The following is a 72089-nucleotide window of genomic DNA, read 5'->3' on the forward strand; positions in this document are numbered from 1 at the left end:
CAACGGTGGTGCCCTATTATTTGCATGAAGCAGGTGCACTGCAAGACTGAAAATCCCCATTCTACTAACTCAATTGTAATTAATAATACCAACCATTTATAGCTAGCTTGATGACCTCCCTTCTTGAGCAAGAAAAGGGAAACCTTGTGCTTTGATACCAATGTAACATTTAATGGCTTAGTAACTTGTGTGTAGCAGAAAATAACATAAACATAGTGAGCATTTCATTAGAATAGATTCCTAATGAGCATAGCAAGAGTGCTTGGATGGAGAGAGCAACAAAAAACATGACACCTAGTTAGATAGTCATGAACAATACTTCAAAAGAGAGAGAAATTAAGCTATTGACAACAATTGAGGACCGGATTTACATGGAGCCGGTTCCCCCTCCAAAATGCTTTGTATCATAGGTTTCCCCCATTAGTGGAGATATTTTACAATACAATACTTTGTGTTCCTTCAATAACTTTCTCGTGCAATGAAGATGGAAGCTTCAAGAACCATGCACACACTTATAAAACACAACATCAATTCCCTCACGGTCTCATGTTGGAATTAGGGTTGCAGAGAAATGCACACAGCTTGGAGAAGACAAAGGAAGCTCAAGGCACACAATAGAGAGTGTCTTACTTAGTGTGCAATGGAAAGATAGATAGCCATAGAGTGATGGGTGTATATACAATACACGGGGGGAAAAACCTCCTAAAGAGGGAAAAAATGCCCCGGCAGTCCTAGTGTGTTCACACACATCACTACCACATGTATATGGTAACAAATCCCCCCTAGAGTGATGCGGTGAACAAGAGCGGCACATGAGTAAAGGGAAGTTCCATGCCATAAGGACATGATCAGTCCACAAAGAGGAGTAAGCCTAAAGCTTTGCGGAAAGCTTTGATCTTCTCACGAGAAAATGCCTTTGTGAAAAGATCTGCAAGGTTGTCCTGTGTTGGCACATAAGCCAAGCTGATCTCTCCTGCTGAGAGCCTCTCCCTGACATAGTGATAATGCATCTCAATGTGCTTTGTGCGAGCATGGAAAAATGAGTTCCTCGCAATTGCCAATGCGCTCTGACTGTCAGTGTAGATAGTGTTGGTAGTGTCCTGTCTAACACCCAAATCAGCCATAAGGCATCTGAGCCATACACACTCAATCGTAGCTGTGAAGACTGCCCTGTACTCAGCCTCACAACTCGAAGGGGCGAGAGTAGGCTGGTTCTTGCTCAACCATGATATACATGAACTACCAAGCATGAAACAAAAACCACTTGTGGACACTTGTGTCTTAAAACAACCAGCCCAATCTGAGTCCGAAAAAGCATGTAAGTCTGGTGGCAATGATCCTCCTTTGGGATTAAAAAAGCCAAGATGTAAAGTGCCACTAAGGTAGCAAAAAATCCTCTTGATAGCCTGCTAATGCTTAGACCCTGGGCTATGCATAAATCTGTTGATCTGTGAAACTACAAACTGAATATCCGGCCTCGTGTTGCATACATAAATGAGGCCTCCAACAGCATTTTGGTAAAGAGTGACATCAGCTGGATTGCCAGCGTCATGAAGACTCAATTTTAAACCCATTTCCCTGGGAGTGGCAATAGGTTTGCAATCCTCAAGTCCAAACTTACATAGCAATGTCTCTATGTAACTTTTCTGACACTAGGCAATACCACCATCACACTGCTTAAAGTATATGCCCAAGTAATGATGCAACAGCCCCAAATCTTTCATCTTGAAAGTAGCATTCAAATCAGCCTTAAATTCAACAATATGTCTCTCATTTGGTCTAGTGATCAGCAAATCATCTACATAAAGAACCACAATGAGAAGTGCGTCACCCTCACGCTTTACATACAATGTTCTTTTTGTTGGATTGTTATTACAAAAGCCTTGTTTGACCAAATGAGTGTCAGCTTTCTCATACCAAGCACGAGGAGATTGCTTCAACCCATACAAATCCTTGTTACATTTGCACATTTTGTCCTCTTGTCCTTTCTTGACAAAAATGCAAGGCTGTGTTACATAAACTTCCTCAAATATGTCACCATTCAAGAAAGCAGTAACAATGTCTGATTGATGTACATCCCAACCAAAATGAGCTGCCAATGCACATAGAAAATGCACAATAGTCATACAACAAATGGGAGCAAAAGTCTCTTCATAATCTATGCCTTTTTGTTGTGCATAACCCTTTGCAACAAGTCGATCCTTATGGCGATTGATCTTACCATCGGACTTGCGTTTCAACTTGTAAATCCACTTTGTACCAATGGCCTCTTTGCCAGGAGGCAAGTCACATAAAGTCCATGTGTCATTTTTTATAAGTGCATCATATTCAGATTGCATGGCAGCCATCCAATTTTTTGAATTTTGTGCTTCATCAAAAGATAGAGGCTCCTCAACATCATGTAAGCTAGACACAGCCAAAGCATAACAATCTGATGCATAAGATGCATAGAGAGAGCTTGACCGAGTACGACTAGACAAAGGTGCATCCAATTTACTATCACACAAAGTGTGCACCAGTACATCTGTATCAAGTACATCATGTACATCTGCATCAAGTACATCATGTACATCTACATCAATAATAGGATGATCTATAACATTTTTGGAAACCCCCATAGGCTATACATTTGCCTCATTGGAATTTGCATTCAAACTTCCACCATTGAAAAGAGGCAACAAAGAGTCATAAATGTCCTGTAAGCTTACATTATTGTCTCTAGTTCATGTCAAGAAGGGCTAAATAGAATCTTTCACAAACACTATATCTCATGAAACCAAAATTTTGCTCAACCATTTCAATGTACATTGGTGCCCGTTTGAAATCCATACATAGTGACAAATTCTCTTTCCTTTGGCTGAGATTATCATGCTTAGTTGCTTCTCCACATGAAAGGTCAATACATAAGGTCCCATGGTCGGATTCCGGGGTCCATTGGCCAAACATAAAACTCTTTATGTGATACATGATGGCTTCGGAGAGTAGCACATAGTCAACCACACTATCCCCATTATGTTTTCTACATGTAAATCCATTATTTCCACTCCATAAAGATACACCATTGGCAATGATCATACCCGTGCTATTACACTTGTGTAAAAGTAACTTTCATAGCGATCCGGGTCTTTCTCATCCACTGAAGTACAATCATAAAAGTGAACTTCCTCCAACTCCCTTGAAATGTATGGCATATCAAATTGTTGAGTATCATGCTACAATGTTTTTGTGCGAGCATTTATACCTTCAAATACAATAACATCACCTTTACCTTTGAAATAAGTAATGTCCTCTTCTAAATTAGAAAATGGATGATCTCTATCCATGGAAGCATAAAAGGATGCTCTTTTTGGTGTCATAATTTTCAGCCATACATAACATTTGTACTTGTCATCTTTCATATTTAATAAAAAATCTTCCAATCCTTTCTTAACTATACATGCTACCCCTCCTTTCCCTCTTCGTTGCTTGAGACTCTTTGACCACATCAATGAACGTACATTGTAATTAATACAAAATATTCCAATCCTTTCTTAACTATATATGCTACCCCTCCTTTCCCTCTTTGTTTCTTGAGACTCTTTGACCACATCAATCAATGTACATTGTAATCCTCCAAGCCATTAATCCTTTGTCTATCATGCTCCCAAGTTTCAACAAGAAGTACAACATCGGCTTTGCTTGTTACTTTGTCAGTGCCAATCCCCACATTCCATGGGTATCCGCATATTTTCAATTGTAACTCGGTCTCATAGGTCATGCATCTCTATTTTCTCGAGGGACTTGCCTCCTCCTTGGGTCTATTTTCTTCGTGAGAGATCTCCTTTTTTTTCTTATTCCTTTCACCATATGCCTTGCGACGCATATTTTGTTGCTTAATATAACGATCTTCACATACAAAACATTTTGTATCTCTCAAATAGATCCAACTATTATCAAGGATAATATTTTTTTGGTCTCATATGGCATAATGCATACAATTGGCCGTTCTCCCGAGCGAGGAGCTCCTTGCTTCCCCACTCTATGTGCTCCATAGACCATAACTCCGAACATGCCAAAGTGGGTTTTGAAGAAATCTTCAATAACAATGGCAAGAGAAGGAGGTGTCTCTAACTTCTCTTCAGGAATTCCACAAATAAGAATGTTTTTGGAACGTCGCTCTCGTTCCTTCAACTCCTCCACATCCACATTCTCAACATTCTTTGTTTGAACCATAGCTTGCATGAGTGAGGAATTAGGAACCACATAGTTACCACATACATCAGCCCAAGACTTGTTTCTGCCCATCCATTTTTCATGTCGCATACATCCCGGCTCATGGTGTCAAACTTCTCCTCTTTCAATACATGGCCATGCTCTACTTTGCTCATGCGCTCCTTCAAAGCATTCAAGTACACAAGAGAGCGTTTGCATTCCTTGACTTCCTCTTCAAGTTGCATCAAACGTGTTGTTTGCATCGCAAGTGTCCTCTTGAGATTCTCATTCTCAACCAAAAGTACCCTTAACGTGCTATTCTCCATTGCAAGTAATTGTAAGTCTTCACCTTCTTTGTTTACAGTCTCTTGCAACGATACCAAGTATGCCATGATCATGGTTTTCGATGTCGTTGGTTGGGTGGTTGTGTTGCTATCTCCACACTCAGGAGATTTTGGATCATTTTCCACAATGGTTTTGGACCTTGTTGGACCTTGTTAAAGAAGAAGAACCCTTGCGAGTGCCGGAAGAGAGATGAGATTCAGCTTTCTTGAACCTGTTCACTTTGGAAATGCTGCTATAGAAATGCCTTCCATAACTCTGAAAATTTTATGTCTTTACATCAATGCATAGAGGGCGTTGTGCTCTTCGATTGAGGCTATATATCACTTAAATTGAAGTTCGGATGAAGAAGTTACAATCAAAAGAGTGAATTGTTGTCTACTAGGTCAAAAAACGGCTGCGTTTTTTGTTGAAGGGGGGGGGGGGGAGAGAGAGAGAGAGAGAGAGAGAGAGAGAGAGAGAGAGAGAGAGAGAGAGAGAGAGAGAGAAATTTTCTTGATCTTCTTTTGTGGGTAAGAGGGACCATGCCGCCGCCAAAGGCGGCGCCATTTTACTAGTACCATTAATATATGATGGGAATACTTTGTGTGAGCTTCCTTAAAAACATGCATAGAATCGAACGAAAGTAAGACAATTATGGGGTAGGGAAAGGACCATAAGTGTCCTTTCCCAAAAATAATTGCGATCATGTGACGACTGGCGTTTGTTGGGAGCCATGTGGGAGCAATTATTTTTTGGAAAAGGATACTTGAAGTCCTTTCTCGTCCATCAAAGGTCTGGGAGAAGGGGGCCGTTAGACTTCGCGACGAGAGGTCAATGGTGATTGGTGTTTGAGTTGCATGGTTGCAAGTTGTAGAGCTATGTTTTTCTTATGTGCCTAGCATTTTCTATGTCGCATTCTTCTCCTAGGGTTTGTGCAGGTGTTCTGTGTGTAGGTTTTCGACTTCAGTTTCATTGCACGCTGCTTAGGGTTTTATGTGTATAGGGAAGAGTGTTGTGGCTTTGCCTAGGACACGTATGGATTTTAGGTTCTTGAGAGGTGGTGTTCTGAGGGGTTGAATTCCATAGGAAGTTTGTTTGCGGGCAGCCATTTTGGAAAAGGAGTGTGTAACGTTTTGGAAGGTTTTTTGTGGGGTAAAAATCACCGTTATTTCAGAGAGTATACTGTCTTTGTTCGAAGGGAGGGCTTGGAATGAGTTCACAACCGAGCTTTTTTCTTCTACCTGATGTTGATGAGGGTGTTGGAGGAGGTGCATCTGGGTGTCATGAAGTTGGTCTGCAGCTTGGGGGTGGTGCATTTCATGGGGGTAACGGTTCTTGTCCACCTAATGAGGCTACAGATGGAGGAGGTTTTGGAGCAGTCATAGAACTTGGGGCAAATGAAGAAATTGGGGCTTTTGCAATACATACAGAGATTGGTGTTTGTACAATACCTGCTGGAAAAAAATTGGGGGTTCTTCAACAGATCTTGAATTTCGGGCTTCTGTAGCAACAGATATCAGATTTCGGGGTTCTTGTACAAACCTCGGATTTGTATCAATTGATGGAGAAATTTGACCTTCTACAACAAACGGAGGTTTTGGTTGTGATGCAAGATCTGCAGGTATTTATTAACATTTCTTTGTGCATGCATGTTATTGTTAGTGATTGTAGAATATGCATGTAAGTAGGTTTGCTTAGGATTATGTAGATCTGGAGGTTTCTACTGATTCTTTGTTGGTCGCAATGTGTGCATCCTGTTTTCTTTGTAAATTTGTGTTTTTTGCTTTGTGCAGGTGTTGTACTTCATAGTGTGGTTGAAGGTTGTGATGTTGGTGGTCTAACTATACTGGATGTCGAAGCTGGCAGCAGGTTTTCTTGTTGGTAACAGCGACCTTGCGGAGGGGTTGTTGAGTGCTAGGGATAGTGGGGCCACAAATCACAAGGATAATTGGGCACATAAGTTTGATGCATGGAGGAGAATATCTGGTGAGGATTGTGATACTCCTCTTGAGAAGCTGGATCTTCATCAGCTAAATGAAATGCTTGCTAGGTTTTTTGTTGTGGTGTGTAAATAGGGTGGTGGCTTATTTCTCTCAGACACATTGATGGGAATGTTGCGGTGCTGTGGTAGAATGGTAGAAAAGGAGTAGGATTTGAGAGTTGCTGCAACTGGTATTGTTGAAGTGCCATTTGATATTGTACGGAATCCTATCTTTAAATCGACTCAAAACGCTATGTTGGATGCGATGTGAAGGTCGGTTGCTCCCGGAGTCTAAGGAGAGGAAAAAAATCCATTGATTGGTGTTAGTTTGCAGCAAACAACAGATTCTTCAGGATGTTGATTTCAGTGTCCAACATGGTTGTGGCTATCAAATGAGATTTGCTTACTTTTGCATGCTGCATTTCTCAATTAGGGGTGGTTTACAGCTCTATATGCTTGAGAGGATGATGTCCTCGCGTGATAAAAATGAGCTTGGATATTATGTTAAGCTGGTTTGTCAGTTTTAGGCTTGTAGGGATAAGTTTTTTAGTTGAGTTTTTTTGTGCTTGCAGGTTTTGTGAGCGTGCTATCAGTAATTATAAGGTTGACTGATGCATTTTTAGTTGGAGAACTTTTGACTTGTTGTTATTGTTCGTCGTGATGATGATGTTGTATTGACGTTTGATCAGCTGATGCGTCACATGCCATGTATTATTGAGGGTGATAAGAATCTGTTGGATTGTTTTTGTAGCCAATTAACTCTCCTTGCATGCACATTGTAATAAGTTTTTTGGTTTCCATTTTTGGTGTGCAATTGTTAATATTTTTTTAGTCAATTATCAATTATTAAATTTCTTGTAGATTTGGTATAGTCGTAACAGAGTGTTGGTGAAGGTGTTGAGCAATATTGTGAAGTCAATTGGCGAGGAGTTGGTGGAAATTTTAGAAATAAGAGCTTACAAATCACTTGTGTGACTCGAATGAGTCTTGGGCAGGTGCCTCGTGAGGTTGGAATGATGGTGACAGGACATAAGCGTCCTACGTCATATGAGAAGTATGACCTGTCAAGTGAGGTGCGCATGGATGCTACGCAGGATATTATGTCTCAACCTTTTGATGTGTGTGGAAGACTAAAGAACTACCCACAATTTTTGGAGAAAAAGCTCTCGGACTTCTGTCGGAATATCGAAGGTTGTGCATTGGTGTGTTATCATAAGTTGATGATTGCCGGTGTTGGTATTCTAATTGGTTTTATGGTTTTTGTTATGGGGTCAGGTGGTGGTGCTCGTGGATTAAAGAAGTAAGAATTTGTTGTTGTTGGTTGACAGGTTGCTGTTGTTGGTGTTGGTGGACATGTTTCTTCAGTTTGTGTTGGTTCTATTGGAGGGTTATCAGCAGGGTTTGCTGGTGTTTGTACTACTTCTAGTGGTGATGTGTCAATTGATGTTGGCAGTTCTGGTTGTGGTTCTTATGCTTCAACTGGTAATATTGGTTCAGTTGGTAAAGGATGTTCAACTGGTATTGCTGGTTCAACTGGTAAAGGATGTTCAACTGCTATTGCTGGTTTATGTGGTGGTCATTTGAAGCCAAGTGTGCCTTTTATTACCTACTACAGAATAGGGAAAGAAATTCCTTTTCATGAGAGACTTCTGTATGAGCTTCCGCATAAGCTAGCTAGAGCTCTAGGTATTGGAGTATCCTCCCGTGTCGGTGTTTCTAGTGTGCAACATGTCAAATTGTGTTGTTAATGTGTATGTTGGGAAGGAAAATATGCCCTTTGTACCTTTGGAGAAGTAGTTGGAATGTTGGGAAGTTTGTAGCTTTGATAAGTAGTAGTTGCGTTGCTAAGAACTATGATCAAGTTTGTTTTTCTGGTTTAAGTTTGTTAATGGAAATTGATGTTATGTTTTCAAACCTTTTCTCTCTTGCTGTAATAATATTGCTACAAAAGGGAATGTATAGGCGAATGTATAGGCTATAGCACAATAGGTTGTGCAATGTGACATATGTAGTAGCACTTTGTCCATCGATAGAATTGGTTATAGGAAACGTCTTTCTGACTTCAGCAGCAGTGAACCACAAGGGTATGAGTAGCCAACTACAAGGGCAGTAGGTTGAAATTCTACTTGCTAATGTGTCAACATTAGATTGAAATTTTTCTTGCTGATGTGTCAACACTAGATTGAAATTATGCTTGTTGATTAGTCTGCCCTAGGTTGATGTTTTGGGTGCTGATGTGTCAGCAGTTGTGTGCAGTTGGTGATAGTCTGTGTGTAGGTTTTCACTGTCATAGTTGATTGTGTTGTAGCTGAGAGGATCAAGTGTGATGGAGCATCATGTCCCTCGATTTAGTGTCAATTATGGATTTTAATAGACACTAGATGGAGGGCCAAGATGTTGAGCCCCCTGACCCTGGACTTTGACAGTTATGAGGATCATGTTACAAGGATTATGGTTATTACTTTTGGAGGCCATTAATTCATGCATGTATCCATTTTATTGTTTCTTGCAAATAGCAATTTAAGGAAAAATAGAAGCATTGACGATGAAGACTAACAAGAGTGATTATGGTATTTACCTTTGAAGGCCATTATTCATGCAGGCATCCAGTAGGTGGCCAAAACGACTTTTTCATTTCTTTTTAGAGGGAATCGAAGAAGATGCTACTTTGGGGATTGAAGAGGAAAAGCGTAGATGCTGCCATGACTTTGAAAGTTTGAAGGGACAAATAGGGAAAGTCATACGTGGAGGAGAGTGGGAGGTAGATTTTTTGGGTGGAGTGTGTCAGGTGGATGCGGCGTACAGAGCCAACACTCGCAAAGGTTGTTTCTTCAGCGTTGTAGCACCAGCCTCTCTCTCTCTCTCTCTCTCTCTCTCTCTCTCTCTCTCTCTCTCTCTCTCTCTCTCTCTCTTCTGTAGGGTGGAGTGGACCCACTCTGGTTCCATGGAGGTGGTGGATTGCATCAATAGCATGGCACAGACGATCGTTTGAGAAGTAAATGACTCGTGCAGAGGGGGAAGAAACAATGGGTAGGTTGAGTGGATGATAGCAGAGGTGAAGGCGTCGGTGCATGAGCGGATGATGGAGAGGCAGGCACGGTAGGGGCTAGCGATGGCGAGTCAGAGGTGCCCGGACAGACATGAGGTGGCGATGGAGACACGTGGGATGTGTGAGCTGCTGCTCCTTTCCCAAGGATGATGGATCCCATGTGTAGGCAAAAATGCACCGAGAGAGAGAGAGAGAGAGAGAGAGAGAGAGAGAGAGAGAGAGAGAGAGAGAGAGAGCTCTCTTTGCAAGCGATTTGGGAGGAGGGGGAGGCATTGCACAGGTCGTACGATACTGACAATGCCGAATTTTGAAGAGGCGACGCTCACAGCCGAGCAGGGGAAGGAGGATGCAATGGGGTAGGGCGAGGAATAGAGCATGTGCATCGGCTCCAACTGAGCTCCGCGTTTTAAAAGTTAAGGAATGGAAGGAATCTTCATGGGAAATTAATTCATGGATCCAAGAAAGACCCAGTAGATGTAGATATGAGTAGATATGTCTAAACGATCTTTTTTGTATTTGTTTTAAGAGGAATCTTGGGTGATGCCTTTGGGGTTGAAATGGAAAAGAAAGGGAGTGCGAAAAAATCAGTGAGTGAGTGGTTGCAGCTGGCATGTGGCGGAGGGAGAGAGAGAGGAAGAGAGAGAGATCCAAAAAGTTTTGAGCATTTTCGGTGTTGAGGGCGTAGGCGACGTCTCTGCCTTCTCAAGGTCCAGTCCAACGAAGGCCTGGGTGCCATACGGGCAGGAGAGAAGTGCGAGGCAATTGCAGGATATAAACAGAGCGCAGGATAGGGTCTCTCTCTCTCTCTCTCTCTCTCTCTCTCTCTCTCTCTCCAATGGTTGCTCTAACTGTAGTTCATCGCAATCTTCCTCAACCATACACGACAAATGACGCAGGTTAATGCTACCTTTCAGTAGGGAATATGCGCATGCTTAATAGAGAACAGATTCCGCACTGCGCAGTGGATGTCATTCGTGTGTGTGTGTGTGTGTGTGTGTCTATGAGAGAGAGAGAGAGAGAGAGAGAGAGAGAGAGAGAGAGAGAGAGAGAGGGCGCAACGGAATGACGAGGTGAGCTAGGTGACATCACACAGAGGGAGGTTGCGGATGGGCGACGCGGGTTTGGAGAGCGCAAGAGCAAAGGCAGAGGCTTGGGACTTTGCATTCTAAAAACAAACAGAGGGAATCTCCCATACTAATTAATTAATGGAGTGTAAGATAGACCCAGGTATTGGGTGCCTAAAAAGTTCATTTCATTACACGAATCTTAGGATATGCGCTCTTTGATATTAAAAGAAACGGTTGTCAGCATCTAGCGGGGAGCGAAATACGAGCAACAAAAGGAGAAAGGATGCAGGTGTCGCACAAGTAGGGACTCAAGGAACACTATCTCCGTGTAGACTCTACAGAGGGAAGCCATGCATCGTCATTGATTGACACCTTCCTAGGGAGGTGGGATCAATGGCCCACATTAGGCATCACTAGGCGGGTGCAATCTGGGCCGTCCGATCATCATTTGAACTAGGTGTGAACTAAGAGTAAACTCGGCAGGTATGGGCACCACACCGAATTTGGTGTGAACTCGACGTGAACAAAGTGTGAGCTTGGTGTGAACTTGGGAGGGTCTGCACACCACACCAACTTTGGTGTGAACTCAATTTGAACTCGGTGTGAAGTAGGTGTGTAAACTTGTCCGCAACGCCCTGATCTATAAACTTATCACACATATACCTTCCAACAAACACACGATAGCCTAGTGGTTAGAGTCAATTCCGTGGGAGAGAGGGTAGCAGGTTCAAGCCCCAAATCTTGAAACATGAGAATCTTTTGCATTCCTTAGGCAATCCAACAGTCACAATCAACCGGTGATCACGAGCCATTGATCCCACCTCCCAAAAAGAGGTGTCAAATAGTAACAAGGAAAGCCATGACAAATTCTTTTAAATATTAAAGAGCTACCTCACTGATGATGTCACCAGCTGGTGGGGCTGGTTAGAGGACGTTGTTAGTGTATGTGAGCATTAGAGTTCGAATTTGATCGGTGACTATGAGTTTTGCTTGCTCTGTGCCATGCTAAGAGAAAGGAAAGCGAAAACATCTGCTACACATTCTATGTAAAATAAATGAGAGTGCACCATATAGATTCGTGCATTCTCGCCCATCGACGACTGCGGCGACCCCCTCTCTCTTAGCCTGCGCACATGCACGCTGTCGGTAGTAGCTTCCGATGGAAAACCATAGTGAGCCCACCGCCCACCGCCCACCACACCCCTGCACTAATGTAACGCTTCTTCACCTCCGGCAATCGGCATGGCACCAAGTCCGCCTTCATGTTCAGTGCCGATGGTAGCCGTTTGAGTGGCAGGAACAGTATTGATTGATCCGAGAACTCTGCACGCTGCTGACAGAGTCTCTCTTCAGTTCTGTTACTAAAACGGCAGGCATCACAAGGCATGTGCGCGTTCCCCGACCGATTGGCACTCGAACACCTTCACCCTACCTCTCTTCGTTGTTGGTACATGTGCGCACTCTACCTGCCTCTCTGTCCACCGACTCTTTCCCCTTGTAGCTCTAGAAGGTTCTGGAGTGTGTACTAACAGACCCCCTCTCCTCTTATGTCCTCGGGCCTCGATGCACTCTCTCAGTTGGCTGCGAGTAGGAGTGCAGCAGGGGCCCAGCAAGGGGCGAACTGCAGGCAACTCACTCTGTGTGTTGCAGCATGGCGAGCTCGTCTCGGCAAGATCTCTCTCTCTCTCTCTCTCTCTCTCTCTCTCTCTCTCTCTCCTCGCAGGGCACGTCTCTTTATAGACTGTTGATGCGCAGGCTTAACAGAGGGACGAGGAAGCAAGGGGGCGTGTGGTCGAGGCGAGGGAGGCAGGTGCACCCGCGGGGGGGGGGGGGGTTCTACAGAAGAAGCAGCTGGCAGGGGGTTCGAGGCAGGTCGAGCGAGGGTGGATGCGCTGTAGAGGAGTAGGGGAGCAAGGGTGCGTTGGGGGAGTGTTTATAATATTTATAGGTATCTAGTTTAAAAATGGGTTTTTAATTAGTTGATGCCAATATACTATCCATATATGTGTCGTAGGTCCATCCAATTTTACTTTTGGGTTGAGTTAGAGAAGATACCCTCTTTGACATCAAAAGAAAAGTCGGGGATCTCAACGTGTGGGTTGGGGGGGAGGCGGGGGGAGAGAGAGAGAGAGAGAGAGAGAGAGAGAGAGAGATGACACATGGCAAAGCGAAAACAGAGAGAAAAATAGGGAGACATTTTTTTTTACAGGAAAATTCCCTTCAAATTTCAAGAATTCCCAAAATACCCTGTGCCTATGTTGATTGGATTGTTCAAGATTTTTTAATCTTTATTCCTGTTTTACAATTGAGATCACTTGGCTCTAAAAAAGCAATTCATCTCCAAAGCCTGCCCTGCGAGTCGTACCTAACAGCCTCGAAGCTGGGGAAGGCAAGCCTCGTCACTATATGGCACGACTCTGGTCAGGGGGGATCTAGGGCCCAAATTTGGGGGCGCGAGGCGGCTTTAATCTCGATCGTCAGATCATGCAGTGAAGTGGGGGTGAACTCGGGATGAATTAGGGGTGAACTCGGGGCAAAAATGGCGCCCCGAGGTCACTCCCAGTTCACTCCCAGTTCACCTCCCTAGTTCACCCCTACTTCACCCGCCTCGCGGAGTGTGGGTTGAACCTGGGACGTCTTGGTTGCCACACGAATGCCCTACCACCACGCTAGCGCGCATCACTATCCATGTTGGCATGGCACATGATCATACCCTGGTTTAGGCGCCCCTAGTTCACCCTTAGTTCACCCACCCCTAGCTTATCTGCCCCTAGTTCACCGTTAGTTCACCCTTAGTTCTCCCCAGTTCACCCACCCCTAGTTCACTTCGTGATCCAACGACGGAGATAAAAGCCGCCTCGCGCCCCCAAATTTAGGCCCAAGATCCCCTCTGACCCAGAGCCGTGCCATATAGTGACGAGGGAAGGCAAGGGAAACTCGCAGACGTGAGAAGCACGAGCTGGAGGCTGTAGAAATTCATGGGAGGGGGTTGAAGATGTGGCGTTAGGAGCGAGATTGAACGACGATGATTTTTTTAAGACAAGGCAAGAACACAAAGAGCAGACATAGCATGGGAGGGTGGCAACAATGCAGGGAATGTGTGTGTGTGTGTGTGTGTTTGTGTCGTTTGTCTGCAGGTAGGAGACTGGAGCATGTTGGGTGCATGAGAAGAGAGAACGAGAAATGGCTGCCTTTGGCTCTTGTGGAGCCCGTAGTTTGAGTAGTGTCTTCATTTGATCATGCAAGCCATGGTGAGGGTAGGGGAACTCAAGGAGCAGAGCGTAGTGGCGGGGATGGCGAGCTCAACTCAAGCTATAAAATGGATGAAAATGGTTATTTTGTCTTCAAATTCTTAAATTTGATGGTGACTATTAAGTAAGAGTGCGTTAAATAGCAGGAGAATCATATGTGAAGTGCGTGAGAGGGCGTGTCGGTGATCATCCCACACTCGAGCATGGCACTGCAAGAATGCTATGAGTAAGAGCATCAGATGGGGATTAGAGCTGTATGTGAGGTTGCTGAGGCAACAGTGCTAGCAAGCCTATAGGCCTCTCTCTCTCTCTCTCTCTCTCTCTCTCTCTCTCTCTCTCTCTCTCTCTCTCTCTCTCTCTCTCTCTCTCTCTCTCACACACACACACACACACACACACACACACACACATTAACTCATGGGGCTATCGTTGCTACTTGCCTGGATGGGATAAGAATAGCGGTGCCATGTACTGGTGCCAAAGGCAGACACAGCAAGAGAGCAAGGCAGACCACGATGGGGTGTTGCATGGTGATGGAGCATACGTTTGCAAACTCTATAAGAAATAGAAGGGAATATCGCAGGTGAAGGGGAGAGAGATATGAGGGACCGAGAGATAGGCATGGCACGTGTAGGCAATGGAGAAAACGGAAGAAAATGGCGGCAAGCCACATGCAGAGCCAGCCATGGCAAGCATGGGGGTGATGATGGCGACAAGAACACACATGGGCACAGGTGTGGTGTGATCATGACGACAAGAGACTTTTCTTAGGAATTCTTAGGTTTCGTAGATCCTCATCGAATCTGAAGGCATAATTAATTAATGAGAAGAGAATGGACCCATTAGAGAAGCTGCTAGTATGTCTGGTGGTATGTATGGTATGTACACAAAATAGGCATCACTATTTAAAGAAAAAGAAAAGAAGAGGAGAATCAAGACATATTTGTCTTCATTGTCCTCTATGTGTGAGAGGAAGGGTGGGAATACAGTGATTCATGGAAGGTTGTGAGAAGGCGAGACGTTGGCAATGCTTATCTTCTCTCTCTCTCTCTCTCTCTCTCTCTCTCTCTCTCTCTCTCTCTCTCTCTCTCTCTCTCTCTCACACACACACACACACACACACACACACACACACACCTGAGGTGGAGAGGATGCACAAGACGGGTGAGCATAGTGTGTGTGTGTGTGTGTGTATGTGTGTATGTGTGTGTGTGGGGGGGGGCGGGGGGGGGGGGGGGGGGGGGGGGGGGGGGGTTGCCATGGAGTTAAAAGAACATCTCTCTCTCTCTCTCTCTCTCTCTCTCTCTCTCTCTCTCTCTCTCTCTCTCTCTCTCTCTCTCTCTCTCTCTCTCTCTCTCTATCTATCTATCTATGCCGCCAGCTTCAAGAATCAACTTCTATCTTTGCAACCTGAAAGATGATGCTTGAAGTGCACGCAGTGGGGAGGTGGGAAGCATGGAAAAACCCTTTCGTCCTTGCACGAGTGTGAGCAGAAGCAGCAGACCTGGTTTACCAAACCAACCAAGGAAATCATACATTATTTCATTCAACCAATTTGTAGTCAACTTTTGGCAAGTATTTTAGAATTTATGTTGTGCATTCGATCATTTTCTATTTTTGTAGTTAAATATATACTCGTCAAGGTCATGGGGAGGGGGGCAGCTGATCGCAGCCGTCCAACCCTTGTACTTTCTCCTGCAGAATCTAATAAGCGAGCAGTGGATGTCATTCAAATCAACACTTGGAATATGGAGACTTGCAGACCAATAATTGCATCCCAAATCAGCACGCAGAATCACACTTGTTGCGGACACCTCAGCAAATGGAATGCACGAGCATGGATTAATGCAGGGCTTGCCACATCAAGCGCACAGAAAATTGGATTTGCCTATGCCTTTGTGACTATCACCCATTTGCAGGCTAGGTGATGGCCCCCCTCTTCCACGACCATTGATGGCCGGGAATGGTCGTGCACAGACTATTCCCATAATCAGGGCTCCCGGCCTCCATCGGTCGCCCATGATTAACGGGAATGGTCAGTGCACGATCATTTCTTACACCTTCACCACATTTACTATAAAAAATGAGAAAAAAATACTTTCTATTTAAGCTATTATTTGCATGTCACCGCATCTACTATTTGCAAGTGTAAATGCACTAAAAGAAATTGTTGTGAAGAATAATTTTCTTGTGTCATGAATAGAAGATCAGTTTGATAAGATACAAGCTTTTCCTAATCTAGTAACATTGATTTTAAAAAGGGCTATCATCAAGTCTGCATCGTGCAAAATATGCAAAATGACGTAACATTGATTTTAACAAGTGATAAAATCACCACGCCTGCCAGGAATAATAAAAATTTCTGTTTGACATAAAATTTTTCAAGCCCCCTTTCATATGCTTTGTGTAATGCAATCAACTTATATAATTTGTCATATATAACGTTAACTTAAAGATATAAATATAAAAAATGACAGACAATTTTGAGATTCTAGCATGTCAAATGACATGAGTTTTTTTTAAATCACTTGTTTTGATAGGCAAAATAGCCCCTGACAAAAAAAATAGGCGTCAATTTTAGGCGTTGATCTGAGGCTAGATTTCACTTTAAAATCTCTACATCTCTAAGCTTTTTAAAAAAAATATAAGCACAGAGAATTGAATTGAAAAAGCACCCTTAAGCTCTGCACCCTAAGCTTTAGATCCCTATGCTCTACACCCCACTTTAAAAATTCTACATTTTTAAGCTCTAGAGTCTTTTTTACAAATTTAAAACTATAGATCCGGAAGTTGTAAATCCCACATTAAAAGCTTTAAAGTTCTAAGTCCTAAAACTTTAGAGTCTCGGGGTGACCCTCCCCCTACATGTGGATCCATGTAACATTTTCACTTTCTTTAATTAAAGTTTTACCTTCTAACAAAAGAAAAAATCTAGGTCCTCATTGGATCATTGAAGACCTTACTTTAAAAGTTCTAAACTTACCTTTAAAATCTCTAAAAATAAAAATAAAAAATCTTTAAAGATTAAAGCTATAAAGAATAAATTCCTTCCATAAAGTTTTAACTAACAAAAATGACAACTTTAGTCTTTTACCACAAGTTTCAAGGGGTGAACGAAATTCTCAAAATGAAAAGGTGGGTAAAAGAACTTCTCAAATTTCAAAATGAAAAGGTGACTCTTGGGATTTGTGGAGCCTCTAAGGCTTATCATTTAACATGTAAGGCTGTCAACGATTCATGCTTTCAAAGGCATTCGGCAACCCAAAATCTTTTCCTTGATATATGAGCATTCATTTCATATTTCAGAACACAAGACATGTCCATCATTAGATTTACACACTTCATTTCAATGAGTGCCCACTATCTTATTTCAACCAATCAACATTTTTGGCCTATCAAAAAATGCTTAAAAATACAACTCAACCTTTTTCCTATTTTAGTCAGCAAAAAGAGAAGGCAACGCTATAGCCTTTGTCCTTTGGGCACGCCAAAAAGGGCTATCATCAAGCTTAGGATGAGGCACTCGTAATGAGAGAGTTCATGCCCTTTCCTCATCAAGTACATCTGCATCAATAATAGGCTGATCTATAACAGTTTTGGAAACCCCCATAGGCTGTACATTTGCCTCATTGGAATTTACATTCGAACTTCCACCATTGAAAAGAGGCAACAAAGCGTCATAAATGTCATGTGAGCTTACATTATTGTCTCTACTACATGTCAGGAAGGGCTAAACAGAATCTTCCACAAACACTACATCTCATGAAACCAAAATACACTTTGTTTGTGGATGATACAATCTGTAACCTTTGCTTTCAGCACTATAACCAACAAAAATACATTTAGCAGCCTTATCATCCAATTTTTTTGTGTTGCACTTGTGGCACTAAACCATAAGCCAAACAGCCAAAAGCACTCATGTGCTCAATAGATGGCTTTCTATCATGCCATGCTTCATATGGAGTCATAGATTGCAACGCTTTTGTAGGACAGCTGTTGAGTACATAAGTGGCACACATGACAGTCTCAAGCCAAAACGAATGTGGTAAAGCTTGACTCTTGACCATACATCTTGCCATTTTCGTAAGAGACCTGTTTTTCCTCTCAACAATACCATTTTTTTGAGGCGTATACGGCACTGTACATTGGTGTTTTATCCACAAGTAGCCAGAAATGCATTAAATTCATGAGACATATACTCCCCCCCTCGATCGGAACGGAGGGTGCCCATAGTACTTTTCGATACATTTTCAGCCATAGCCAGAAATTTTTTGAAGCACATAAAAAACTCGGACTTTGCTTTAAGCGGAAATACCCATGCATGCCTGGAGTAATCATCAATACGAAGTACAGGTAATTGGCCAAGGACGGATTTTGCATGGGCCCACAAACATCACTTTGCACAAGCTGCAATCTGCATGTGGCCCTAATTGAACTATCCTTTGGAAACTTAGAACGCTGCATTTTACCCAAAATACAGCCTTACATGTTCAACAAGTGCTTCAAGAGGTGGCAAAGAAGCAACCATATCAGATTTTTGCAGATGCAGCAAACTGGCAAAATTCAGATGCCCAAAACGTGCATGCTAGAGTTTTGCATCGAACCCTTGAATCTGTAACTGCATTTGCAAAATTTTGTCCACACTTGTCATACAAAGTGAGCTTATAGAGCCCATGGCACAAAAGGCCAAATGCAACAATTTCATCACCAAAAATGAGATCATGAACTGTACATATGTCATCCACAAATTTGACTACAAGTCCAAGTCTAGCAAGTGCGGATATAGACAAAAGATTCTTCTTGATCCTAGGTACATAAAGTGCATCAACAAGTGTGAAAGAACTACCATTTGTAGCAATAAGCACAATCTTTCCAACCCCCTAAATCGGATAAGAGGCATTGTTGGCACAAGTGACTGAATTCCCATGAGGGACAAACTCAAGAGAGGTGAACAATTCACGATGTGAGGTAATGTGACTTGCATAAAGACCAACCAAAATATCCCAAGCCTGTTTTGCAGGATTTGTTGAACGAATGTGAGGAACAATGGTGCGCTTCACAGACAACACACTCAATGCATGAGCTTGCGCATCCCTTACATCCCACGAGCTTGTTCTGTCGTAGGCAAAACAACTCTGATAGCAGCAATCCTTACAGCAAGACCTGCAACATCATCAACATCGCCTACATCCTCAAAACCAAGACGTACATCAATGCCCTGCACAATGTTCCAGACGCCCTTTGACACAAGAACATGTTGCATCATATAAGCCCACATAGGATAATTGTCCCCATCCAACCTGTCCTCAGCAACAAACATCTTGAACACATCTGTGTTGTTGTTAACCATGGTAAAGCTTGCACCTGATGTGAAAACTACCCAAAAATAGGAGAAACGAAGCGGGAACAACACGTGCTATATAGCACAAACCGTAGAAGACTGTAAGGCACCTGTTATGCAAAAAACGGCACTGACAAAAATTCTGCACAAAATGACAAAATAGCTTGTACAATACTACTTGTAGTGGAAAAGAAGGCCAAAACAAGCTTGAATCAAAAATTTGAGCATACTTAGCTCTATGAGATTACCCAAAATTTTTGTCGACCTACGAACGCTCGCCAAAGCTCACTAAAATTGGAGAAAATGAGCAGGCATGTGCTGGAGCTGTTGGCGACTAAGCCCGAGAGGATGTAACCTTCTTTGCTACCAATTTTTGGAATTAGGGTTGCAGAGAAATGCACACAGCTTGGAGAAGATGAAGAAAGCTAAAGGCACACAATAGAGAGTGTGTTACTTAGTGTACAATGGAAAGATAGATAGCCCTCGAGTGATGGGCGTATATACAATGCACGGGGGAAAAAACCTCCTAAAGAGGGAAAAATGCCCTAGTGTGTTTACACACATCACTACCACATGTATATGGTAACATCTCAGACCACCCAAGACCTCACACACCTTTGAAGATGGTGAGAGCTAGCAAGGTATGAGAATAGATTGAGAGGAAGAAGGAGTATTCTTACGGGAAAGAAGTATATCTCCTCACATAATCACTCATAAAACCTTAGCATAGCTTAGTAATTTCATGGTAGAGGAGATGAGCATGCATTGGAGCCTTTCTCTTGGTTGGATTTGCATCACAAAGCCAAGACTTGTTGGTGTAGGCCTCCCTTCTCACAAGCTTGGAGTAGATGATGAGCTTTTTATTAAAGCTTGAGAAGGAGAGAAAGTCTTCTTTGCTTCACACGAGATTGTGTGAGTGTGTGTGTGTGTGTGTGTGTGTGTGTGATAATGCCTTGCCAAAATCAGCCCCCCCTCTCTCTCTCCCTTGGTCAGCCCCTCTTACATTTTACTCATGATGGCACCCCATTGGACCCTTCAAAGCTTAGCCAATGATAATTAAGAAGCCTAAGTGATAGCCTTGTGACATGTGTCCCCCTTTTCCCTTTTGTGAGAGCTTTAGGTATTTAATTAATTCAATTAAACTCTCATTGGACCCCTTAGTCTTTTGGCCAATAGGAATCAGGCAAGCCATTGGGTTGTTGAATGTTCATTGGATCCCTTTGGAGACTGTCCAATAATCTTCTAGAGAGCTTAATTTCTACTGGTTATTTTATCAAGTGTTCTAAAATGAATTAAACTAAATGTACTCTAGCCTAATTCTCATCGGTCCACCTCTATGGCCATCCAATAGGAATTGAATGCATCTTGGGGGCAACTGGGCTAGGGGGCTGACATGTGTCCCCTATTCCCTTTGTGTAAAGGGAGCTTGCTAGAGTATGTGTGTGTTTCTCTCTCATCCCCTACAAGAAAGGCTTGTCCCCTCCAAGATAGGGATGTGGGAAGACTTTTGAGTCTTCCCACAAGCATCCAATTTGCTCTAGGTTTTGACCATTGGACCTAACCTTTGAATTTTGGAACCTTAGCATTTTGGAAGTCTTAATGGGCTGAACCTTAGGGTCTTTGAAGCCCATTGTTTGCACATTGCTCTTTTGTAGATGCCCCTCCCTTTGGATCCCTATTTTCCCTCCTTTGGATCCCTACTTTGGCTAGTCTGCCAACTTAACCAATATTCTAGATTTTTCTCCCTTGGTACTTTCCCATATTAAACGATCAGTTTAACATGAGAAAATAATTTAGGAGAATTAAATATTAGTTATTATGACACCTTTTGTGTGATGTATCTTTGTTGATACCATGGAGATGCTTTATGGCAAAGCATTCTTCGGCACAAGAACAAATAACTTTCTTGAAAGCTTTCCATTTAGTTTCCAATGGTGCATCATATTGAAGCTTTGTCATCCATAACTTTTGCTCAACCATTTCAATGTACATTGGTGCACGTTTGAAATCCATACATAGTGACAATTTCTCTTTCCTTTGGCTGAGCTTATCATGCTTAGTTGCTTCTCCACATGAAAGGTCAATACATAAGGTCCGATGGTCGGATTCCGGGGTCCATTGGCCAAACATAAAACTCTTTATGTGATACATGATGGCTTCGGAGAGTAGCACATAGTCAACCACACTATCCCCATTATGTTTTCTACATGTAAATCCATTAGTTCCACTCCACAAAGATACACCATTGGCAATGAGCATACCCATGCTATTACACATGTGTAAAAGTAACTTTCATAGCGATCCGGCTCTTTCTCATCCATTGAAGTACAATCATAAAAGTGAACTTCCTCCAACTCCCTTGAAATGTATGGCATATCAAATTGTTGAGTATCATGCTACAATGTTTTTGTGTGAGCATTTATATCCCCAAATACAATAACATCACCTTTACCTTTGGCTATGGAATGCAAATCCAACCAAGATCCATGCTCCAAAATGCAAGCTTGCCATCTTCTTCATCTCCATTACTTTGCTACTATGCTATGCTAAGCTACAAGAGTAATAAAAGTGAGGAGATTATTTCTTTCTCGTAAGTTACTTCTTCTTCCTCTTCCCCACCCTCATTCTCTGCTAGCTCTCTCTACCTTTGAAGGTGTTTGAGGTCTTGGGACTGAGGCCGGGGACAAGTTAATTCTTTCATTTATCTAAGTTTCGGGCATAATGTCGTACATGAAGATCTCTATCTTCATTGCACCATCATGGTCTCAAGGAACACAAAGCTTGTCTTGTACCAAGACTCTCTTTATGGGAGAAGCTATAATACAAAAGCCTTTTGGAGGGGGGCTCAGCTGTTCTCAAGTTCTCTAATTCTCTCTCTTGCAAAGTATTGTTCATGCCCTGGGGGATTCACTCTATATACAAAATGGGACACCACTTGCGAGCGAACAACTTTGATAAAACCCCTATATACGACTCATATTAGGGAATATGACCCCCCTTTCTACGCTTATACGACAATCCATGCAAAAAACTATCATATCCCTATCTTACATATAAAATTAGGTCTTACATGATGTAACTGAGTAAAACTAGTCAAAGAGCGTGTAGCATAGTGATTGGCAACGTACTAAGTAACCACTTCTATTGATAACTAGATGTACCCTCAATGTGTCTTAGTTTGACTTTCAAACTATGTGCCCATTCAGCTTGCACTCTAGCTATTCGTCCAATTTTGACCCATCTAAATTACTCCAAAAACATAGTTACGAAATTTTGTTAGGTTCTCCATGTAAATTTGTGTCTATACAAACTCTTTATAGCTTTCATCCCTCAACAAATGAACTACATGAAAAGCAGTGTTATTTCTTGCATGTATCTGTAGCTATTGACTCACAAGTTCGAGGGCAGAATCTTTTGGGAAGCCATGGTTTTGAAACACAAAAACTTTCTCTCATGTTTCCCTTTTCTCACTCCCCCCTCCCATAAATATGATACCCCCTCCCTTATTTTTAAGATTGGGAGATAAATTACTTGAGGCCTACCCCTAACTTATACGCTTATGCAACTTGTAAAAAAAACCCCTCCCCTGCACTTACGTGGTGCGCTAAATTTTCCATGGTGAATCCCGTGGGGTTCATGCCATGTTAATTAAGTATAATGGCTATATTGCTGCCTCTACTCAAGTTCACCCTCTATTTTCTCAAAGTATTCTCATAAAAATACTCACTACAGTTTTCTTAATTCCGCTACTCGAATTAGGGAAAATTTGCCTCACGAAGGGGCCTTATAAGGAGTTTGACTTCCTCTCTCATGTCCAAAATGGGCGTGCGGTAAAATTTTTGCAAATCAACTCTAAAATTTGCAGAGATTTGACAGTTAGAATCTACTCTTCAAGTTCTTTCTATTGATATATATCACACCACGAGATTTCTCATATTTTGAAAGATTCTATATTTGATTCTCTTGTGATGTGACAACTCCATCTAGAATCTTGTGATGTGACAACTCCATCTAGAATCTAGAGAATCAAAAATAGAATCTTTCAAAATATGAGGAATCTCGTGGCGTGCTATATATCAATAGAAAGAGCTTGAAGAGTAGATTCTAACTGCCAAATCTCCGCCAAGTTTAGAGTTGATTTGCAAAAAAAAATTACCGCACGCCTGTTTTGGACATGAGAGAGGAAGTCAAACTCCTTATAAGGCCCCTTTGTGAGTCCAAGTTTTCCCTAATGTCAATGTTCATAGTGCATTTACATTACACTACATAAATATCCGGAGTCAAAGATAATGCAAGAGGAAGATGAAAGTATTCTCATAAAAATGCTCACTACAATTTTCTTAATTCCGCTATTCTCAATGTTCATAGTCCATTTCTATTACACTACATAAAGATCTGTAGTCAAAGATTATGCTAGAGGAGAGTCAAATATTATGCAAGAGGAAGATGAAATGGACACTTTCCTTGCTGGTATCAAAGGTATTAATGAGAAAGTCATTTTTGTAGGTGAAGAAGTTATTTCTCATAGTTCACTTGTGCAGTTTGTTCTTGATGTGTTGCCAAACTCTTACCAGACTTTTGTTGGTTTTTGGAGACTTATGACCCAAGGAAACCTTCAAGATATCAAATTTGATGCATTATACACATTTTTGTTATAAGAGTCACTTTCAAGAAAGAACATGGCTATACAACGTGCAGTTTACGAGGCTGTTGTTGCTGCTCAAAGAAAATGTGGCAATAACAATGGATCCACTTCCCATGGTTCTTTAGTTAGTAGATAGCCTATTTCTAGTGCTTCTACTGGCAGCAACTCATCTAGGATTTCTGGTGAAAAGATGCATTTCCATTATTACAAGGCCAATGATCGCTTGATAAAGAAATTTCCTAAGTTATGAAGCATGATAAGAAGCCATGTATTGATCACATGCATGTTTTTTATTGTTTAGCTTATGCTTTGGTGCCACAAATGCAACACAAAATATTGGATGATAAGGCCATGAAATTCGTTTTTGTTGGTTACATTCTTGAAAGCAAAGGTTATAGGTTATACCATCCATAAACAAAATGTATCTTGGTTTCACAAGATGTTGTATTTGTGGAAGATTATGTTCATACTTTGTTACCATGTACCAGAGATAGTCTTGTAAGCTCACATGAACTTTATCACATTTTGTTGCCTCTTTTTAATGGTGGAAACTTGAATGTAACCATCAATGAGGCAAATGCATAGCCTATGGGGGTTTTTGGAAATATTACAAATCAGTCTATCACTGATGCAAATGTACATGGTATATTTAATGTGGAAAGGGCTGAGAATAAAGAGGCTAGAGGTATACCAAAATGGTTGGTGCATACTTTGTATGATAGTAAATTGGATGCACCTATATTTAGCTGTACTCATTTAGGTTATGACATTTGAGTGTCAAGTGGTTTTTGTTTCATGCTTGATAGTTCATGCATATCATGGTTACGCAAGAAGCAACCTAGAGTACATGTAGTCTTCACTGCTACAATTGAGTGAGTACGTCTCAGATGCCTTATGACTGATTTGGGTGTTGGAAAAGACACTGACAACGACATCTACAATGATAGTCAAAGCACATTGGTAGTTGCAAGGAGCCCAGTTTTTCATGCTTTCATAAAGCACATTGAGGTGCATTATCACTATGTCAAAGAGAGACTCTTAGTAGGAGAGATCATCTTAACTTATGTGTCAACATAGGACAACCTTGCAGATCTATTTACAAAGGCATTGCCTCATGAGAAGTTGGAAGATTTTTGCAAGGGTTTGGATCATGTCCTCAAGTCATGGCAATTTTTTATACACTATGTGTCTGTTGTTGTTCACTGCATCACTCCTAGGGGGGTTTGTTACAATGTATGTGGTAGTGATGTGTGTGGAATGTCAGGGAAAATTTTCCCTCACTAGGAGTTGTTTTTCCCATGCATTTTGTTGTTCCTAAAGCATACAACACCCAAATTATTACTAAATGATGGGGTTAGTCAACTTCTATAGTTCATGACTATGCTAGCACCAGATGCACATGTGATAGAACACTCCTTGAGATGAACAACTAAAGACTGACACATTACTTGCTCATTCATAACTATAAAGAAAAAAGGTGTACAAGATTTAGACTTAGACCATACCATGGTTAAGCACTAAATTACACATTACAATGGTGCTCAAGGAAACCACTCTCACACCACACCCCTAAGAAACCCTCGCAAACATTTAGATATCTGCTTCCTTTTATCCTTACCTGGAATACCCATTGAGGTTCTAGAAAATTGCTTCTTGATTCTAATTGTCCATGGCTATTGGTTATCCTTTTTGGATTCTCATCTCTAACTTTAAATTCTCACCTCTAGCATTCGCCTCCCTTTTTTTGAATTAGCTCCTCAGACCACAAATGATGTGTGTGGCAAGCCTAAGTATCAGGGGACAAAGGCCCATGAAGTATCTCGTAGCTGACCTCAATCATTGTCAGCTTTTAGTGTGCAATCCAGTTCCTCTATTCTAGGATCCAACTCTCTGCATTTAGCCAGATTTTTGGCCCTCTTTTCCGTGGTAGCCATGTCCTAATTTTCCTAGTGTGTGTCTATGACTCGCATGAGATCTTGTTCATGGTCACGGTGGAGGCCTTCTTTTATCTGCTTGTCATAGGATTTCCCTCTTTTCTTGAAGCTCTATGGTCTAAGAACTGGATTTTGAATGGATTTACATATTTTTGGGGCCCTGACCTTTCAAACAGGTGAAGAGTCTTGCGATTGCCTCTTCCTCCTTTCATGTATTCCACCATTATCTAATTTGATATTATCCTTGCTCTTGCTACCTAAGTGCACCAGTAAGCCATTGCCAACCAAATCACAAAGGATGGACAATTGGTTTTCACCCTTGCTTTTAGTAGACTCTCTGCCTGCCACTGCACATCTAGCTCCATACTAGTTGTTTCCTGCTTCTCTGGTAGCATCTTTTGTGCTAAAATGTGATGCTACAACAAAATATTTCATAATTGACTAGCTTGTTTTGATGTTGAGCCCATTTTACAAAGATACCTTTGAATGTATCCCCCTCTAGATTTTCTTGAAGTATTTTCTTATGACCTTGTGGTTTTCTTCCATTTGCTTGCCCCATTCATTAAATCTCTCCACTAGCACCATGTACTCTTTAGCATATCTGTTGGCTCCCTCATCCCTAGTATAACACTGGATAGAATTTGGATATGGCTTCAACTAATGGTGATATGGCATACAGCAATGTGGGATTATTTGAGAGTTTTTCTACACATGTTTCCATGAAGTGTACCTCCTCCCTAGCCAATTGGTATCTGTGCTTTAGTAACTCCATGACTTTGACCAGGCACTCTTCCCAAATACTTGCATCATTCTTATCTGATGAAATCTCCAAGTTTTGTATTTCTTGTTCTAAGCCCACCCTCCTCAACTGAGCTTGCCATTTGATTTCCTTGATAGCTCGTTTACAATCTTCCATACATGCGTGCTTGGGCCTATCCCCCAATAATAATTCTAGGTCCATCACCAGGCTCTCTAGACTGAAAGTGGTTCACTTGGATCTTGGTCCCATTTCCTTTGTTAGAATTACCTTGGGTGATCTCTCCAGTACTTGAATACATGAGGGATGAGGGGGTAATTTGAATTTGGTCGTATCATGGGGGATATCGCCTTGGTCACTACTTGAAGAAATTTATGACCATGTGTTTTAACTATGCCAGTTTCTCCTCATATTTAACTCCTTCACTGGTCAGTTTACTAAGCTTGGAATCCCTTCTAAACTGCTAGTTTCTCCTCATATTTTAACCCTTCACTGGTCAATTTACTAATCTTGGCCTCCCCTCTAAACTGCTTCAGTTCCTTGTGTTCCTTTGTCAACATGTTGATTAAGTTGACAATGAAAGGTTTCTTTTCATACTAGGCGTCAACTTGATTCCTCTTTATAAATTCTTCACTTATCCCTTTTTGGTTTCCCTTGTTTTTGTCCAAAGTATCCTCCTATGCTTTTTCCTTCTCTAGTTCCTCCTTTGACTCTGATTGCTTGTTATTTTACTACTTGTTTCCTGCTTAATTTTTGTAAAATGTGCTTATTATCAATTCCATAGAATTATCCATGGGACTTTGTGATTGATCACTATTCACCCAGATCCCTTGCTCTGGTAGTTCTCTCACGCTCTCCAATATCCTTAGCAATATCGCCACATTGAAGTATTCTTGGAAACCCTTGGCCTTGGCGATTCTTGCTGAGCTATTTTCTTCTACTCATCCACCTCCTTTTGAGCCTGGGACACTTGTTTATTTAATTGCTTTTTGGCGTTGGCCCATTTGTTTTTCTTTGCCTTCCAATTTTCCTTCTCTTATTGTTGGGCTTTTAGCTGTCCCTCCAACTCCCTCATCTGCTCTTCTAGTTGTTTGTTTCTCCATGCCAACTCCTACTTTTCCTCCCTGATTTTGGAACTGGAGGGTCCCTCAACAACTGTTTTGAACATATCTTGTGCTTGGAGAGTTATAGTGTTTATGGCCACCATCATAGCTCTCAGACATGTCTCTAGTTCCACGCTTGGGTTGGCCTCTTCAACTTTCTGGGTTACTATTGGCATTCTATCAAATGGTATTATGCCATGGAGGTCATCCATTTCCTTGGTCCTAGGATGTGCTTGGGTCTCTATTCCTCCTAGGTTTGAATTAAGCTCAATTCATTGGGTTGCTCTATTTGTTTCCTCTCATGTTGGGTTTTCTTTACGTGACCCACTTGTGCATCCGAGATGCTTCTTGGATTCAAAGATGATGGCAGTTTGGTTATTAAGGGCCCTAAAAGCTCTTTTAAACATCTTACATATATCTTGTGATTGTCTTGTTATACCATCTTTGAAATTTTTTAGCAATGCCATTGGGCCTTTCTGGAGGTAATGTGAGATGAGTTGGTATCCCCATAGCTTGATCCCTAGTCTAATGTCTTAGCCTCAATTTTTTTTTCTTTGTCTCAGAAGCTGAGGTTCCTACTTGGGAGGTCTCTTTGTCATTCTTGTGCCTCGTTTGCCTTACCTCCCCCTTCTTTGTCTAATTGTATAGTTCTCGCCATATAAGAGTGCATGTATACAACTTCTACCCCTTTTCTTTGATGGCTATTGTTTGTGTGGTCATGGCCTTCTAAAGTAGTTTGGCCCAATCACATCCTCCCCCACTAAACACCCTGGCCACCTCCATGAAGACTTGTTCCAAGAGGTATTTTGTGTCCTTCTTCAAACACACCACTTGGGAAAAAGATTTCATTAATTTGGCATGTTCCTTTAGGTGTTATGTGGGGACCCCCCAGGATCCCTTCTTTCTTTTGGCTACTTTCTCCTCTGTTGTGCCCAAGTGTTGAGCAACCATGTCAGGTGTCCATGCCTTCCATATTGTGTGTTGGAGGGCCCAAGTGCTGGTGTAGAGATACTTTGGTGGCTCTTACGTTGATGCCTTTGATTATTTTGGGGTAGCAATCATCCGTGTGTGTGCATGTAGGAAGGGGGAAGGAGAAGAGGGGAGAAGAGTGGCTCTTACGTTGATTCCTTTTATTATTTTGGGGTAGCGATCATCCGTGTGTGTGCATGTAGGAAGGGGTAGCGATCATCCGTGTGTGTGCATGTAGGAAGGGGGAAGGAGAAGAGGGGAGAAGACACACTTTGGGGGAAACACACAACACAGTCCAAGGAGCCTTGTGTGTGTCTCTTTATTGTTTTTTTTATATAAGAGAAATAAAAAGTTAGTGAGTTAGTGAGTGTATAGAAGATGTCCGAGCAGTGGGACACATGGCCTTTACCCAACAATCTTCCACTTTTAAACGCCAGTGTGGCCGTAAGTGGTGACTAAAGCTAGTATGTACAATTGTGAAGCACGAGAGCTTCACCCTTGAACAATCTTTTTCAACCCACACCCTAACTCAATGCAATGTGCAAACCACTCCGTAGCTAGTCTCTTTGTAAGAGCATTTGTTGGGTTGTCATCAATGTGAACCTTGACAAGCTCCAAGCGCTTGTTGGTTGTTAACCCTCACGGCACACGGACACCCCATCACCTACGACGGACGTGTATTATGTATTTGGTAGAGTCAGGTACCGGGCTTGTCGGTCCAATAGGGAAAGGTAGAGTGATCGTCGATGAGAGGCGCACTTTAACTTGGACATTCAAGGGATTAGTTGGTTAAGCATGGGCGCCCAAGTGTGAATGGGGTGAGCTCCTATAAAAGCCAACTAAACCTAATTTTTACTCATTCTCTCATTTGTGCAATTGAAGAGTGCTCTTGCTCCATCTCCATCTTCTTCTTCTTCACCTCCTTGTGTGTGTGTGTGTGTGTGAGAGAGAGAGAGAGAGAGAGAGGGAGAGTGTGTGTGCGATCGAGCATTACGAAGGCACGACGGCGGCGAAGCGGTTGAGCGCGGCACGACTGAAGCTTCTTCTTCATCGCGGCGAGGAATCCACCACGAAGGCGAGCGTAGAGCGGTGAGTGACACACCCTTTGTTTCCTTGAGCTTGCTAGTTTAGGCTTGTTGTGTGCTTGGAGCCGTTTGTGGCTCGCACACGGTGTATTGGCAAGTCCCTTGCTTCGGCAGTGCGGCAAGGAGCACACATTTTTGGCGCCGCTGCCGGGGATATGCCCTACACTAAGCTCGGTTAGCACTTTACGCTTCCTTGTGGTGCAATTTCTATCATAGGAAAGGCAGGCAAGGAGTGTGTGGAGATTTCTGTTTTTTGCGTTTTCTGCATTTTCTGTCAAGTTTCAATATCTGCTATTGTCTGCGTTTTTTCAATTTCTGCAATTTCTGCATTTTCAAGTTCGGCGTTTTCAATTTCTGCAATTTTCTGCATTTCTGCGTTTTTTCAATTTTCTGCAATTTCTGCATTTTCAAGTTCGGCGTTTTCAATTTCTGCAATTTTTTGCATTTCTGCGTTCTTTCAAGTTTCTGCATTTTCAATTTCGGCGTTTTCAATTTCTGCAATTCTGCGTTTTTTCAATTTTCTGCATTTCTGCATTTTCAATTTCTGTATTTTCTGCATTAAAAAAAAAAAGTTTTTTTCGGAAAAAAAAATTCTGAAAAAAAAATATTAAAAATAAAAAATTAAAAAAAACGAAAAATAAAAACGCGAGCGAGCGGACGGCTAAATTTTTCGAAAATAAAAAACGTGACTCTTAAAACGGACGGGTTGGTTTGTATAAAAGGTAGATCGGGATCATTTTCCCAGGCCCAGGCCTCAGTCCTCGTCTTATGATATATACTAGACTCACTCTTATATATATACCCTACTCCCTCAAGAGAGAATGAGAGCATGTGGGACAAGTCCTCCACTCTCCTCCTTTCTCTTCCCACTTGCACCCTTAGACTTTCTAGTTTGGGCCTAGTTCCCTACTGGAAATTGACAGTTTTAGGGATTCTGAGGGCATAGAGTGACCAAACGGAGGGCTGTAAAGCACGGCACGACCCTCTGACCGATACGCTCGTTTCGATCTATCACACGGCCCATTCCACGACACGCTCTAAAAAATCTAGCAAAAAAACAAACAAAAAACACGCTAAAAACTAGTCACAAGGCCTCCTAGAGCAACTTTTTGACACCTTAGGGTATCAAAAGCACATGCACTTACGCTTTGGACAAGTGTTAGAGCACGATCACATTGGTGGTGCCTCTGTTCATACGGACACCCATTACCCATCCACGATAAGCTCTAGACCCTCAGCGGGGACACAAGGTAGCACCACCCAAGACCCTAAAATAGCCGCTAGTGATTCCTCCTCCGACTCAGAAATCATGGAAGCATACCCTAACCAAAACACTGAGAGAGAAGGCCATGCACCTCCCGAAGCTCCACAGCCTAGTACTAGTATGTTTAGCCGTTTCATGGAAACATTAGGTAGAGCTACTCGCTCGGAACGTGATGCAAATGAAGCACACGAAGGGGGTGGGGAAGTGGACTCTCCTTTCACATCGCACGTGGACCCCACACCCCCAAAGAGTGTCCATGTGGATATCCTGCCAACTTCTTACCAAGAAGGCCCTGTTGAGCTGCCTCCTTCAGAAGTTCCCTCTAGAGTACCGTTGGTGACAAGTAAAACCACGGGGAGCAACATTGCTTCTACCTCACAAGAAACCGTTAACACGTCGACTCTAGAAGGATTGTTCATTAATGATCATTGGACATACGACCTCCACACTGAGGTGTTGACGGATCTACACTCTGGCCACGCCTACCATGTAGGATGGATAGAGATTGTACAATCCACCTCTAGTGCCACGAGCATCGAAGATCAACAGAAAATGATCTGTAATGTTATCCATGGCATTATTCAATCAGAAAGGCAAAACCGAGGGGTAAATATACTCTCAACTGGCCCCATGAGATTTTTGGATACGAGCAAGGCTCAACAGCCTACTCTATCACAAATGGAGACTCCTCTAACGAGCCCCATGGACCCATCTTATGTCATTTCACCTGGGGTCTCTATGCAATCTGAGCCTCCGAGCGAAAACTTTAGCTTCCCTAACTTGGCTCAACCCTCTATCAAGGAAAACACAGTGCTCACTCCAGGGATAAGCCTGACAGAGAATGTACCGATGACATCTACGGTTAGCGCAGTGCCACTACCTAGTGTCGTAGTACCTAATATGGGGCCTCGACCATATGTGCCTCTAGCCCCTTATGCACACATGGCCCCCACACCTCCAATAGTACCACTTGCTTATGCTCCTTGAGTGCCGCTCCCTAGCCCTTATCTGAGTGGACCTATGCCTGGTTATGTTCCATATCCTGCATCATCCACACATATGCCAAGACCGGCACCCGTTCCTCTCCCACATATGATTCCAAGAGTACCTCCACCGGCCCTGCCTCCTCACATAGGTGACTTGGCAGCGTTTGCTCAAACCATAGGTCGATCTATCGCGGAAAATATGCGTCACGCATCTGATAGAGAGCCTAGAAGTAAGGCAGTACAAATTGCCAAACTCACGCAAAAATTCAATGGGGACGAAGATGCTAGGAAACACATTGAAGTGTTTGAACAAGTATGTGATTCCTTAGGGGAACGCAACGAACTACATAAGTGCAATGCCTTAAGCTTGACATTAAGTGGGAAGGCTGGAGATTAGTATAGGATCCTAAGGGTGGACGAGAAAACAATCTACCCTACCCTTCGAAGGTTGTTTCTAAAGGAGTACATACGAGAAGGTGTGCTTTGGGGTGTAGCATCTCAGCTACAGAAGGCCAAACGTAAGGAAGGAGAGTCAGTAAGGGACTTCATTAGTCGTCTAAAGCACTTAAACTCTCGCTGCCCTGTAAATGAGCGCTTCAACAATAACCAACTGCTTGATCGATTCATTCGAGGGTTGAGGAATGAAGGAATCTATAATGGACTAGTGATTAGAGGTATCACAACCTGGGAAGATGTCACTGCCAATGCAATCCAATTAGAGGACAACTTGATGATAGCAGGCATGAGGGTGTCTACTGACACGAGATCCACTAGCTCACAAGCCATTGAGTATGAACCCATGACTGCAAAGCCCATTGCCAATGAGCCAAAGGTATTTGAGACATTCTTGACAGACCTCACCAAGGCAATCCAAGAGTCTCTTAAGGATAATCGACCCCCTCAAAATAGTCACATGTATCCAAGAAGGGAGCAACAATGGTGTTCCATTTGCTTAGGTCCACATAGCACTAGTGAGTGCCCTACGTTTAGAGTAAAATTTAATGGAACTTGCAACGCATGTGGTAGGTATGGTCACCAAGCTAAGGATTGTTTAATGATCAAACGTATGATGGCAAATAGACCACCTGTAGCCTGGACGGATGCGCCTCGAGCTCCTGTATTGATGCCTACTCCACCTGTTGAGCAACTACCGCAACACATGGTCCCTAGATCTCAAAATGTTGTACAAGCTACACCGCTACCACCTCCTGTGCTAGGACCGCAGCCCCCGCATCCAAGAGTCGCCCCTATGAACCAAGTGGGTTGCGAGCCATCAAATGCTTATGCAGATGGCTGTGAGGAGGAAATAGACACTAGTATTGCCTACGGACTTGATACATTGGAAGAGTGTCCTATATACTACATGGAAGATTGTTGGGGACAAGTCAAGCCGGTTTATCAAGCTGCTGCTCTCGCATCCAGAGGTCAAAATATCAACACCCAGGCTAGGAGGCCACCTCTTCAATGCTACGAGTGTGGTGGACCACATCGAGTAGCGGAGTGCCCTATTAGGCTGCAAAAGAATGCTGCACAGATGCAAGTGAATCAAGGGAGCACGTCTGCAATGCCAATACTCACATGTAATCGTTGTGGCATAGATCACTTGATTGCCCAATGCCCCTATAACCCAAATGCGCCTAAAATCACACCCCTGAATTTGGTCGAAATTGCTAGTGTGACGTCGCCAATACCACCCGTCGCACCCGCTTATGCGATTACACGGTCCATGCTTCAAGGGCCAGGCCATATCCTCGAAGAGAGAGATCCCGCGTCAGTTATCCAAGCAAAGAAAAAGAAGACACGAAGGAAGAAGTCGCAGAATACGGAAAATTCAAAGCCAAGTTCCAAAACAAACATAGGAACAGGAGATGACCCCGTGTATATGAATGACCTCGAGGATGATTCAGATTCAGTCGAGACAATGGAGACTAGAACCAATACCACAAAGGGAAAGACCGACAAAGAAAACCGTAACATGGAAACAAATGAAAACCGAATAAGAGAAAACCATAAAGAGCCTCTGAAAACACCACAAGTGTTTCCAAATCCAATCCAAGACCCCCAAGATAAACCGCAGGGGCAAAAAGGGAAAAATCATAAAAAGAAGATTGGGACGTATCCAAACCCAGTAGACGAGATTGAGCAGGTGAAACATCTAAGAGGTTTAGTGGAGGAGACTCAAAGGAAACTAGAACCAGAACCCATGCATGTCAAAATTCATGACACAGTGTTTCCCACACAAGTTCATCCACCCCACATGAACCATAGACCGTTAGCCATATCTAGTATCATCCAAGAAGGGAGTGAGGACAGGACATCAGAAAGTGAGCATACACCCTTCTTGTTGGAAAGGATGTTTAACGAAGGAATACCTGATCCCATTGAGGAATATGAGATTCCATCCTCACCAGTTCCTAGTCAAGGACCTACACCCTGCAAAACGCCAATGAATGTTGCCAAACTAGTGGACTTCATGTCTTCTGAGGTCCGAACCACGATCATAGCAAAGCTGTATGGAGATCCTGAGTTATTCCTTGCACTTCGAGCATTCCTTAACGGAGAGCTACGAACGGGATTACCGCAGTTTGCGCAACCAAATAGGCCTGACTCGATTATGATTGATGAGGAAAATCATGTGCAATCACTTGACTTAGATGGACACGAGTCTGTGATCGAGGTACCCATTAACGAATTAGGGCAGTATTTTGAAGGCGACGAGTCTAATGCGACCCTACCCATCACTACCAAGGGTTAACTATAAAGGGAATTCTTGATGGTGGTGCGGGAGTTAGCATCGTTACAAAAGATTGTTGGGAATCCATGGGAAAACCCCGCCTCAGTGTTACTAACATTGTGGTAAAGATGGCAAATGGTACCATAGCCAAACCTATGGGGATGCTCAAGGATCTTAAGATCAAAGTTCTAAGACACAAGGTACGACATACGTTCATTGTAATGGATTTCTCTAAACACCTTATGTCATATGAAATGATTTTAGGACGACCATTCATGAGGGAAGCACAAATGGTTCATGATTGGTCTAAAAATCATGTCTATTTGCAATTCCAAGACTCTGTCCTTAGAGTGGATTTGGTGACTGGTAAGGTACACCCCTTAGGGAGTAAAACCATTATTGATCATCGCTCTGACACCACGGTTCACTCGGCCCCACTACAATATTGTTACACTTGTAAGAAGGATACAGACATTGGCCAAGATTCTCCTTACATGGATGTGTTACCGGGTATGACGGAATCAGACAATGTGGATTGGGTCCACCTAGAATCAACCATAGATACCTGGGGAAATAGAGGAACCACTTGGGTCACACCAGAGGGGGAAGAGGTACCACAAATTGCACCTCTGAACATGATAAGTGCCATACATGCATCTTCTAAGGGCAAGGCAATTGTGGACCAATCTGACAGTGACACCGATAGCTCAATAGAAGACTTTGACCAACACGACTTGGACACTGACTCCCAGAGTGAAACGAATTCTGAATCTCATGAATTAGAGAGTGGAGCAAGTTCAGAGTCAAAACATTCGGAAGGACCGAGCACATCAACCGATGATAGCTCCTCCGAGAGTGAAGAGGACACCAACGAGGACTCCTTTAGTGAGCCAGATCTAAATGCAAATCAAAAGCAGGTCTCAAATAAGAAAAAGAAAAACTTTAAGAGGCATCGATATCGAGCCAATGTACGTGCTAGGATAAACAAGAAGATATCCTCAGCAGAATGGCTCAGTTATATAGGAGCATGTGATGCTCATCGAAAATTGGTAGACAATTGGGGTGAATATCTCCAAAATGTTATGTGGTGTAGACCACGACCCCATGACATAGCCCAATTAGAGATCATAGACAAGCCAAAGTTGAGCCGCACTGCAAGGAGGCGTCAAAACCAAGAGTTAGCTCGACAACACAAGAAAGCAGAAATGGAAGCACAAACCAACACACAACCAGAATCCACAGACTTGCATCCTGCACCAGAACATTTCAAATCTTACACCACAGGGGAAGCAAAGGTTGTGTACACAAAAGCCCAAAGAATACCTATCGATGGGAATAATGGAATCTATGATGGTCCGGCAATAGTTAAAGAAATAGAATTAGCTGACCCCGGTGAAGAATCAAAACCTGTTTTTATTGCCCAAGACCTCACAGAAGTTGAAGAGGCGGTCCTCAAAGAGCTTCTCAAGGAATTCAAGGACGTATTCGCTTGGACATACCATGATATGAAAGGTGTTCCGCCTTCTGTGGTCCAACATACAATCCCTATGATTAGCACTGCGAAGCCCGTACAACAAAGACCCTACCCGATGAATCCTAAGTACACAAAGATCATTCAAGAAGAACTAGAAAAGCTTATCAAATGTGGGTTCATATATCCTATTGAACACTCTGAATGGGTTTCGCCAATAGTTATTGTGCCAAAAAAGAATGGGAAACTCAGGGTGTGCGTGGACCTCAAAAAAGTTAATGCAGCTACTAGAAGAGACCATTACCCCCTACCATATTCCGAACATGTACTCGAAAGAGTTGCAGGCAAGGAAGCTTATAGCTTTCTAGATGGGTACTCAGGCTACAACCAAATCACAATAGCGCTAGAGGACCAAGCTAAAACTGCCTTCATCACAGAATTTGGCGTGTTTGCATTTCGTGTGATGGCTTTTGGCTTAACAAAAGCCCCTGCTACATTCCAACGATTAATAAACACTGCTTTTAAAGAATATTTGAGAGAGTTTTGTGAAGCTTTCTTAGACGACCTTTGTGTTTACTCTTCTTGGAAAGAACATCTATCATGTTTGCGGACGGTGTTTGAAAAATGTAGGTTATATCGTATCTCATTGAACCCGTTCAAATGCCAATTTTGGGTCAAGCATGGAGTTATTTTAGGGCATATAGTATCCAAGAATGGTATCTCAACCGATGAGAGAAAAATTAAAGTGATTCTAGAGTTACCACCACCAACCAATTACAAGGGAGTTCAAAGGTTCATGGGACACGTGGGTTATTATCGACGGTTTATTTTATTTTTCGCTGAGATAGCACGTCCTTTGTACAAGCTTCTCATTGAATTTAAATGGACTGAAGAGTGTGACCAGGCCTATGAACAATTGAAGAAAACACTAGCAAGTGCTCCGATTTTAAGGACACCTAACTGGGATGTCATTTTCCATGTGCATATTGATGCATCAAACTTTGCTATTGGGTGTGTTCTCACTCAACCAGGAGAACATAAATTGGACTATCCCATTAGCTTTGCAAGCCGTCAATTGAACGATGCTGAAAGGAACTACACCACTACAGAGCGAGAAGGTTTGGCAATGGTTTATGCAGTAAAGAAATTTCGCTACTACCTTCTGGCAAACAAGTTTGTATTTTATGTGGATCATCAAGCGTTGCTGTATCTGGTAAACAAGCCATGCTCCACAGGAAGAATCACACGATGGTTGTTAATTCTTCTGGAGTTTGATTTCACGATTGTAGTGAGACCCGGTAAAAGGCACGTCATGGCTGATCATTTGTCTCGCATACCCAATGGTGAAGCCCCTACAGGAGTTGATGATGAATTACCCGATACTTCCCTATTCATAGTTGAGACTATGCCTGAATGGAGTGAGAACTTTGTTAACTTTTTAGTTAATGGTTTTCCACCCAAGGAACTTCGTAAGGATATCGCTCGAAGGCTACTAAAAGAATGTGAACCCTATTGTTTGATTGCCGCAACCCTGTATAGATTAGGCAAGGACGATATTCTTAGGCGTTGTGCCCGCGAGGATGAATATTTGTATATCTTGCAAGAAGCACATATGGGCATAGCAGGAGGACATTTTTCAGGGGACCTGACTGCTAGAAAGGTGCTGCATTCAGGCTATTGGTGGCCAACTTTATTTAAGGATGCATCACTTTTTACAAAAGGGTGTGATGATTGCCAACGTTACAAGACCACACAGCGCAAGGACAGAATGCCCTTACATCCTATTAAAGTAACCCAACCATTTGAAAAATGGGGCTTAGTCTTTGTAGGTCCAATTAGTCCCGCAGCTCGCAACACTCAATCTCGATATATTCTAGTTGCTACGGACTATGTAACAAAGTGGGCTGAAGCTAAGGCTTCACAAAAAGCTGACGCGAGGACAACAGCTAAGTTTCTTTTTGAGAACATTATCACAAGATTTGGTTGCCCTTTTGAAATTGTTAGTGATAATGGTACCCATTTTATAAATGAGTTAATAAGAGAGCTTACCACGACCTTTATGATATCCCACCATAAGTCTACACCTTATTACCCGCAAGCTAATGGACAAGCCGAGAGCACCAACAAGACTCTAATCTCTATTTTAACCAAGATGGTAGAAGCTCATCGCACTGATTGGGATTTGAAGTTGACATCTGCTCTATGGGCTTATCCTACTGCTTATAAAGTGGCTATTAATTGTACGCCATTCAAAATGGTATACGGCCAAGAAGCGGTTATGCCTTGGGAGTTTGTCATTCCTAGTCTTAGGGTAGCTTCGCAAGAAGGATGGAATGGTAACCCCTTAACCGAGCGTTTGTTTATCTTAGAAAAACTAGACGAAGAGAGACAGTTGGCTGTGCAAAATGCTCTTGTGGAAAAGGATAGGAGAAAGAAGTGGTTTGATCGCCATGTGAAGGACAAGGACATCAAAGTTGGTGATAAAGTCCTTATGTATGGAGTACGTAAAGAGAAGAGAAAGTTGAAATATGCTGGTAAAGGACCATATAGAGTATGTGAAATTACCCCACAAGGTACCCTTCGTGTGGAAACTCTTGATGGAGTTGAAACCATTGGATTCCTCAATGGGAGTAAATTCAAAAGATATTATGATCCTTTAAGCCAAGAAGAACTACGGGCCATTCATCAAAAAAAGGCCGCCAAAGCACAAATCGAGTTAAACAAGATACAAGCTCAAGCTGAGGCTAAGGAGCGACAACAACGTATAAGACAAAAACGAGAGGCTAACCTTGGGGTCACAAATGCATTCCACATGGAAATTGAAGAGGATGGGTTGGACTCTGACACACCTCTACGATACCCCATTGAGTTAAATAGTGCCTATGGAAAAGTGCTATATAACGCCTTATTGGACACGGGTGCTAAATACAATCTGCTATCCTATGGGGTGTGGTGTCAGTTAGGGAAGCCACCTCTATCTGAGAGTATTATCCAAGTCAAGGGTGTCAACAAGAAAAAAACTACGGTTTTTGGAATCTGGCACACTTCTGTCAGTTATGACAATGGGGTGGTAGCTCAAGACTTTTTGGTCATGCCTACTGGAACTATGGAGGGTAATATAAACCTAGGCCGCACGTGGATGATAGCCACCAAATGCACTATTGATTGGGGGACTGGGGGTGTTACAACACAAAACCCAACTCTTAGCCCTACCACTCAAGCCATAGTCCCTGAGATATTGCCCAAGGAAATAAAACCCAAGACATTGCATGTCCAGGACGTTGAACCATACGTCCCCATAGCCCAACTCTCTAGAGCTTCAACTGATGTAGTTGAAAGAAAGCTTGAGACACACAAGAACCATCCTAATATAACAGAGAAAACATACAAGTGGGTCCCTAAAACCTCTGTAGTGAGCATGGTTGATGCAAAAAAACGGAAACCTAGTAAGAACCGTACCACTCACTCCAAGAAATGTAAAGAAACGTTGCGTTGGATTCCTAAAAGACTATTGGAAGCCCAAGGATACTATGAAGGAAATGATCAAATCTGGGTGCCCAAACGTAAAGTGTACTCTTACCTGTCACTTGGCCCATGTAAACCCAATCCTGTGGCTCCAAAACAAATTGAAAATCGCGGAAAGGAAAAAATCATGGAATGTTACACACCCGTTCTAGAGCTAGTTTGGGTACCAAAGAAAGAACGATTTGTTCCACCTAGCTCAGGAACAGGGAAATCAAATGAAGCTTCTTGCTCTTCATGTAGTTCCTATATGCAAATAGAAGCTTCGACACAACCTCCACCTACCACTGTACATATCCATCCAAGCACGAAAGAGTTTTCACCTTCCGGGGTAAGTTCACCACCTACAACAACGTTGCAAATAAAATCCTGGGAGAGTACCTTACCACCCTTGCAACTTGACGAGGCACCTAGGGTAATAGAAAACTACTGGCAAAAATCCTCACCTATTACCAACTGGAACAATTGGTTTCAAAGGGTGACAAGCTCATTTCAAACGGTATGATCTACCCAAGGAAGGGGGGAGTGTTTGTGGACATCCATCATTCACTTGCTTCCCTCTCAACCTTTTTCCCTGACCTCTTAATCTCCGATCTTAGGGAATGTATATATATAGCCTTATACTCACAAAAAAACAAAAATAGTAAAGAGCAAGAGCGCCTAGCAATGAGAGAGCACCCTATCAGATCTTACATATAAGTCCAAATTCACCGTGTCAATTCAAGCAACACACAAAAACAACTCTTATGTTTTAAAGGCCTAACCAAATCTATCTGTCTTGTCAGAAATGGCTACTTCACCAGAGGCATGCACTTCTATTTTTTATGAAAGGTACCCCTTGTCTTTTCAACAAGTGTTCTACGTATGCTACCCTATACTTTCTTGCGAATGGGATTTGATAGAGAGCCTTGCATGTGAGAGAAATTTTGAGGAGTTAGAATGGCTGATACGTCTATGGCTAACTAGTGATCCCTACCCAGTAGCGAATGTGTCTCCAATGGCACATGCTTATTCTTTTGCACAAGATGAGTATCCACGCATCACGAGGTTCTTGATTAGCATGCTTGCACAAGAGGATGATGAAGAGGAACTAATAGAGACCGAGGAAGACTATGGCCTCACGGACAACGATTTTATTTATCTAGATGATGAGGATAGAGGCCTAGCCTTAGGGTGGCCACCCGGTTTATATAATATCCTCTTTCCTTGATTCTAAAAGGGGTGAATGATAGGTAGGTTAGGGGTCTAGATTGTGTTTTGAGTTTGTTTTTTAGGAGTTTTAATTTTTCCCACTGATGTGCCTCCTGGAGGTATTCCTTTTGTTTCCTAGTGTGTACAGGAGCGTGTTGCTATTGATAGGATTTGGACCTTCATGGAACCTTCAAATCAAGCGCGACCATCAACACAAACAGGTGTTTCTTGTCCATTAGCATTGCCCTTATCTTTTTGCATCTATGTTTATCTACTTTGATTGTGATTGGTAGCATAATATTCAGCGCATTTGCTTAGTATCAAACATTTAATTCAATGTAATGTTTTGTCATAATCACTCGTTTAGGTGTAAAAATCAAGCAGTCCGACTAAGCTAGTTTGACCAAGCTAGGTATTAGAAATCTTCTCTTAATACCATGGGGAATGCCTTCCTAATAAGCAATGGTTACTTAGGTTCTTAATCCAATTTAGGCAACATTGTATGAAATGTACTAGGGCTTTCTAGTGGGCTTAACCCTATCGACCTTTAGCTTAAGTATTATAAAGGGAGTTTACTAATGTGATGAGCCTGGGGAGTGTAGCAATGTTATATGACCCCCCAAAGTTACAAAATTTAAATGCTGAAAATGAACAAGCAAAAAATCAAAGTGCCACAATGTAAAATTTTAAGCTGGAAGAGAAATCTCAGCTTGATTTGGTACTTCACTCACATGTATCGCCTATGGTACTAGAGCCCTAGAGGTTCCCAGTGTGGGCGCTTTTCCTTGAAAAGAAAAAAACCCAAGGCATACAAAATAAGCACACACATCATAATTGAATCAATGTGAAAAGACTTTGGGGGGTCAAAGAAAAAGTAATCAGTCAGGCGATGATTTCATGAGAAATTCCTTTTATGGTAGCTTAACTACAAAGTCTTCTAGGTATAGCCTCTAGTCAGCCCTCGAACATGAATACTTGGCTCTCGCAATTAAACAACTTAATTGACCACAGAAAATTAAGAAGCTTACCCATGGTATTAATATTCGATCTCTAGTGCCTTTCGACCGTCAAATTAGTGACCCCAGACTTGTTTAATTTTTTACCTTTACATCTGTTTATGCATTTGATTACATTGCAATTTAATGTTCATTGCTAACAAATTGTTTGAAATTCTTTTACCAATCAATGTGTCTACCTAAAACTGCATATGCTTTTTAAGAGAATGCAATTACTGTGCCAATGTTGTTTGATTTTGCAGTGACTGAAGAAGGCTAAGGACATTCATCTCAAATGCTCTTCCACCTCGACGAACCAGCTTCAACTCAATAGCTTCCGAGGACGGAATCTACATCAGGAAGGGGGGCATGTTAACCCTCACGGCACACGGACACCCCATCACCTACGACGGACGTGTATTATGTATTTGGTAGAGTCAGGTACCGGGCTTGTCGGTCCAATAGGGAAAGGTAGAGTGATCGTCGATGAGAGGTGCACTTTAACTTGGACATTCAAGGGATTAGTTGGTTAAGCATGGGCACCCAAGTGTGAATGGGGTGAGCTCCTATAAAAGCCAACTAAACCTAATTTTTACTCATTCTCTCATTTGTGCAATTGAAGAGTGCTCTTGCTCCATCTCCATCTTCTTCTTCTTCACCTCCTTGTGTGTGTGTGTGTGTGAGAGAGAGAGAGAGGGAGAGTGTGTGTGCGATCGAGCATTACGAAGGCACGACGACGGCAAAGCGGTTGAGCGCGGCACGACTGCAGCTTCTTCTTCATCGCGGCGAGGAATCCACCACGAAGGCGAGCGTAGAGCGGTGAGTGACACACCCTTTGTTTCCTTGAGCTTGCTAGTTTAGGCTTGTTGTGTGCTTGGAGCCGTTTGTGGCTCGCACACGGTGTATTGGCAAGTCCCTTGCTTCGACAGTGCGGCAAGGAGCGCACATTGGTCAACAAGGCATCCCGAATGAGATGATACCTCACCTCAATGTGTTTTGACTTGGAGTGAAACACAGGATTCCTTGCCAAAGCAATGGCATTATGACTATCACAATGCAAAATTGGAACGTATTGAATGTCTAGATCTCCCACCAAATGGGCCAACCATATAGCTTCCTTGCTCCATTCTTTCTCAAACATTCTTCCAAAGGGAATCCTTTTCTTCTTTCTCTTCCATTTTTTGCTTCCTCATGGTATTGATTTGTTGACTTTCTTCATTCTTTGATTGGTGTACTTCTTCCACTTTCTATCCTGGCGGATCAATCATTTGTACCTATTTCTTGTTCCAGATCTTAGTGCTTGTTTGGCTTGTTCCCCTTGAGGTATTCTATACTTTCCTGACCTCTGGAGTACCGCACTGGGGCGGGGGTTCTAAAGACCTTGTGTTACCTAAATTGGCTCATGTTTCAATTTCTACAACTCTTTAATTGGCAAGATAATGGTTGCTCTTTTGAGGGTCTTGTGGCTTTGGCTTTGGTAACAACTGCTATCTCTGGAAACAATTGATTTACATTAGGGTTGTTGGGGTGTTGGTGGGCCAATATTTTCATACATTCCCTTGAAATTTGGCCCATTTATCCATATTTCTAGCAATTAAACCTCCTGGGTTGTGACCTCAAGTATGATCTTTGACTAGTGTTTTTGGGTTGCCCTGGGACTTTCTATATCATAGCCAGTGCTGCTATCTTAACTGTTAGCATTGAGTATCTGATCGGGCACTCTTTCTATTTATGCCCCCTATGATCATAGTAGTCACACTTGATATAGTCATTGGTTGAGTGTTTACTCTCCCAAGAATGGATGCTCCATACTTCCCACTTATGCCCCCTACGCTCATAGTAATTGCACTTGATGCAGTCACTAATTGAGTGATTACTCTCTTGACAATGGATGCCCCTTTAGTAGGAATTCTACTTCTCATACCCACCATCTTCTACTTGTGTCCTAAGCCTTTTGAACTAATTATCCTAGACTTTGTTTTTAAAGTGTTTAGTAGTGGGCACTATCTGAACTACTGGTGTCCTCTTAATTGCTAGAGTCACTCAAGCTAGTGTCTCTCTTTTGTCTTTTAGCCACCTTCCTTTCCATTTTTATCGCTCTTTCAATGAGCTCCTCAAAAGTTCACATGAGGCTGGCAATCTTTGATTTTTCCACCCCTTTTAAGGAGGTTCCAGTGAGGAACCAAGCCCTCATACTTTTGTGCCCCAGTGGTGAAGATAGTTGTCTAGCCAGGTCCTTGATCTCTTCCATGAATTGCATGACACTAGTCTTTTTTGTTTGATCTTTCCTAGATAGCTGAGCAGCTTGGTACTTCAAGCTCTCAACAACTTTGAGTGTCACATACACAAGCATAACCTTTGTTTTGATTTATTCACAATCAGCCCACTATGCAGGCAAACGTTCTCAAGTACCACCATAAGCTTTTGTGCATCCTCTACAATGTGTGATAGAAGCACTATATCATTTTCATACAACAAAATCATGATTAGCACATTGCAAATAGAAACCTCTTCAATGCCTTATTGTTGCATAAAGACAAGTACCATTTGTTCCAAATGATCAATGCACAAAGAGAGAGAGAGAGAGAGAGAGAGAGAGAGAGAGAGAGAGAGAGAGAGAGAGAGGGGGGAGTATAGATTAGAGAGGCATAGTGTGTGTGTGCACGTGCGCATGAAGAAATTGATTCAAAAAATGTCTCTATATTGAATTTGGTCAATCGGATGCGACGAAGTGAAACTGGAGATCTTCGACACGCTTGGGTGAATTTTGATCACACACACCGAGTGGAAGATTGGGTGACCATGAAATGCCATGTGCATGATCCAAGGTTTGATATTTTATCAGCATATTCTCCAAGTTTACCATATCTTAATTAAGGACTAGTAATATGTTTACTAATTTGAATGTCTTACGTTATAGCATGCAAGATTTCCTCTCACTATTGGAGGACATGGAAGCACATATCCTTTTTTGGCAGTGCATAAATGAAGTTATGGAGGTTCATGAATGTGAGAGAGAGGATTTCCATGGATTCATGGCCAAAAGGTCTCAAGTCAACTAGAATACAATTCGCACTGTGTTCAATGGTGGGAAAGACAATGTTTTACAACATTAAGAGCGATCTTGCCTTTTTCATTGGAAGAAAACCATGGTGGTGCCGAACACAACAAAGTACATTGTTTATTCATCTCAACAAACTATCAAAGACATGTGAAGACATTGCCATTTAGCCCCCTCTAGAGAGACATTAGTAGTTGAGCCTAGTCTCCTTCAATAATGGTGGTGCAATGGTCATTGCATGGATAAGAACATCCTTACAATGGACTCTTGGTTGAGTCGGTGGAAGATGCATATTGTACATCAGGGGAGCATCATGACAACAATAGAGAGAAGTACTGATGGGACAAACACTCCAAGAACCAACTTGGTCGAGAGTAATCATGGAAGCTAGCTTGTAGGCAGATGAAAAAAACATTTATATCATTGTATGATGCATGTACTTCAGATATGGAAAATGCAATACTACAAAGCACGAATGCAATTTTTTAGTCTCAAGGTAAACATATTAGAAAGGTTCCTCCAACAGAGAGACTCAAGGAGAGAGTTTCCTCTAGTCCATTTCAAGTGATAAAAGTAGTAAATGATGCTACATCTGGAACACCCATGTATAAGGCTCGCACACCTCTTGCAGGAGACAAAGAAACCATTCGGCAAAAGCAAGGGCCATGGATTATGATTAATGTTGAGGATGAATCCTCACATAGACTAGAGTACAATGCAAAAGTATGTGACTGCACATCAAGTGGAAGGCCTAGGAAGATCATTTTTTGGAAGGATTTAGGGGAAGCATATTGTAATGAGAATTCTAAAGACAAGGCAAATGTTTGCATCTTGGAGCAAAAGGTCAATGAAGCTATGTGGGAAATTAGAAGAAATCCTCTCGGTGGTTGTGTAACATGTAGTAACACCACCAATGGTGGAAAAAAGAGTGGACAAAATATAGTGGCATGTAGTAAAGGGACTCTAGAACCATCTTTCGAAGGATATAGAAAAAATCCAAATGGGATACACAAACAATGGTTTTGGTTCTTTCCCAACCATGTTCAATTCATTGTTATGTGGTGGATCATAACATAGATCCAAGGCCAGCTCCTCCACCAACAATTTGGTTGATTGATCTGGGAACAAATCTGGGAAATTGAGATCTTACTTGAAGGAGGCTTTCAAGTGGAGACAGTTGGAAAAGAAAAAAATGGGTGCAGCAACAATGCGGACTCCTCCTTGGGGTGGAGCTAATTCCTCTATCACTTCAACAAAAGCAAGTAGTAGTGGTTCAATACTAAGAAATGACATAAGAGTCAAATTTTGTACTTCCATTTCGAAGGAGGTAGCAAAGAAAATGTACATGAAGAGAAATCCATTGTAGAAAATGTACATGAAGTCTTCAAGGTGGAGTTTCACGCAGGATACGGGCTTGTGGGGGTGTATGAGGTGCACATCAAGGATGAGCCTTACATCACATGCCCCAATTTCACCAACATGGAGGTTGAAAGAGAGAGAGAGAGAGAGAGAGAGAGAGAGAGAGAGCTAGATAGAGCTTGTTCAAAACAAAAGGCTTTGCCAGGGACAGGGGAGAGAATGACCTTTATTGATCATGGAATCACAATCTGTAATCGAGTTGTGTTAAGTATTTGAAAGAGTGTGTATGTGTTAAGTGATTCAAGTGTATTTTTATATATGTTTTCTCACCAAGGAAATAATTATATGAGAGACAGAGAGAGAGAGAGAGAGAAGTAAAAGAGAGAGGTGAGATTTGTAAATGATGGGTGTTTGATTGAGGGGGGGGAGGAGAGAGAGAGAGAGAGAGAGAGAGAGAGAGAGAGAGAGAGGGAGAGAGGATTAGGAAAGAGAAAAAAGGAGCGGATCCTCAACTAAGAAGGGTTGAGAGAGGAAGAGAACCTTTTTTGCTCACCGGATTCCAAAAACACGCTCACATGAAAAATGCTTGCCAAAAAATATTCCTCGAGTTGTGGGAGCAAAGGTTTCACTCACATCAAAACCTTTTAAATTCTGAAAAATATTGTGTTATCAACCTTGCTTTGTACTTTTCACAATTTCAGTCACTAGAGCCATGTTGACAATGTGTTTGGAGGCTTTTCTTTGCTCCTCTATTCTCTCTGACCTTTGCAAACCATCTTGTTCTTCACGAGGGTTGTGAACATGAGGATTTTGATCATCAAAGAGATGTTGACCTCACTTTGGTAGTGGCTTCTTTTGTGATGTTACATAGGTTAGTTAGTTTTGTTTCTTCCATCATCAAACAACTCCTCCTCCATTTTTACATGACTTTGATATGGCACAAGTTGGGTTATTTCTTCTTTTGAGAGAAAGTAGACGAACCTATTTTCTCCACCAAATGTGACCCTTCTTCAAATACCACATTGTGATTAGTGAGTATCTTCTTTGCCTTTAGATCATAGAGTTGGTATGTCTTAGACTCTCCATTATATCCTAGAAAGACACATTTTTGCTTTTGGCTTCTAATTTTTTGCTTTTGGAACAAAAGTTTGGAAATGCAAAATCAAAGGTTTCTTACCAAAATAGGTTTCTTGAGGTGTTTTTCCTTTCAAATCCTTTGTATAGACTCGATTGAAGATATAAACTACGATATTTATTGCTTTTGCCCAAAAGGAGTCCGACATATCCTTGGATTTGAGCATGCATTCTAGAATCTTGTGCCACAATTTTAAGTTTTCCAAAAGCTTAGACTTCTCATTACAAATGAAATACACCCACATCTTTCTACTAAAGTCGTCAACTAACAATAAAAAATAGAGTAAACATATTACCTTAGAGATTCGCACGTACCAACTCTAGGGGAGGCTTTGCTCGAATTTTACTCTCAAAGAAATGCGAGTAAAGGATTGGAGAGAGATTTTTGAGGGAGCCTTTGAGGGAGATTTTCTGGAAAAATGTGATGGCTAGCAAATTTATTGAAAAAAACTCTCTCTATGAACTTTGTGCCGGATTCCCAATCCTATGCAACAAGCTCCCTTTGCCAAATGATGAACCATGATGTTGCAGGCCACCACCCAAAATCGTGTCGCCACATTAAAAGACATTGCTATGGAGTGATGATTGGGTGGTTGGAGGTTTTATTTGCACTTTCAACAATGTGCTTGCACACAAGATATAGTACATGTGAAGACATGTGCATAAGCCGAACACATGAGAGCTTTATATGACTCCTCACTTCACAAAATAAGCGATAGATTCTTCACCTTAAAATACAATCAAACTAAAGTATGAGGATCAGAGTTTTGGATGAAGTCCTCTGATGCGATGCATGTGGCGTGGAGGTAGGGAAGAGAGAGAGACTGAGAGAAAGAGAGAGATGTACTTAAAAATTCAAGAGAGACAATCACACCTCAATCGGCATGTAACATGTTGCAGCAGGTGTGAGTGTTAGAAGACCCTTCATACTTCATCTACAAATGTTTCTTTTAATAATCTCTCAAATATCAATTCTCAACAATGATAAGAGACGGAGATGGACACACACACACACACACATAGAGAGAGAGAGAGAGAGAGATTAGACGAGAAAGGATGAATCACGATTTTAGAGCTGCAACCTTGTGATTGGTAAGCTCAACTACAAACAAAGTAGAACCACAGTGATTGCAAGCCCATTGAGAAGTGTTACAAGAACACAAAAAATCCACTTATTTATGGAAGACTGTAAAAAGGAATCATTCATAGCGATCTACAAAAATCATCAATCCGCACACTATGCGAGTAGAAATTTGAAATATTTGTTCCACTTCAGTGGTGGGAGGATGTAACTCCACAATTTTTGGATGTGTCTCAATCAGTGATGTGTCTCAATCAATGATGTGTCACAATTTTTGGATGTGTCTCAATCAATGATGCGTCTTGTAATGCACAATCCACCTTCTCAACAAGTTTTCTACCTCGTTCTTGAATCTCTCTGAACCGTTGGGCTTGCATTTCAAGAATAGGGTAAAATTTGTTGGAGAACTCCTCGTTGCTCTCAAATATTTTCATCATTCGGACCATCTGGCTCCCTAGCAAAGCCAGATCTTCTCTAATCTAACTCTTACTTATGCTAAGCTATCCGATTAGTGGAGTCCTTATCTAACTCTCTCGATTAAGCGGAGTGGGCGTACTCGTGATTGAGGGATTAGAGTTGTCCTCTAATGGTGTGCTTGTGTGTGTGTAGGTTTAAGAAGCCTTGAGCTTAATTTGATTATGTGTGACTTGATTTGGACACCATGATGGGCATGGTTGGGGTGGCCGACTTGAATGCGATCTTGTGTGCTTAATCATCAATGCATGTAATTAGAGTTGTGCTTGAGAGATTCCAAGATTAGTGTGTTTCACTTTGTTGCTTGATGTGTGTAGATGATTGCTTGAAATTGATGCTTGATGTGCGATTAGCATTAGTTGATTTGGGATGATTTCTAATTGCATTGGAGGATGCACACTCTTGAATCCTCTCAATCTTTGCATCCGATGACGCTCTCGCACATTCTTTGTGTGATGCCTCCAAGCCCTAGCCGGGTCATGCTTTCTCTCCGGATTGATAGATTTCTGGGAGATTGCCTATGCTATGGCGAGCCTCCAACAGGAGGTCCAATGAGGCAAAAGCCAGACCAATTTAGCAGGAAGGGCTCTCCCAAGAGAGAGAGGGGGCTGATTTTTGCAAGGATTATCACACACACACACACACAAGCTCATGTGTGAAGAAAGAATACTCTATCTCCTCCCAAGCTTTAATGGAGAGCTCATCACCTACTCCAAGCTTGTGAGATAGAAGCCTACATCAACACTCTCTTGGCATGTGGATGCAAATCCAACCAAGAGCCAAGCTTCAATGCATGCTCATCTTCTCTACCAAGCTAATTACTAAGCTAAGCTATGCTAATATGAGTGATTATGTGAGGAGATGTACATCTTTCTCGTAAGATACTCCTTCTTCCTCTCAATCTACTCTCATGCCCTGCTAGCTCTCACCATCTTCGAAGGTGTGTGAGGTCTTGGGACTGAGAACGGGGATAATTCAAGTTGTGTTTGTTAAGTGTTTTGCTTAGTGCATGAAGTTTCCATCTTCATTGCGCTAGCTAGTCTTGAAGGAACACAAAGAATTGTATTGTACAATGTCTCTCTTGATGGGAGAAACCATAATACAAAGCCTTTTGGAGGGGGACCGGCTCCATGAAAATCCGGTCCTCAACTGTTGTCAATAGCTTAATTTCTCTCTCTTTTGAAAGTATTGTTGATGCTATCTAACTAGGTGTTATGCTTTTTGTTTCTCTCTCCACCCAAGCACTCTTGTAATTCTCATTAGGAATCTATTCTAATGAAATGCCCACTATGTTCATGCTAATTTCCGCTACACATAAATTATTAGGCCATTAAATGTTACATTGGTATCAGAGCTCAAGGTTTCTCTTTTCTTGCTCAAGAAGGGAGGTCCTCAAGCTAGCTACAAATGGTTGGTATTATTAATTGCCTGTGAGTAAGTAGAATAGGGATTTTTCAGCCTTGCAGTGCGCCTGCCTTCGTGCAGTTAACGGGGCATCACCGTCGAGAGCTATGGTCTTAATAGTGGAGTCCTACGGGGCTTGCCTACGGCTTAACCACTATTGAGCTATTAGAAGCTTGACAGGAGCCGGTGCTGTTTTGGTGTCGAAAGACCCTCTCTTCTATTCCTTGCAATTAATGGTATTCGAGCCGCGGGTACAGTAGCTTGAGTGCTTTTTCTAAAGGGGTAAAGAGGAGTAGCAACTAGGGCTTGAAGTGCCAAAGTACACCTAAAAAGTTTACACCTAAAAGTTGTTAGAATGGCTGACAATAGTAAAGAGAGTGAAATTAATGTTGATAACTTTGATTTTGCTCATGAGCAGGCTACTAATGATGCTTCAATGCTTGTTAACTATCTTGTTTCTAGGCTTCAACAAGCCATGGGCAATCCATCTCTCCAAAGTGAAGTGCAACGGCAGCTCCATGCTCACGGGATTCTCCAAGCTCATCACCATGACGAGAGAACACCTAGGAAGCCTCCTTGTGAGACTACCAAAAGAGTTCTCTCTCCGATTCGGGAAGAAGAAGAGAATCCATATGAAGGGCTCAAGAATTTACTTCTTGATGATGCATCTCCTTCCCAAAGGAGAACCCAAGAGCCTCCACCGAAGGATGAGAAAGAAGCGAGTCTCCCGCCACCTCGACGGAGATGGCTCCACGAAGACGGCGGGCTAAACGCTCTCCATCACCACCAAAGCGGAGAAGACCATCATATTCTTCTCCCCACCACAATTCAAAGAGGAATGATAAAAAGCAAGAGAAGAAAGAGGCGAGAAAGAGGACACCCTCTTCTCCATCTTCTTCATCCTCTTCCTCTTATGAAAGCTATGGTGAAGACGACAAAGATCAAGACAAGAAAAAGGCGAGAAAGAGGTCACCCTCTTCTCCATCTTCTTCAAATTCTTCATCTTCTGAAGAAAGTGATGGTGCAACCTTTGAACCATCAAAAAGAAGAGGCCATAGGAAATCCTATGCCGCATGGAAGAGGTCGTCCAAGTTGAAGAAATTCAAAGAGGGGGGGAAGAGCATCTCTTTCCTTACCTATGATGGTACCTTTGGTGCTACGGACAAAGTCTTGGCCTTTATCCAACAATTCGATGCGGCGTTTAGAGATGAGGGCTTCACGGAGTCCTCTAAGCTACGCCATGTAGCTATGCACTTTCAAAAGTCCGCCAGACAATGGTGGTCTAGCCTACGAGCCAACGGTGAAGCTCCACAAACATGGAAATCTTTAAGAGCTTCCATTATGAAGCAGTTTTTGGCCACTGATGCAAAAGACAAAGTACTCACCGAATGGCGAAGCTTAAAGCTCTCTCCCAATGAATCTATCCACAAATATGTAGACAAGTTTTCGGACCTACAACTCAAAGCCATTGTCTTCAAAAAGTTGGATTTTGGAGAGCAAAAGCAACAATTTTGTGCGGGCTTAACCGAAGAAATGGCGGAGTATGTCAACTCCCAAAGACCACGTACCATATCGGCGGTAATACACCACACTATGGTCGCCTCTCGAATCAATTTCCAAACGGGGGCAAAAAGAAATAATAAGCCCCTGGAAAACAAGGGTTCCAATGAGCCTAAGGGGAAGGACAATGTCCAAAAGTCTCCTAAGGGCAACGCCAACAAAGCTAAAGAGAAGGGAGTTTACAAAGGTAAGAATAAACTCTCTCCTGAAGAGCTTGAGCGTTATCGTAAGGATAACCGGTGTTTCAAGTGTGGCGAACAAGGGCATGCGTACCGCGCTTGTCCCCAAAAGAACAACCGCCAAGATCCTCCTAGAGCTTCCTTGGTTGAAATCCAAGAGGAGGAGACTCACCAAACTCACCACAAAGGATCTCCTCTATGCCATGCTTGGGGAAAGGTAAGAGAACGTGATGATTTTATTCTCTTTGACCCTGGTTCTACTCACAATTTTATATCTATGGAGTTAGCCACCAAGCTAGGCATACAATCCTACGAGATGGGAGATGTCCTACCCGTAGACAGTGCCTTCAAGGGGCAAGAAGCTTCAGTCACTCCCTTAATTGGGAAATTGAGGCTTCATGTCCAAGGGTATGTGGACAAAGAGGACTTCTTTATCTCTCCTCTCAAGCATGAGGATGTAATCCTAGGGGCACCATGGTTTGACCGCCTGGCTGCCGATGTTAAATTTCCTGAAAGGAGAATCTCCTTTAAGTTCAGGGAAAAAGACATGTATATAGATGCTAAGCAAATGGGTAACACCATCCCCATTGTACATACACCAGCTTTAAACAAGTCAATAAAGAGCTCTATTTCCGTGTACATGATTTTTGTTAAAGACTCTCAAAATGAACCTAATGCTTTAGCAAAAGAAAATAAAAGCAACCAAAAGGAATTAGAGTTATCCAATTTTCTCAAGGGGTTTCAAGATGTTTTTATTGACGACATCCCTTGTGAGCTACCTCCTAAATGAGGTAATGATGACCATGCAATTGAACTTCTTCCAGGAAGTTCACCGCCTAATAAACCTCCTTATAGAGTTTCTCAAGCTCAACAAGAGGAGATTATGCGGCAAGTGCATGAGTTAGTTGAGAAGGGTATGGTTAGGCCAAGCTCATCTCCATTTTGCTCACCTGTGCTATTAGTGCAAAAGAAAGACGGCACATATCGTATGTGTGTCGACTATAGAGCACTAAATAGGATCACTATCAAGAATAGGTTTCCCATTCCACGGGTAGAAGACCTATTTGATAAGCTACAAGGATCGACCTACTTCAGTAGGGTTGACCTAAAAAGTGGATATCATCAAATAAGGATAGTTGATCAAGACATTGTAAAGACCACATTTCGTACTACATTTGGTCTTTACAAATACATTGTCATGCCTTTTGGCTTGACAAATGCACCAGCCACATTCAACCGCTTGATGGAGAAGCTGCTCATGCCTCATCGAACCTTCACTGGAGTGTTCTTTGATGATATTATCATCTACTCTAATTCATTGGAGGAACACAAGCAACACCTCCAGGTAATATTTCAAGTTTTAAGAGAGAATAAACTTTATGTTAATCGAAAGAAAAGTGAATTTTTCTTGCAAGAGATTCAGTACTTAGGTCACATTATCTCTCAAGATGGCATCCAAATGGATCCATCCAAGTTAGAGGTAATAAAAGGATGGCCTAAACCAAGGAATCTTCATGAACTAAGAAGCTTCATAGGTATGTGTGCATACTATAGACGCTTCATAAAAAAGTTCTCACAAATTGCGGGACCATTACATGACCTAACAAAAAAAAGCATTAGGTATACATGGTCTGCTAAGGAGAAAAATGCTTTCAAAAATCTTAAAGAAAAGCTTATCTCTCAACCTGTGCTTACACTACCGGATCTCTCAAAACCATTTGAGGTCCAATGTGATGCTTGTGGTGATTGCCTTGGAGCTGTTTTGCTCCAAGAAGGGCACTCCATAGGCTATGAGAGTCGAAGGCTCGACCCTATTGAGCAAGCTCTAGGCATATATGAAAAAGAACTCCTTGCAGTTCTACATGCCTTAGACTCATGGAAGCACTATTTATTGGGGACTCCTTTCATTCTGCGAACGGATCACCAAAGTCTTAAGTACTTCATGACGCAGACCAAGCTCTCCGACAAACAAATGAGGTGGGCAAATTTCCTTTCGCAATTTCATTTTCATATTGCTCACATTGCTGGCAAGCATAATCAAGTAGCCGATGCACTCTCAAGACGACCGAGAGTGAATGCGGTTTCCATAGCAACTCACAATGATCTATCTTCAATGATAGATGAGTATGCTATTGATCCCGATTTTAGAGATGTGATTTCAGCCCTTGCATTAGGGAAGAAAGAAGAACCATTTACTTTACAAGATGGTTATCTTCTCTATGGCAATAGACTATGCGTTACTAACTCCCTGCGTGAAAAAGTAATGTATGAATCTCATGATCCCCCGTATGCGGGGCATAGAGGGATTCAGTCTACCTTAAAGGGAATTGAAACATATTTCTATTGCCCTACCTTGAAAGTGAACATACAAGAGTATGTTTCCAAATGTGTGGTATGTCAAAAGACAAAATTTGATAGAGGGAAGCAACCTGGATTGCTTCAACCCTTACCAATCCCTAATTCACCATGGGAGAGCATATCCATGGATTTTATCTTTGGTTTGCCTAAGTCTATCCATGGGAATACCTGAATATGGACGATAGTAGACAGGTTCAGTAAACAAGCTCATTTTATGCCTGTCAAAAAGACTATCAAAGCCCATCAAATGGCAACCCTCTTCATTTCAGAAATTTTCAAATACCATGGCTTGCCAATGTCCATAGTGTCGAATAGAGATCCTAGAATGACCAATAATTTCTGGAAGGGTCTCTTTGAGAATTTAGGGACAAGGCTAAATTTCTCTTCGGCCTATCATCCACAAACGGATGGCCAAAGTGAAATAGCTAACCTAACAATTCTCGATCTACTAAAAGCCTATGTAACGGAAGTAGATCAAAGATCCCAATGGGAGAAGTACTTACCCTTAGTGGAGTATGCTTACAATAACACTGTACATACTTCCACGGGAAAAGCACCTTTCGAGGTAATTGAGGGAAGATCAAAAAGTCCCTTGCTACTTAAGGTACATGGGAAGATCTTCGCTATAGATGAGTATAGCCGAGACCTACAAGATTTTTTTCAAAAGATTAAAGATGCTATCTCTATCTCACAGCAAAGGCAAAAGGCTGCTGCTGACAAGCACAGAAGAGCCCAAGCCTTTAAAGAAAACGATTGGGTCTTGTTAAAGTTTCCCAAGGCTCGATTAAGGCACACGACGGGAAAGAATCCTACGGGCCACCAAAAGTACTATGCTAAACTAGCAAAAAGGTACTATGGTCCCTTCCCGATTCTTAGGCCAATCAATGACATGGCCTATCAACTTAAGTTGCCCAATCATTGGCTCATACACAATGCTTTTCATGTGAGCCTATTAAAGCCTTACAAAGGAGAGCCACCTCAAGAACCAACTATTGAAGACCCACCGGAGATCGAGGACCAAGAAGAGGTGCTGCAGCCCGAGTCCATTCTCCGACATGAAGACAAGGTACTAAGAGGCGGTAAGACTATCCGACGATATCTTATTAAGTTTAAGAATTATCCTTTTGAAGATGCTAGATGGATGCAAGGCATACAATTAAAGGATAACCTAAACCTTGTCAATGCTTACAATGCTTCCCAAGAGTAAGCAAATGTACAAACTGTTAAAAATGAACAAAATTTTTGTCTTATAGACTCTCTTTTTCTTTATTTGTGCACAAAAATGAAGTAGTATGCATGCTTAGATCAAGTTTGCAGAGACGACGTCTCCCAAACACCAAGTAGAGCTTGTCACTCTACTATGGAAGACTGATAGGACTAATGTGCAGACATGCTTGCGGCAGCCTCAGGCTCTCAAGCGCCAAATGGACTAGTCATCCATTGTGGAATGATGTCGTAGGGTAACATAGGGATCCTCTACCCTCTAAGAAAGATTCCAAGATTAGTGTGTTTCACTTCGTTGCTTGATGTGTGTAGATGATTGCTTGAAATTGATGCTTGATGTGCGATTAGCATTAGTTGATTTGGGATGATTTCTAATTGCATTGGAGGATGCACACTCTTGAATCCTCTCAATCTTTGCATCCGATGACGCTCTCGCACATTCTTTGTGTGATGCCTCCAAGCCCTAGCCGGGTCATGCTCTCTCTCCGGATTGATAGATTTGTGGGAGATTGCCTATGCTATGGCGAGCCTCCAACATTGGCGCCGTTGCCGGGGACGGGTTGCCTACGCTAGTGGAGATGAGGTTGCAAAAGATAAGAGTAATTTGATTACCGATTTCTTTTAATTAGGTAGGATTTGATTTTTGTGTAGTGTAATTAGGTTTAATTAGATGTGTATAGAGTCATTTCACCCCAAAAACCCCTAAATTCTCTTTTGATTTTGCTAATTTTTCACTAACCTTCACTAATTTTGCACCCATTCATGCTAATTTCGTGCTAATTGTGCTAACCTAACCACTAATTTTGATTTGGAATGTATGCTAAATCCCCTTAATTGAGGAGGATCATCACTCTTAATTGCTCTAATCTATGCCTAATCATGTGATTGAGTGTTGATTTTGGTCAATTTTTTGATCAATTTTGGACTGAACCGGAGTTGCACACATGTGTGTGCATGATGGAATCGTCGCGTGGAGCAAGGATTAGCTTGGATGCAATCAATTGTAAGTGGATTGACCTACTCCGTTCAATTTTTGATTGATTAAGTTGATCCCATTGAGTTGCTAAATCATTGCTAAAATTAGGTGTGTGTGCCTAATTGATGGAATTTATGCCTAATTTGATGAAATTGGAATGAAATTGGATGCCTAGATGCTTGAGGAATGGTAGTTTTGCATAAATTGTGTGTGCAAATCACTAAATTGATGCGTATGTGAGGCTATTCCGGTCATGGAGTAGGCCTAATTGCCAAAATTAGGGCAAGATTTGAATGTGTGTGCCCATTTTAAATAACTTTGATGAGAAGATTTATGGTCAAATTGAACACCTAAATGCTTGTAGATTGATGATTTTGCAAGAAATGTGTGTGTAAGCATTAGGAATTGGCCTAATTTCGTTGCTAATTGAGCAAAAAATTGGATTTGTGCACCTAATTTGTGTGTGTGTGCAATGCTAAGTTGAGTTAAAATTGGATCAATTTTTGATTAAAATTGACTTAATTTAGCATGTATATACTCATGTATGTGTGATCAAGTGTGCAATTGATGAAATGCAATGAGTGTTTAATGAAATTTTTGCACAAATCGACGGCCTAAATTTAGGTGCGTATGCCTAAGTAATGGCCAATTATGCCTAAATTGTAAATGAATAATTGGTATTTTTACCAATTATAATGATTAATTTGGCCTAAAAGGTCGCATGTGACTTGGGATGATTCAATTGACGCAATTGAAAGTGATTAGATGAATTACTATTGCTATGTATGCCAATGGGGTATGGTAATTGGTGAATGCCATATGAATTAGGAGTGGGTAGCGACGTGATGACAATCCGTTTGAATTTGGATGATGAGGGCAATTAGACATGAGCGATTTAAGATTGCAATGATGCTGATTGGGAATGGTTTTGCAAATGGGAGAATTAGTTTAATGTGTTGTGAGCTATGCTATGCCTCATAGGGTAAGATTGCAAGGATTTCTTATGGTTTACACATTTTGGCTAATAAATGCTCAATGTAAACCGGGTTGCGGAAATTTTTATGAGCTTGTAACTAGTTCTTTGATATCGGTTGAGGATTTGAACATAACTTTGAGATATTGTCACTTGCGCTCAAAGAAATGGTGGGAATGCTCCCTAAGTGAGCTTTTGATTTTTTTGAAAAATGCCAAATCAGTGAGCCCGAATCTCAATACACCCAATCACACACACCCATTTTTGGCCTGATTTTGGCGCTAGCAAACAAACACACACACACACACACACAAAAGCTGCCAATACAGCTCGGCATTCTGCCTGGCCTAACCCACTCACTCTCACACACATAATCTCCTGCCGATTATGGCGCTAGCAAACACACACACACACACACACACACACACACTCTCTCCACACACTCCGCCTTGCGTGCTGATCCTCAGACCCCACCCCGCATGACTCGCTATCCCTTGGCTGCCAAACTTGGCATTTTTCTCTCTCTCACACACAATATTCACGCCCTGTTGACCCGGATCCGACCCCTGCACCTGCTTGGCGTTTTCTCGCTGCTCATGCTCAGTGCCCATAATGGCGCAACACTCATACTCACACACACACAACCCCGAACTCTTGACTCCGGGATGCGCACTTGAATCATCACACACACACACACACACACACACACACACACCAATTGGAGACGCTGATCCCGAGGATCTAGCTGGTCCCGCCACAGGCGCTGGGCCATTCCACTCATAGGACTCCACCACACACACACACTATTACACACACACAACGTTTTTTGCAGATCGTCCAGCTCACAAAACACACACAATAGCATGCGCAACGCTGAGCCCGGTTTCCAAGCCAGTCCAAAGATAAGCTGTCAAATGCCTGCGTACGCTACTCCTGGATTGGCGCTACCACCCAAACACACACACACCTCCACGTTTGCACAGTAACCCCGGGCCAGCTCTCTAGCTCTCGCCAGATTCTGCATCCTTGACCCCACACCCACAAACCCCTCCATACACACACTTTCCTCTTGGCCTCGGATCGGCCTTGCAGTTTCCTGCTTCTATCTGCTACCTCGAGCTAAAAAGACTAGATCTTGGGGGCGCATCTTCTGTTTGGGATGCAGTGATTTGATAATAGCCCACAGCTTCCCGGCCGTGCGCCTGTTGGGCATATCCTACAATCCAGGGAATTATGCTGGACGCCATGATGACAATGCTTTGATCGCCATCTACATCAAATTTGGTGTACTCTTCAGAGCGCAGTAAGTTTTTGATGAACTTCGTGTTCAGGATGTCGTCTCTTGGCTGACAGAGATTGTAGGATGTTCCCTAACAAGTAACGACTTTTGAGTCACTAACTCAACAGATGGAGACCGTAGCTCCTCGCCCACAAATACACCACAAGACTCACACGTTCGTGCCTTACACTGTCACCTGCATGCCCTTCCTGGGTCTCGATCTTGAGTCTTTCTATCGCTCTACATTGGATGCATGTCAAAGGTGCTAGCACAAGAAATCTAGGTCTTTACACACAAACATTTCAGTCTACGAAACAAACGAATTCTATCACACCCATCGCCCCTCACGGCCACACTCTCTCTCACGTCGAGTCTCACATGAACGCTAACGCCATGATTCATGAAATCACAGAAAATCGAGCAATAATCGTATTTTGAAATTTAAAAAGAAAACAAAGCAGCTAAGAAAACGTTCCCAACCCTCTCTTCACCTCGAGCTCACATTATGAATGAACTCAACTCAACCATGACGCATGATTTAAAGAGTATCCTTTAGTGTACATTATGGTTTATTTGAGTTGTTTGTATTGATGGCATTGAAAGTTTTTTTAATGTATATGGAAAATAAATTCATGAAGTAATGATTGCACTTTGAATGGAGGAGTGATAGTGTAAGTTGCAAAGGTCATCACAAGAAGTGAGAATTCACTTTTATATGTTGGCTATCAAGAGCCATGCAACATCAATTGAGATTAATTTTGCTATGTAAGCTACATTTGCTATGAATGAGCAAAGTATGGACATTACTCTGTGTGCTTCGATTTCACAAATGCTCATATGCTCTCTTTTCTCGCATGTTATGTATGCCATAATTGCTCTTTAAGAGAAAAAATGTGAGCATTGATACGGTGTGATGATTGAGCCCTTCCATGCATAAATGAATCTCATTGTTGTAAGATGCATGCGGACATGAGAGTCACATTGTTGGATGATGAGTTGATGCATATTTGGGACTTTGTGCTTAAACTTAGCATTGTTTTTACATTTTAGTGCTTGATTTGAATGAAAAAACCCCTACATAGCACTAAAATTGAAAGTTTTTGAATGGCCATGAAGCATTAAAATTTCGGGCTTGTGATTGAGAATGCTTTTAGTGCTCATGTTAAAAGACGAAATGCTTGAGAGCACTAACGATTTGAGTTATTTTGAAGGGGTGTGGAAGATGTATGATTCCAAATGATCCAAGAAGGGGTCATCATTGGAGTATTGCAAAATGTGGCTATTTAGAGCCATTCCAAATGTATGGATTAAAGTTGTATACATGCTAGCTCATAGCTTGGTCCAAATTTAAATTTTTTCATTTTGAGCTAGCATTTTTCCAACTTTTTTGAGCTTTCGAGTACATAATTTGGCTATTGAGAGCCATTCATTTTCATTTCATCAAGTTGCAGTCATCTCTAGCTCATAGATTGCTCTTAAAAAATTGAAAATTTCATGTGAGCTAGTTGTTAGCCAACTTTTTGGAAAGCTTTAAATTGTAAAATTTGGCTATCGAGAGCCACTTCATTTCATCAAAGTTGCATTAGTTTTTAGCTCTTGACTGGTTTTAAGTTCCATATTTCAAGTGAGCTAACACTTAGTCAACTTTTGAACAATGCATGAGAGATGGAAAAAATTGGAAAATTTGCTTATGTAGAAGCTCATTTTATCTCTCATGGTTGATACGTATGCATAAATGTGCTACTTTAGAGCATCATGTGCATAACCAAAGGCACTTTTTTCCCTTGGGTTTTATCCCTTTGGCAAATTCGGGTATACAAGACCCTAGCTTTAGGTTTTCATTAATGTTTTTTGTGTGCTTTTGGATTTCAATAATTGGCTTTTGTAGCTTGTGTTTACACTTAGCTTCAAAAGGCCTCTTTTTGAAAATAAAAAGGATCAAGAGACTTCTCTACACAAAGGGGATGCTTTCTCAAGGATGCTCAAAGAGCATGAATAGGTGTAATCCTTCCATGATTTGGCTCTTTGTTCATCTCTCCATTCTATTGCTTGGTTTAAGTGAAATTTTGCTTCTAAAGCTATGGTTTTTTTCATTTTCGAAAGCTAGGCATCATAAAGTTTCAACACCCTACTTTGTGAAAATTAACTCACAAAAAAATTAGGTTTTATGAATGCAAATCATAGGTAATTGGCCTTGACCTTAGGTTAATGAAGGTTCATTTCTTGCTAGTCCTAGATTCTTAGTGATAGTCGTAATATTCCATTCATTTTTGTCACGACCTAGGGCTATGATTAGGCTTTAATCTTTTTTAGTCCAATTTCCATAAATATCTCATAAAGGAAGCAATAAAAATGTGCTAAAAAATGAACCATGAAGCAAAGAAGTGTCCAAAAAAGTAGCAAAAATGCTACTAAGGCACATGAAAATAAAAATTCTATGTTATGTTGTGTCTGAGAGAGGCCTAGCGCCTTATTGGCACTTGGTAGGCGAGGGGAATCACCTTGGCTCGCTTGGTCAAGGCCCTAAACCGATGCCGTGGGTCGATAGGGGTTAGCCGTCGCCTTGGTAAGCTAGTAGGCTTTTGGAACACCTTCTTGAGGGTTCAAGGAGCTGAGAGTCGCACCTAGACTTGCCTTGGGGTGGTAGCCTTGTGATTGTGCTTTAAATTTTCAATGAATGGCTAAATCAAAACTTCCATGAGCTTCAAAAAGCTTTGACAATGTACTAATAGATTAGGAGCTTTTTTATAGCCCATAGACATGATAGACTTGAATGATTTATTAAGATTGTTCACATAGTTTTTAGGCTAGTAGGTTTATGAACTTGCTTTAGCTTAGGGTCATAATTGATTACTTGTGTTTCATGCATAAAACTGAAATTTCAAGTGGTTTAATCTTCACAATAGTTTGAGTATTTTTTTGCTTTATGTTGTCTAGTTTTTTACTATGATTGACCCATCTTTTAGAAGCAAAAAATTGTTGGAATTAGGGTTGCAGAGAAACACACACAGCTTGGAGAAGACGAAGGAAGCTCAAGGCACACAATAGAGAGTGTATTACTTAGTGTGCAATGGAAAGATAGATAGCCCTAGAGTGATGGGCGTATATACAATGCACGGGGGAAAAAAACCTCCTAAAGAGGGAAAAAATGCCCCGGCGGTCCTAGTGTGTTCACACACATCACTACCACATGTATATGGTAACAAATCCCCCCTGGAGTGATGCGGTGAACGAGAGCTGGCACATGAGTAAAGGGAAGTGCCATGCCCTGAGGACAGGATCAGTCCACAAAGGGGAGTAAGCCCAAAGCTTTGCGGAAAGCTTCAAGCTTCTCACGAGACAATGCCTTTGTGAAAAGATCAGCAAGGTTGTCCTGTGTTGGCACATAAGCCAAGCTGATCTCTCCTGCTGAGAGCCTCTCCCTGACATAGTGGTAATGCACCTCAATGTGCTTTGTGCGAGCATGAAAAACTGGGTTCCTCGCAACTGCCAATGCGCTCTGACTGTCAGTGTAGATAGTGTTGGCAGTGTCCTGTCCAACACCCAAGTCAGCCATAAGGCGTCTGAGCCATACACACTCAACCGTAGCTGTGAAGACTGCCCTGTACTCAGCCTCACAACTCGAAGTGGCCACAGTAGGTTGCTTCTTGCTCAACCATGATATACATGAACTGCCAAGCATGAAACAAAAACCACTTGTGGACACTCGCGTGTCAAAACAACCAGCCCAATCTGAGTCCGAAAAAGCATGTAAGTCTGGCGGCAATGATCCCCCCTTGGGATAAAACAATCCAAGATGTAAAGTGCCACTAAGGTAGCGGAAAATCCTCTTGACAGCCTGCCAATGCTTAGACCCTGGGCTATGCATAAATCTGCTGACCTGCGAGACTGCAAACTGAATATCTGGCCTCGTGTTGCATACATAAATGAGGCAGCCAACAGCAGTTTGGTAAAGAGTGACATCAGCAGGATCGCCAACATCATGTAGACTCAACTTCAAACCTGTTTCCATGGGAGTGGCAATAGGTTTGCAATCCTCAAGTCCAAACTTACATAGCAATGTCTCTATGTAACTTTTCTGACACAAGGCAATACCACCATCACACTGCTTAAACTGTATACCCAAGTAATGATGCAACAGCCCCAAATCTTTCATCTTGAAAGTAGCATTCAAATCAGCCTTAAATTCAGCAATATGTCTCTCATTTGGTCCAGTGATCAGCAAATCATCAACATAAAGAACCACAATGAGAAATACATCATCCTCACGCTTTACATACAATGTGCTTTCTGTTGGACTGTTACGAAAGCCTCGTTTAACCAAATGAGTGTCAGCTTTCTCATACCAAGCACGAGGAGATTGCTTCAACCCATACAAAGCCTTCTTACATTTGCACACTTTGTCCTCTTGTCCTTTTATGACAAAACCGCGAGGCTGCGTTACATAAACTTCCTCAAATATGTCACCATTCAAGAAAGCAGTAACAATGTCTGATTGATGTACATCCCAACCAAAATGAGCTGCCAATGCACATAGAAAACGCACAGTAGTCATACGACAAGTGGGAGCAAAAGTCTCTTCATAATCTATGCCTTTTTGTTGTGCATAACCCTTTGCAACAAGTCGAGCCTTATGGCGATCGATCTCACCATCCGGCTTGCGTTTCAACTTGTAAACCCACTTCGTACCAATGGCCTTTTTGCCAGGAGGCAAATCACATAAAGTCCATGTGTCATTCTCTATAAGTGCATCATATTCTGATTTCATGGCAGCAATCCAATTTTCTGAATTCTGTGCTTCATCAAAAGACAGAGGCTCCTCAACATCATGTAAACTAGACACAGCCAAAGCATAACAATCTGATGCATAAGATGCATGGCGAGAGCCTGAACGAGTACGACTAGATAAAGGTGCATCCAATTTACTGTCATGCAAAGTGTGCACCAGCCATTTTGGCATACCTCTAGCCTGCTCATTTTCAGCCCTTTCCTCATCAAGTACATCATGTACATCTGCATCAGTAATAGGCTGTTCTAAAACATTTTCAGAAACCCCCATAGGCTGTACATTTGCCTCATTGGAACTTACATTCGTATTTCCACCACTGAAAAGAGGCAACAAAGTGTCATAAATGTCCTGTGAGCTTACATTACTGTCTCTAGTACATGACAGCAAGGGTTGAACAGAATCTTCCACAAACACTACATCCCGTGAAACCAAAATACGTTTTGTTTGCGGATGATACAACCTGTAACCTTTGCTTTCAGCACTATAACCAACAAAAATACATTTGACAGCCTTATCATCCAATTTTCTGCGCTGCACTTGTGGCACCAAAGCATATGCCAAACAGCCAAAAACACGCATGTGCTCAATAGAAGGTTTTCTATCATGCCATGCTTCATATGGAGTAATAGACTGCAAAGCTTTCGTAGGACACCTGTTAAGTACATAAGTGGCACACATGATGGCCTCAAGCCAAAAAGAATGCGGCAAAGCTTGACTTTTGACCATACATCGTGCCATTTCCGTTAGTGACCTGTTTTTCCTCTCAGCAACACCATTTTGCTGAGGTGTATAAGGCACTGTACATTGGTGTTTTATCCCACGACTAGCCAGAAATGCATTAAATTCATGAGACATATACTCCCCCCCTCGATCGGAACGGAGGGTGCCCATAGTACATTTTGAGACATTTTCAGCCATAGCCAAAAATTGTTTGAAGCACATAAAAACTTCGGACTTTGCTTTAAGCGGAAATACCCATGCATGCCTGGAGTAATCATCAATGAAAGTCACGAAGTACAGGTAATTGCCCAAGGACGGAGTTTGCATGGGCCCACAAACATCACTATGCACAAGTTGCAACCTGCATGTGGCCCTAACTGAACCATCCTTTGGAAACTTAGAACGCTGCATTTTACCCAGAATACAGCCTTCACAAACATGTTTGATAGGTGCTTCAAGAGGCGGCAAAGAAGCAACCATATCAGATTTCTGCAAACGCAGCAAACTGGCAAAATTCAGATGACCAAAACGTGCATGCCAAAGTTTTGCATCTGAAATAGCCCTTGAATCTGCAACAGCATTTGCAAAATTTTGTCCACACTTGTCATACAAAGTGAGCTTATACAGCCCACGGCACAAAAGCCCAGATGCAACAATTTCATCACCAAAACTGAGATCATGAACTGTACATCTGTCATCCACAAATTTGACTACAAGTCCAAGTCTAGCAAGTGCGGATACAGACAATAGATTCTTCTTGATCCCAGGTACATAAAGTGCATCAACAAGTGTGAAGGAACTGCCATTAGCAGCAGTGAGCACAATCTTTCCAACTCCTTGAACTGGATAAGAGGCGTTGTTGGCACAAGTGACTGAATTCCCATGAGGGACAGACTCGAGAGAGGTAAACAATTCACGATGTGAGGTAATGTGCTTTGTAGCACCACTGTCGAAATACCACACATGTGAATTTGCAGCAACTGACAAGCATGCATCATGGACAGCAGGATTGTAAGTGCACTCTGCGCTAAAAGCCCATTTTGCATCAACATCAGCATCACAATCTCCTTTCACAGAAGACTCAACAATGGCTGCATTTGTAGTGGAACCAGCATTTGCAGTGGAACCACCCTCTTTCTTCTTAGCCTCTTTGGCCTTCAACTTAGGACACGACTTGATCAAGTGATCATTGGCTTTACAATAATGGCAACGCATTTTCTTTTTGCCCTTATCACCAGAATTGCCAGACGAAGTGCTGCCAGCAGAAGCATTAGGAACAGAAATTTTGCCACTCGCAGCAGAACCATAAGAAGTGGCTGCATTACTGTTACCACCCTTTCTTTGAGAAGCAATAAAAGCCTGTTCAACTGCACGCTGCCTAGTCCTGTTTTTTCTAGAAAGTGATTCTTGCAACAGCAATGTGCATAATGCATCAAACTTGACAACTTCAGGATTTCCTTGGGTCATCAGTCTCCAAGTACTAGCAAAAGTCTGGTAGGAATCTGGTAAGGCATCAAGAACAGTCTGCACAAGGGAACTGTCAGAAATGACTTCACCTGCAGAAATGAGTTGCTCATTGATATCCTTGACACTAGCAAGGAAAGTGTCCATATCATCTTCCTCATGCATAATCTTCGACTCTAGCTCTTTACGCAGCAAAGCAATTTTAGCCTCATTGCGGCTTGCATAAAGACCTGCTAGAATATCCCAAGCCTGTTTTGCAGATTTTGCTGAACGGATGTGAGGAATAATGGTGCGCTTCACAGACAACGCAATCAATGCATGAGCCTGCGCATCCTTAACATCCCAACGAGCTTGTTCTGCTGTAGGCAAAACAACTCTAACAGCTGCAATCCTTGCAGCAAGACCTGCAACATCCTCAATATCGCCTACATCTTCAGAACCAGGACGTACATCAATGCCCTGCACAATGTTCCAGACACCTTTTGACACAAGAACGTGTTGCATCATATAAGCCCACATAGGGTAGTTGTCCCCATCCAACCTGTCCTCAGCAGCAAACATCTTGAACACATCTGTGTTGTTGTTGTCAGCCATGGTAAATGCTGCACCTGATGTGAAAACTGCCCGAAAATAGGAGAAATGGAGCGGGAACAACTTGTGCTATATAGCACAAACCGTAGAAGACTATAAGGCACCTGTTATGCAGAAAACGGCACTGACAGAAAATCTGCACAAAATGACGAAATAGCCTGTGCAGTACTGTCCGTAGTGGAAACGGAGGCCGAAATGAGCCCAAATCAAAATTCTGAGCAGACCAAGCTCTTCGAGCTGTCCCAAAATATTTGTCGACCTGCGAACGCTTGCCAAAGCTCACTGAAATCGGAGAAAGTGAGCAGGCGTGTGCTGGAGCAGCTGGCGACTAAGCCCGGGAGGACGTGACCTGCTCTGATACCAATTGTTGGAATTAGGGTTGCAGAGAAACACACACAGCTTGGAGAAGACGAAGGAAGCTCAAGGCACACAATAGAGAGTGTATTACTTAGTGTGCAATGGAAAGATAGATAGCCCTAGAGTGATGGGCGTATATACAATGCACGGGGGAAAAAAACCTCCTAAAGAGGGAAAAAATGCCCCGGCGGTCCTAGTGTGTTCACACACATCACTACCACATGTATATGGTAACAAAAATCACTTTGCATGATTGTTCATTTATGCTTCATGTTATATTCAATCTTGGTGGCATTTGATACTCATTACTTGTTCTTATGTTTTGCAGCTTAACATTTCTTCCTTGGACTTGCTTTCTACCATGTCACCGTGTCTTGCTTTACCGGCACACGAGGACGTGCGCCAAATTAGGAAGGGGGGAATGTTAGAAGCGGCTAACGGCTACACCAATTATGCACCAAGTTGTGGATGTGCACAGTATTTACTTTTCATTGTATAGGGCTTGGGCTCATGTAGGAGTTCCAAAGTTGTATGAGTCTAAGCTAGAGAGCTCACTTTATCCCATAGTTGAAGGGTTTGAGGCCCAAAACTATAAAAGAGCCCTATGCTTAATGAGAGGTCATTCTTGAGTGGTCCTTTTGAGAACTCTCTCCCTAGAGGAGGTCTTGATGGCCTAGCCTTTGAGCTTAATGCTCATGCTTAGAAGGCTAGTGCTAATCACATGTAATTAGTGTAATCCTCTCTTAATTAATCTAGTCTTCATTATGTTGTCAATCATGTTTATCTACTTTCCTTCATTTTTTTGAAGTGTTGATCTTCTCTAATCTAACTCTTACTTATGCTAAGCTATCCGATTAGTGGAGTCCTTATCTAACTCTCTCGATTAAGCGGAGTGGGCGTACTCGTGATTGAGGGATTAGAGTTGTCCTCTAATGGTGTGCTTGTGTGTGTGTAGGTTTAAGAAGCCTTGAGCTTAATTTGATTATGTGTGACTTGATTTGGACACCATGATGGGCATGGTTGGGGTGGCCGACTTGAATGCGATCTTGTGTGCTTAATCGTCAATGCATGTAATTAGAGTTGTGCTTGAGAGATTCCAAGATTAGTGTGTTTCACTCTGTTGCTTGATGTGTGTAGATGATTGCTTGAAATTGATGCTTGATGTGCGATTAGCATTAGTTGATTTGGGATGATTTCTAATTGCATTGGAGGATGCACACTCTTGAATCCTCTCAATCTTTGCATCCGATGACGCTCTCGCACATTCTTTGTGTGATGCCTCCAAGCCCTAGCCGGGTCATGCTTTCTCTCCGGATTGATAGATTTCTGGGAGATTGCCTATGCTATGGCGAGCCTCCAACAGGAGGTCCAATGAGGCAAAAGCCAGACCAATTTAGCAGGAAGGGCTCTCCCAAGAGAGAGAGGGGGCTGATTTTTGCAAGGATTATCACACACACACACACACAAGCTCATGTGTGAAGAAAGAATACTCTATCTCCTCCCAAGCTTTAATGGAGAGCTCATCACCTACTCCAAGCTTGTGAGATAGAAGCCTACATCAACACTCTCTTGGCATGTGGATGCAAATCCAACCAAGAGCCAAGCTTCAATGCATGCTCATCTTCTCTACCAAGCTAATTACTAAGCTAAGCTATGCTAATATGAGTGATTATGTGAGGAGATGTACATCTTTCTCGTAAGATACTCCTTCTTCCTCTCAATCTACTCTCATACCCTGCTAGCTCTCACCATCTTCGAAGGTGTGTGAGGTCTTGGGACTGAGAACGGGGATAATTCAAGTTGTGTTTGTTAAGTGTTTTGCTTAGTGCATGAAGTTTCCATCTTCATTGCGCTAGCTAGTCTTGAAGGAACACAAAGAATTGTATTGTACAATGTCTCTCTTGATGGGAGAAACCATAATACAAAGCCTTTTGGAGGGGGACCGGCTCCATGAAAATCCGGTCCTCAACTGTTGTCAATAGCTTAATTTCTCTCTCTTTTGAAAGTATTGTTGATGCTATCTAACTAGGTGTTATGCTTTTTGTTTCTCTCTCCACCCAAGCACTCTTGTAATTCTCATTAGGAATCTATTCTAATGAAATGCCCACTATGTTCATGCTAATTTCCGCTACACATAAGTTATTAGGCCATTAAATGTTACATTACTCTGATAAATGGGTGTCAAAGTATACCTCGCATAGGTGTCCCATCAATCTCCTTTGTCCAATCACTCTCCTCTAGTCCATCGAACCAGGCATCATCCGATCGATGGTATGTCAATTGCCTCTGAAGTATAGGTGTGCTCTTTCCTCATTGCGGACACCAATAGTGTGCGCATAGTCCTATTATCCGTCTTGCATATTGGTGTTTTGTAGACAACCACGTTTACGTAATCTTCACGCCATCCAGCAGCAGCAAAAATATAATGTGACCATTTCATAATTATTTGACAAGCAAACGACTATGAACACACCTCTATCGTTTGATGTAGATATCAGTAGATGATCAAGCTTTCCAAACTTGCACACCTCAATTCTATTCCATTCAAGCACTTCAAAATTTGATAGCCCATACACAAATGCATTGCAATGCAAAAAACAATGGAAGCGTTTATTGCAAAATCCACGGCGGATCCATCACGCAACGAACGAAGACATTTCTCAACAATGTGTGGCCTCATAGAGCTTAGCAAGGCCATCTTTAAGTCATTCTCTGTCTTGTCCAAAATAAAATAAACAATCTGAATATGATCGCCATTGCTCTGCAAATACCTCAATCAACAAAAGATAGATCTCAAAACACAACGCAACTTTGAATCAAGTTTGCCACTTATCGGTCGATGGATATGTAACCATTGCCAGGTCTGTGATATGCAAATTTATGTTTCTAAACTTGTTGCAAAGTCCACCACCTCCTTTGCTGACATTCCACTTCTCTTTCCTAATCACCAAGAAACGCACAAATTTCAAGGGTATAAAAGTATGTTCACCATTTGGATGTTAGTAAACATACTCACGTTTCTCTCTTATACGAGCCACCCCCTGTGAACTGGAAGCCTCCTTGGACAACTCCATCTCCAAAGTAGTATCAAATACGTAATTTAAAACTAACTCTAACGATGTGGGGGAATACTATGAAATTATGGACGCATCAACTTTCACATCTGAGATGTTGTATCAAACCCCTCCAATTGAGGTCTTTGGACACTTGACTCTACTATTGCAGATATTTGTGTGCCTCCACGTGCTCTTTCCTCTCTATTTTTCACAACATTTTTGTGTGCCTTCTCCTCATTTGGAGGGAAGTATCCCTCACCATACTCCAAGAACCAAGGAAAATCCTGGTAGACTCTTCTCCTAAAGTTGCATCTATCTACATTGGGTTAGAAATATGCTTCAATTTTTCAATTTCAAGCATTGCTTGCAAACTCTTGACCCCTTTTATGTTAAACTTGTGAACCCGCACAACCATCTAATATGATCAAGAACATTGTTAGCATTATATTTTAGTTCTCAAATGCAATACAATTGTCTATTGTGTATACCTTCAAAGACACCTTTTTCTTGCATCCGCCAATGACTTGCTCACCTCAGATTGTGTTCCCTTTTTCATCACACTGAGCTCATAAGCGAAGGTCTTGCCTTTATGTATCAACTTAGAATCTTTGATCAATGACTCCAAGTCCAAACCAGGAAGCGATTGCTAATGTATACTGCGGGTAAAACTGTATACATTCTCTACCTCTCTAATAATGGAAGATCAAACTAGTTTGATCCTCAACCATTCTCAAAAAACAGCAAACTCTCTTGTGACAATGAAAACCATGAATATGTCAAAATGACTCAATAGCCCAACAACAAGGCAATCAAATGTACTCACCAATCTAAGGAATGTCCAAACTCTTGACATCTTTCGGATCATCGAAGGCCATCGCATACAGGATGAATGTTTTTTGGTATGATGGAAGAACTACACATGCCAACCCACATAATCTTTCCTCCATTATTCACTTTGGTGGATTGGTCTACTCGATTGCGCACAATGTCCTACACAAAAGTCCAAAGGGGTCAATGGAAATGTGCAATCTGAACATTTGTTCTGCCTTTGAAAGAGATCCAAGGCCAACCCACCTCCACCTCCACCATTCTTGTCTTTTTTTTTTAAAATTGTGTGTCTGCTTCAAATAATTCTTTTTTGTATCGGGCTTGAAACTCGATCAATAGCATACTATTTTTCTCCGCTACAATTTTTTTCAAGGCAAGCGTATATTTTTCCTACATACATGATGCCAATGATCCAACAAATTTATGATCCCAATACTTTTTGACAGTCAACAATCGAACATTCTAAGAACATGTAATGGATGTACAAGCTGATACATTAGAGCTATAGGCACATTGTACCAGGACTTCTTTCCCACCCTTTTATTTATGTCTGCATGCATCCAGCTATATACTACAGGTGGCAGTTTCTCCATGATTTCTTCCTTTGAAGCAAGCCCATTGCCCGCACCATCCATAGCATGTATGTGTATGATGTGGACACGTATCATGTCTCATTCAATGTACAAGAAATTGATGCAATGTTAATTGTAAGCCAATCTTACACTAATTCTAGACAACTGCACACTCAAATACACCAAAGAGATATTACTTGTTTATACGCATTACTATGCTCAACATGTCGGCTTCATTTGACAAATCTATTTTGACTAGTTCCACTCAAACTCAAGGGTGAAGATCTGCATCTTTTTCATACGCAAAACCTAACATCATAAAGTAGGACAATTATTCAATGCATTTCTAAACATACTCGCAAATTAATACCATCAGCAATGTAGCTTACTCTCTTTTAGTACTCCCATCCAGGCGGCGAGCCTATGGTTTCCATCCTAGGTATACAAAATTTTAGCGCACAGGTTGATCCAACAAGTGTCCTGGATTTCAGCCTTGACCTCCTCGTTTACTGCATGCCACAAGGGATCCCATGTCTTCTTGATCTCATCATCTAGATCGATGGTTGGATATCCCGGTGCATCAAGAGAGCATATGAAGCTTCCCTTGGGTTCATAGTATCCCTCCAGTAAGAATGTATCTACAAGAGGTTGCAGCCGCTTGGTGTCTCAGCTAACTTGTCTTGCTTTTTCTAGCTTTAGAAAATGGCAAAGAGGAACCCAAGGTAGTGGAGATTCATGCTCTACCTGTAAACATCAATATATGCCAAAGACCAAACCAAAGGACCTTTAT

General features: G+C 42.0%; 2 pseudogenes; both read left to right on the forward strand.

The window, feature by feature from the left end:
- Nucleotides 1–5508: 5508 nt before the first annotated feature.
- Nucleotides 5509–7278, forward strand: LOC147427016 (uncharacterized; annotated as a pseudogene).
- A 198-nt stretch (nucleotides 7279–7476) lies between these two features.
- LOC147427017 (uncharacterized) lies at nucleotides 7477–8293 on the forward strand (annotated as a pseudogene).
- The last annotated feature ends 63796 nt before the right edge of the window (nucleotides 8294–72089 follow it).

This window comes from Adiantum capillus-veneris, chromosome 24, assembly GCF_014529385.1.
Source record: "Adiantum capillus-veneris isolate H3 chromosome 24, ASM1452938v2, whole genome shotgun sequence".
Lineage (NCBI taxonomy): Eukaryota > Viridiplantae > Streptophyta > Polypodiopsida > Polypodiales > Pteridaceae > Adiantum > Adiantum capillus-veneris.